The sequence below is a fragment of the Dendrobates tinctorius genome, unplaced genomic scaffold (genome assembly GCF_039654945.1).
Source record: "Dendrobates tinctorius isolate UK_male_01 unplaced genomic scaffold, ASM3965494v1 ptg000028l, whole genome shotgun sequence".
In the NCBI taxonomy this organism is placed as follows: Eukaryota; Metazoa; Chordata; class Amphibia; order Anura; family Dendrobatidae; genus Dendrobates; species Dendrobates tinctorius.
In genome coordinates this window covers 75,609,947-75,682,035 of record NW_027361696.1, presented here as the reverse complement: position 1 = coordinate 75,682,035, position 72,089 = coordinate 75,609,947, and the positions used below count along the sequence as shown (strand labels likewise).

At 45.9% G+C, this 72,089-nt stretch overlaps 1 protein-coding gene across 3 annotated transcripts; it reads left to right on the top strand.

The window, feature by feature from the left end:
* Window positions 1-15,268: 15,268 nt before the first annotated feature.
* LOC141085556 (dickkopf-related protein 3-like) lies at window positions 15,269-58,522 on the top strand. Of its 3 annotated transcripts, none has more exons than XM_073571005.1 (6): window positions 15,269-15,589; window positions 26,773-26,904; window positions 27,519-27,611; window positions 28,655-28,802; window positions 50,213-50,369; window positions 58,010-58,522. In XM_073571005.1, the coding sequence occupies exons 3-6, from the start codon at window positions 27,576-27,578 to the stop codon at window positions 58,380-58,382; spliced, it is 714 nt and encodes a 237-aa protein (XP_073427106.1). In that variant the 5' UTR covers window positions 15,269-15,589; window positions 26,773-26,904; window positions 27,519-27,575; the 3' UTR covers window positions 58,383-58,522. The 3 variants fall into 3 exon arrangements, with proteins under 3 accessions (XP_073427106.1, XP_073427105.1, XP_073427104.1); XM_073571004.1 differs by having other exon boundaries at window positions 26,773-26,936; XM_073571003.1 differs by lacking the exon at window positions 26,773-26,904.
* Window positions 58,523-72,089: the final 13,567 nt, after the last annotated feature.

The following is a 72,089-nucleotide window of genomic DNA, read 5'->3' as shown; positions in this document are numbered from 1 at the left end:
CTCCTTTTCTGGTTCCCTGTGCTCGTCCTACTCCTGGTCCTGTAGTCCTGTACCCATGCCCCTTCCTGTGCCTTTTGCCCGGTGCTGGGTGCTGCATCCACCACCCGGTACCTGCTTCGTCCATCTCCTGCGGTCTGGTATCCAGCATCCTGTTATCCATCCGGTACATTCCACTCCAGTACGCTGTGCTCGGTTCTGCACTCTATCCTGCCTGAGGTACACCCCAGTCCCTTGAGCCGTCCCTCTTGGTTCCAGCTGTCGCGGTGTCTGACTCCCACGGGCCTGCCCCTAACGGTCCCTGTATAGGGGTCGGTTCCACCTGGTGCGCTCGCTCTCAGGGGCTTCAGTTCCATGACCCAGAGGGTCCACTCTCGGACGCTACGTTTCCCAGAAGCGTCACAAAGTCGTGTGGCAAGGTTTGTTAAAGGGTCGATATTGACTTTTAGGATTGCTACTTCCAATAGGTGACAGTAGAGTTTAAGTCCTCTTCCTCTCTGAAGAGACAATATCCGTATTTAATTTCCCAGATGAGCATTGCATGGCCTATAAGTCTCCTTACACAGGCATACCAGGCATGTCACTCTCTACAAGGAGAAATGTTACCCCTTAGACTAGATAAAAATTGGACATGTGTCTGTGATTTTTCTTGAGGACACACGGTACGCGAACAAAAGTGGGCATATTTTATCTAGGGAAAAGAGCCATCTGAATGAGGCCTAATAGATCAAGGTTCTAAGTGAAAGATACCCCTTCTAAATGGTTCATATTCTGTAGTAAAGGCAAGCCATTTAAATGAGACTAAAAACAAAATGCATGTATCAAATTTCTAAACCCACTATCTTTTTTACACTCTCAAACATTTCCATTTCATAAGTATCAAGAATCTGTAGAGCAAATATCAGCCAAGTAATAGAAGAAATTCCATTTAAATTGTGGTGCAATACAGTCAAGCAGTGTATCTTGAAATTCCTGACCTTCATCAAAGGAAACTTGATGACATTTATTTTTCTTACCAATATACCAGGAAATGACAAGTTAAAAAATGTTTGATTTACTGCTCTCTGGAAACGTCTTGGGGTTACGACTATACGGTAGGTGCTAAGAACATTTTATCACCAGCTGTTAGGAGATACAACGTGATTCTAAATATTACCATAAATGAGATCCTAAATCTCAAGATTGGGATCAATGCAGTTCATGAAAAAAAAAATCCCTAGGGGGATGGTTGTATTGTAGCTAACACAAATGACGAAAGCAAGGAATTGTCACCTTTATAGTGGGTGCTCTTGACCAGAGCACGTAAACTGCTAATCAAACATGTATCAAAATATGGTACCTAAAACAGACCTACTAAAGGCCCCATTGCTGATCCTCTTTGCTAAAAGCAATCACTTGGAATCCTGATGAGAAACTGGCAAAGATGAATGTGTTCAACCATCCTGCTTTTCAGTCAACACTTGTGGACAATCGTAAGATCTGACTGGCCCACAAACCAGGAGAGCGGGTTAGAAGACCATTAGCAGGTGGCTTTAGAGGCCAATCGGGGTTTCAGTGGTCTATAGATCAGCCCCAAAAATGTAAGACTGTGTCAACTATTGGATAATTTATATTTGGCTTTTTTACACTTGGGTTCTGATGTGGCTTTCTCCTTGATCGTTCATCTGGATAAAACCCATCATGTCCACTCTGGTTGGACACTAGACTTCCTAACGACTGTGTCTATCCATTTATTCTGCTTGTCTGTACTCTGACACGGCTATCCCTGACCATGGAAGTCTGCACTGAGCTGACGGATTGTTATAAGACTGATCCCCGCCACAGATGGAAAAGTCATGGAATGCTGCAAAACGCTGACAGTACACCTAAGGTTTATTTCTGAGCGTTTGATATGTTCTGGAAGCTATTACAAGAAGATTGCACTAAAATTGCACACGTTACTTGTCAATTTGCTCTGCCAGTATCAAAATGCACTGAAAAACCTATTAGTGTAGAAGGAACAGAAAAAGAAGGGGGCTCCTCTCATTACATAATATCACTGTATATTTGTATTATACCTGGATTAAAGAGTTTTCCAGTGAAAAAAGTTATCACTTATCCAGAGAATAGGTGCTTGTTGATAGGTGGGTGTCCGACTGCTGGGACCCACATCAACCCGAAGAATGGAGAACTTTTATCCATGTTAGAATGGAGCAGCAATGTGCTGTTCCATCCATTCCCTATGGTGCTGCCAAGCATTGCTCTTTTTTTTTCCGGAAGCCCAATAAAGAATAAATGGAGCGATGATCGGACATCTAACCTTCACTTTGTAAAAGGGATACAAGTGCCTTTAGTAGGGATAAAAATTCCCAGTCTGCCGATTGTTATCTATCTATGATTGGTGGAGTTCGTATATCTGGAACTTCCACCAATGAAGGGGATGAAGTTCTGGGTTTAGTACTTCCACCTTGTCCCATTTTTCCACATAGCAGCATCCTGCCTACAAACTGCAGGGGGATGAACAGTTAATAATTTAAGAAAGAATAGAGGTACAGAGAGATTTATAAATGCATGTATACTAATGCCAGAAGCCTCACCAACAAGATGGCGGAATTGGAGTTAATGTTGTTGGAACATAATTCTGACATGGTGGGGATATCTGAGACATGGCTGGACGAGAGTCATGACTGGGCGGTTAATTTACAGGGCTATAGTCTGTTCAGAAATGACCATACAAATAAGCGACGGGGAGGCGTGTGTTTATATGTAAAATCATCCTTAAAACCCATCCTTCGTGATAATATATATGAATCTAATGAATATGTAGAGTCCCTGTGGGTGGAGATAAGGGGAGGGGGGAAAAATAATAAATTACTGATAGGGGTTTGTTATAAGTCTCCAAAAATAATGGAAGCAACAGAGAATATCCTCATCAAGCAAATGGATGAAGCAGCGACTCAAGGAGAAGTCATTATTATGACTTGCAGGGGTGGCATTTATGCACATGTAATCGAAGTACATGTATCAAAGTACTACTGGCAGTTATAACATGGCAGTTAGACAGGGCAGGAGACAGGTAAGACATTTATATACATCTACTCCCTGTACTTTAGGAGTACAACAAATATATACCATATGCATTTGTGTAATTTTAATCCTGGCCGCTGCATTCACACACATCCACCGCCCTGGCATTAACTCTCTACACTCCATCCATATTGGCCCCTCGCTCCTTTCCTCTCCTATGTATAGCACTCATGCTCTTTTCACGTTGTTAAATTGCACAGATCCAGTCAGTCCCACCATTCAACATAAGAGACGCTCTCACAAATCACTTAACCATCTGCTCACTCTTTCTATCCTCCTTCTCCTAGTCGCAGGAGACATTGCTCCCAACCCTGGTCCCCCATGTTATAGAAAGTCAAACCCCCCAACTGCTACACTTAGAAACCCCTCTAATCTGATTAATATTCCCTGCCTGCCATCTGTGTCTCTTAATTGTGCACTTTGGAATTCTCGCTCAGTGTGTAACAAACTCTCCTTCATCCATGACTTCTTCCTTTCTAATTCTCTAAACCTCCTGGCTCTTACTGAAACCTGGATCCAGCAGGCAGACACTACCACTGCTGCTGCTCTTTCATATGGGGGGCTACACTTCTCTCATACCCCAAGATCAGACAGTAGAGCTGGTGGAGGCGTTGGTCTGCTCCTATCACCAAAATGTACATTTCAGGTTATCCCTCAAGTACCCTCACTTGTCTTCCCTTCTTTTGAGGTCCATGCCATCAGACTCTACACCCCCTTCTCCATGCGAGTGGCGGTGGTGTATCGTCCTCCCGGCCCCTCCCATAAGTTCCTGGATCATTTTGCCACTTGGCTTCCACATTTTCTCTCCTGTGACATCCCTACCCTCATCATGGGAGATTTCAACATCCTCATTGCTCTTCCCCTCTCACCATCTGCTACTCACCTTTTATCTCTAACCTCCTCATTTTGCCTTTCGCAGCTTACTAATTCTCCAACGCATGAAGACGGAAACTCCCTCGACTTGGTCTTCGCTCGGCTTTGTGCAGTGGATCATTTTGCAAACTCCCCTCTCCCGCTCTCTGACTACAATCTTCTTTCATTCTCTATAAAGAACTGCCAGGCTGCTCAGGTCACCCCCACTGTCCAGACTTATAGAAACATACAGGCCATTAACACCCAGAAACTTATGAAGAACTTGCAGTCTTCATTGGCCCCTATCTCCTCCCTCTCATGTCCTGATTCTGCATTGAAGCATTACAATGAAACACTTCAAAGTGCCCTGGATGAATTTGCACCCCCTATAAATAGAACACCACAACGCAGACGGCGACAACCCTGGCACATGGTGCAAACTCGTTTCCTGCAGCGGTGCTCCAGGTGCGACGAACGTCTGTGGAGAAAATCCAATCTACACGAAGATTTCATCCATTTTAAGTTTATGCTTAGAACATACAACACTGCCCTTCACCTCTCCAAACAAACCTATTTCAACACCCTCATCACCTCACTGTCCAATAACCCGAAACGTCTCTTTGACACTTTTCATTCTCTACTCAATCCAAGAGTACAGGCCCCAACCACGGAGCTCCGAGCTGACGATCTGGCCAATTACTTCAAAGAAAAAATTGACCAGATTCGACAGGAAATTATCTCCCAATCACCTCATACCATGCACTGTCCTCCCTCCCCCACTGCATCTAGCTCACTCTCTGATTTAGAACCAGTCACAGAAGAAGACGTAAGCAGGCTCCTTGCATCTTCTCGCCCAACTACTTGCACCAGTGACCCATTTCCGTCACATCTCCTCCAGTCCCTTTCCCCTGCTGTCACCCCTCACCTAACTAAAATATTTAACCTCTCTCTCTCTTCTGGTATTTTTCCCTCCTCATTTAAGCATGCCATCATACATCCACTACTTAAAAAACCATCCCTCGACCAAAACTGTGCCGCTAACTATAGACCTGTCTCTAATCTTCCCTTCATCTCTAAACTCCTGGAACGCCTGGTCCACTCCCGTCTTATCCGCTATCTCTCAGAAAACTCTGTTCTCGACCCTCTTCAATCCAGTTTCCGCTCTTTACACTCCACTGAAACTGCCCTCACTAAAGTCTCTAATGATCTGCTAACAGCTAAATCAAATGGTCATTACTCCATGCTAATTCTATTGGATCTCTCTGCAGCATTCGACACTGTGGATCATCAGCTCCTCCTCACTATGCTCCGTTCCATTGGCCTCAAGGACACCGTTCTCTCCTGGTTCTCCTCCTATCTCTCCAACCGCTCCTTTACTGTATCTTTTGCCGGTTCCTCCTCCTCTCACCTTCCCCTTACTGTTGGGGTTCCTCAAGGATCGGTTCTAGGCCCCCTCCTCTTCTCCTTGTACACAGCCCCTATTGGTAAAACAATCAGTAGATTTGGTTTCCAGTACCATCTCTATGCTGATGACACCCAGTTATACGCTTCTTCTCCTGACATCACGCCAGCCTTTCTAGAAAACACCGGCGATTGTCTAAACGCTGTGTCTAACATCATGTCCTCACTATATCTGAAACTGAACCTGTCAAAGACTGAACTCCTGGTGTTTCCTCCCTCTACTAATGTACCTATACCCGACATTGCTATTTCTGTGTGTGGCTCCACTATTACTCCCCAGCAACAGGCCCGCTGTCTTGGGGTCATACTTGATTCCGAGCTTTCCTTTGCCCCCCACATTCGATCACTGGCTCGCTCTTGTCATCTGCACCTCAAAAACATTTCTAGAATTCGACCTTTTCTTACTTTTGACTCTGCAAAAACTCTTACTGTTTCTCTTATTCATTCTCGTCTCGACTATTGTAACTCTCTTCTAATCGGTCTCCCTCTTACCAAACTCTCCCCTCTCCAATCTGTCTTGAATGCTGCAGCCAGGATCATATTCCTCACCAATCGTTACACCGATGCCTCTACCTTGTGCCAGTCATTACACTGGCTACCCATCCACTCCAGAATTCAGTATAAACTTATTACCCTCACCCACAAAGCCCTCCATGGCTCAGCACCACCCTACATCTCCCTTGTTTCAGTATACCACCCTACCCGCGCCCTCCGTTCTGCTGATGACCTGAGGTTAGTATCCTCAATAGTCAGAACCTCCCACTCCCGTCTCCAAGACTTTACACGTGCCTCGCCAATTCTTTGGAATGCACTTCCCAGGTCAATACGATTAGTCCCCAATCCCCACAATTTTAAGCGTGCTCTGAAAACACATTTATTCAGACTGGCCTATCGCCTCAACACATTAACCTAATCTATCCCTGTGTGGCACAGCCAAAAGTTTTACCATAACCAGATTTCCCGCATCATGTTCCCACATGCTTTATGCATCCATTAGCCCTCTGTGTCTGTACTGTCACACACTTAACATTATGGCTGGTCCATACAATCAGGGCAACTGTTACCACCCACCTTTCGTGTCTACCTCTTTCCTCATAGACTGTAAGCTTGCGAGCAGGGCCCTCTTTCCTCTTGGTATTTGTTATAATCTACTGTATGTGATTATTGTTATGCTGTAATGTCTATTGTCTGTACAAATCCCCTCTGAAATGTAAAGTGCTGCGGAATATGTAGGTGCTATAGAAATAAAATTTATTATTATTTATTATTATTATTATTATTATTATTATTATGGGGGACTTCAACTTCCCTGAAATACATTGGGGAACCGAAACCTGCAGCTCCAGCAAAGGTAATAGGTTTTTGACAACTATGAGAGACAATTACCTTTCACAACTGGTTCAGGACCCAACAAGAGGGGGGGCACTGCTAGACCTAATATTAACCAACAAGCCAGACCGCATATCAAATGTAAGGGTTGGAGGTCACTTGGGTAATAGTGATCACAAAATAATAAGTTTTCATGTATCCTTTAATAAGATGTGTAGTAGAGGGGTTACAAGGACACTAAACTTCAGGAAGGCAAATTTCCAACGGATGAGAGATGATCTTGGTGCAATTAACTGGGACGATATCCTGAGACAGAAAAATACACAAAGAAAATGGGAGACGTTTATTAGCATCCTGAATAGGACCTGTGCACAGTATATACTGTATGGGAATAAACATGCTAGAAATAGGAGGAAACCACTATGGCTAAATAGAGCTGTAAGGGGCGCAATAACTGACAAAAATAAAGCATTTAGAGAATTAAAGCAAGTTGGTAGTAGTAAGGCATTAAATAAATACAGAAAATTAAATAAATTCTGTAAAAAGCAAATAAAGGCAGCAAAGATTGAGACAGAGAGACTCATTATCAGAGAAAGTAAAAATAATCCCAAAATATTCTTTAACTACATACTGTAAATAGTAAGAAGCTAAAAAACGATATTGTTGGCCCCCTTAAAAATAGTCTGGGTGAAATGGTGGATGAGGATGAGGAAAAAGCCAATATGCTAAATGACTTTTTTCAACAGTATTTACACAAGAAAATCCCATGACAGATAACATGATCAGGGATAAAAATTCTCCATTAAATGTCACCTGCTTAACCCAGCAGGAAGTATGGCGGCGTCTAAAAATCACTAAAATTGACAAATCCCCGGGCCCGGATGGGATACACCCACGAGTACTGCAGGAATTAAGCACAGTCATAGATAGACCATTATTTTTAATCTTTAAAGATTCCATAATAACAGGGTCTGTACCACAGAACTGACGTATGTCAAATGTGGTGCCAATATTCATAAAGGGGACAAAAACTGAACTTGGAAATTATAGGCTAGTAAGTTTAACCTCAACTGTGGGTAAAATCCTGGAGGGTTTTCTAAGAGATACTATACTGGAGTATCTGAAGAAGAATAACCTCATGAACCATTATCAACATGGATTTACAAGGGACTATTCCTGTCGGACTAATCTGATAAGCTTTTATGAAGAGGTAAGTTCCAGACTGGACCAAGGGAATGCAGTGGACGTGGTGTACATGGACTTTTCAAAAGCTTTTGATACGGTGCCGCACAAAAAGTTGATACATAAAATGAGAACAATGGGGATAGGGGAAAATATGTGCAAGTGGTGGGTAAGAGCTGGCTCAGGGATAGGAAACAAAGGGTGGTTATTAATGGAGCACACTCGGCCTGGGTCACGTTAGCAGTGGGGTACCACAGGGGTCAGTTTTGGTCCCGCTTCTTTTTAACATATTTATTAATGACCATGTAGGTGGCATAGAGAGTAGAATTTCAGTATTTGCAGATGACACTAAACTCTGCAGGGTAATCAATACAGAGGAGGACAATTTTATATTACAGGAGGATTTATGTAAACTAGAAGCTTGGGCTGATAAATGGCAAATGAGCTTTGATGGGGATAAATGTAAGGTCATGCACTTGGGTAGAACGAACAAGATGTATAATTATGTGCTTAATTGTAAAACACTGGGCAAAACTGTCACTGAAAAAGACCCGGGTGTATGGGTGAACGACAAACTCACATTTAGTGGCCAGTGTCAGGCAGCTGCTGCAAAGCCAAATAAAATAATGGGATGCATTAAAAGAGGCATAGATGCTTATGAGGAGAACATAATTTTACCTCTAAATAAGTCACTAGTGCGACCACACTTAGAATACTGTGTACAGTTCTGGTCTCCGGTGTTAGCGTGGCTGGTCTGAGCCAGAATCTCCAGGAGTGGACCCTCTGGGCCGTGGCACCGAGGGGCCCCAGGCGAGCTGCCAGGTGGAACCGACTCCTATACAGGGACCGTTAGGAGCAGGCCCAGGGGTTCGAGTATCACGGTAGCCGGTACCGAGAGGGGCGGCTCAGGAAGGACTGGAAGAGGACTGTGGGACTGAAGTGTAGATGACAGAACAGGACTGGAACACAGGAGACAGGAATGGAGTAAGACTATAGACTGGAACGTGGAGAAACTGAAGTGTAGATGACAGGACAGAGTTGGAACACAGGAGACAGGAATAAAGGAGGATGGAAGGACTGGAGCAGGATGGAACTGGAACACCGGAGGCAGGACTGGAGTAGGACGGCAGGACTGGAGCAGGATGGAACAGGAACACCGGAGGCAGGACTGGAGTAGGACGGCAGGACTGGAGCAGGATGGAACAGGAACACCGGAGGCAGGACTGGAGTAGGACAGCAGGACTGGAGCAGGATGGAACAGGAACACCGGGGGCAGGACTGGAGTAGGACGGCAGGACTGGAACAGGATGGAACAGGAACAGCGGAGGCAGGAGACGGAGGAAACAGGAACACTGAAGCAGGACTGAGAATACTGCAGAGAACACGGAAGACAGGCTGCGAGGCTGCTGCAGGAAACACCGAGGACGGCACCGAGAGGCTGCAGAGAGCACAGGAGGAAGCAGGGCCCAGTGTGCAAGGTAACACAATGATCAGGCGCCTCCCTCAGGGGGAAGCGGCCTGATATGGCCCCATCTGGTCTGCCATTGGTCCGAAGGTGCTTCCGGGTCAGGGCACAGCCGGATCACAAGAAGCAGAAGGGAGGCGTGGCTGCGGCCTATGGCGCATGTGCATTGCATGCAGAGATGGCGTCGGCCGCGAGCCTGTCAGAGGTGACCGCCGTGGCCGTCGGGTGGCGAGAGGCTGCGGAGTGGGAGCGGAGACCGGGTGAGTATGCAAAGATGGCGTGGGAGCGGAGGTCAGGTGAGTATGTCGGAGCAGTGTAACATCCGGTGTTATGATTGAGTCACCGTAGGAGGCAAAAACAGAAATGCTAGCTAAGTCCAGAAAACCAGAGAGGTTGGCAGCTATCGGATTGCAAACCCCTGATCCTATCCACAACAACTAACAGTAGCCGTGGGGGGTTCCTACGATGCCCTAGACCCCTCGATCACAGCCGGAGAATTAAATAGGCCTAAAGAAAGAAAGGGGAAATCTAAACTGCCCCAGAGCAGACCCCAAAGCAATAGGCAGCCCCCAACATATAATGACGGTGAAGCAAGATGAAAACACTAACACAGACAGAAAGATAGACTGAGCAAAGACGGGGCCCAAGCTAACTAGATAGGAAAGGACAGGAAGGCTGCTGTCTGCAATCCGTGAAAAACCCTATGAAAATAAGAGCCAACAGACTGACAGTGAAAAAGGCCCTGAAGACGCTAGGCTTCAAAAAAGCTATGTCAGTACTCAGGAATATTCTGAAGACAGAGCAACCGGCAGAAGGAGATTCAGCTCACCCCAGCAGGGAATGGCAGAATCCAGAAAAGCAAGGAAAACAAAAACAAAACACAAATGCTAACAGGCAAAGCAGAAAACTTAGCTTTAGAGGAGCAGGAATCAGACTGGTGTCCTAGAAGTCCACAGAGAAATCACCCGCAGGGCAGAAGGGCGTCGGCAGCCTTATATCCAGTCTGTGACTCCACTCAGCCAGTCATCCTCATTAGGCTCAGGTGCCTGATAATCAGGCTCATTACCTTCCTTTACCAGAATAGGGAGTTCACCAGACCTCAGTGACGAAGGGGAAAATGAACTCACAACAATCCGGTGTATAAGAAAGACATAGCTGAACTGGTGCGGGTGCAGAGAAGAGCGATCAAGGTTATTAGGGAACTAGGGGGTCTGCAATACCAAGACAGGTTATTACACTTGGGGTTATTTAGTTTGGAAAATCGAAGGCTTAGGGGTGATCTTATTACAATGTATAAATATATGCGGGGACAATACAAAGACCTTTCTAATGATCTTTTTACTCTTAGACCTGTGACGGGGACAAGGGGGCATCCTCTACGTCTGGAGGAAAGAAGGTTTAAGCATACTCACAGACGCGGATTCTTTACTGTAAGAGCAGTGAGACTTTGGAACTCTCTGCCATATGATATTGTAATGAGTGATTACCTACTAAAATTTAAGAAGGGACTGGATGCCTTTCTTGAAAAGTATAATATTACAGGTTATATACACTAGTTTCCTTAATATTGCGTTAATCCAGGGAGCTAGTCTGATTGCCATATGTGGAGTCAGGAAGGAATTTTTTTCCCCAATGCGAAGCTCACTGTTTGCCACATGGGTTTTTTTTTGCCTCCCTCTGGATCAACATGTTAGGGCAAGTTAGGATAGGATATGGGTTGAACTAGATGGACTTAAAGTCTTCCTTCAACCTTAATAACTATGTTACTAGGGAGAGTTAGGGTAAATGTTTGGGACTAGCCCTGAGTGCGAGGCTAAAGGGAAGGAAAGAGACAGTTTCCTGTCAGGAAGTTAGATAGGGCACAGCGTATGCCAGAAGCAGACCTAAGGTATGAGAAGCTAGCAGAGATATGGCTGCCCCTGACATGAGTGGAGACCCAGACAGTGGATAGTGAGATCCAGAATAAAAAGTAGAGAAGTAACAGGACAGAGTGATGCACATAAGACAGGTCCTGGGACAGGACACCTAGCAGAATTGTTATGATTGAGTCACCGAGGAGGAAAAAACAAAACACAAGCTCAGCCCAGAAAATCAGAGAGGTTGGAAACTAGCAGATTGCAGACCCCTAATACTATCACACAACTAGCAGTAGCCGTGGAGTGTTCCTACGGTGATCCTAGACACCTCGTCACAGCCGGAGATCTAAATAAGCCTAAAGAGAGAAAAGGGAAAAACTGACTGCCCCTGAGCAGACCCCAAAGCAATAGGCAGCCCCCAACATATAATGACGGTGAAACAAGATGAAAACACTAACACAGATAGAAAGATAGGTTGAGCAAATGATGGGGCCCAAGCTAACTAAAAAGGACAGGACAGAAAAGCTGCTGTCTGCAATCCGAAAAAACCCTGCTAAAAATATTACCAACACAACTGATAAGCAAAAAGGACCCTGAAGTCACTAGACTTCAAACCCTATATCAACACTCAGAATATTCTGAAAGCAGAGCAAATGAGAACACTGATCAAGGAATAAGAATCCAGCACACCCCCGGCCGGGGATGGTTGAACTCAAAAAACAAGGTAAACAAAACCAAAAATAATAAGTTCAATAGCAGAGCAAAAACTTATCTTTGGGAAGCAGGAATCAGACTGGTCTCCAAGAATCCAGCAGAGAAATCACCAGCCACTCAGAAGAGCGTCGGCTGCCTTATATCCAGTCTGAAGTTCCTGTTACCCAGTCACAATCCACCTGATCAGGTGTTTGGTTTCTTTCATCCAAATCAGCCTCACTACCTTCCTTCACCAGAAGAGGGAGATCCTCGGACACAAAAGGTGAATGAACAGATGAGCTCACAACAGTACCTCCCCCTTGAGGAGGGGTCACCGAACCCTCATCCAAGCCACCAGGCCGATCAGGATGAGCCCGATGAAAAGCACGCACCAATCTTTTGGCATGAATATCAGAGGCAGAGACCCAGGAATTGGGTGGAGTTATAGGGAACCGCGAAAGCTATAAATAGGACAGGACGGTTCCAGAAAGTTCGAGTCAGCCAATGGAGCTCAGGAGGAGAGGAGTTTGTGAAGGAGTGCGGACAGTGTTGGAGAGCTCAACAAGGGGACTGAGGAGAAAAGACGTCAGGGGGGTGGCCCCGACACGAAGAATCGCAGAACAGAACAGACGAGGCCCCGGGGGGTACCAAATTGATGACGACCTCTGACCGGTGAAGTGCTGGTGGTAGTTAGGCCTAGGGTGGCCCCAGTGACAGAACCGTGAGAAACGTCACAACGACAGAAGAAAGGTGTGTGTACCCGGGTCTGAATACGGAGAGCTGTGGAAGTGCTGCGGTGTATTGCTGAAGTCGTCAGGAGGACGGCTAATAAACTTGGACCTGTTGTACCCGAAATCTGCCTCCGTCTCGTGTTTTTATCGTCTCTTCGCGGTGAGCAGGGGACCACCCCCCAGTTCGGCCCACCCTACTATACACTGAGCCCCTAGTCCATGAGCATATGTGGCCGGAAGAAACAAGGCCGCAGCACTATCAGGGTCTACCATGGGCGGGCAGCGATATGCCAGTAAGGTGGGCCACAGACGTCTATCCAGCACCCAGTTCACTCTCTGTGGCACGTGCGCTGTACTCACGGTCGCGACATGCACAGCACCTTACTCTCTGCTAGTTACCGGGCACACTGCGCTTCTCCCTCTGTAATCTCCGCTGGTGATGGCAGGAGTACCAGGACGCGGGCCGGCGCAGTCCCATTCTCAAGGGACGGAGCACACCTCTTTGTGTGTTGTGCGCCAACACTGACTTCTTCCGCACGTGCTGTCCCTGTTCCCCCTCAGCCATGCCCCCTTTTTCCAAGTGCAAAGGTCTGTCAGGGCTGTCTCCCCTGTTGTCCGGGGGAAGGAGTAAGGGACCTGACAGACCTTTGCACTTGGAAAAAGGGGGCATGGCTGAGGGGGAACAGGGACAGTTCTGGACCCGGCACAGGACAGGTACCCACGGCCCGGTTCTCCTCCCTACAATGCTATGCTCCCGCTATCTGTTATTTTTATTATTATTATTTATTTATATAGCCCCATTAATTCCATGGTGCTGTACATGAGAAGGGGGGTTTCATGCAAAGTTATAGATATTGTTTACAGTAAACAAATTTACAATGACAGACTGGTACAGAGGGGAGAGATTAGTTCAGAGATATATGGAGGAGACAGTTCTACATAGTTCCCACCAAGTTAATGTTCAGTAAGTGACTATTTATTTTTGGGTGGTGGTCTCTTTCATTGGACTGTTCAACTTCCAGTCCTGGCCAGCCGAAGTCACTGGCATTATGCAGCTTTGCAAGAGCGTAGCACCCCATTAGATGAAGTCCACATACCCAGCCAGGACCTTCATGTAACGTGTTGGGGCGTAAAGGTACTGTCACACTTAGCGATGCACCAGCTATATGACGCGGTTAGGATCGCTGGTGCATTGCTAAGTGGTCACTAGTGAGCTGCCACACAGGCAGATCTCACCAGCGACATAGCAGGGGTCGGGGGTCGCTACTTACCGGTCAGACGAGGCGATCCTGACATCCTCCCACCCGCGTCCACGCGTCGCTCGTCGGCGCCACAGGAAGCCCAGCAGGAAGCTAACGACGAGAAATGGTCCAGGACGTTCTCGCGCGATCAGCGATAACCAGCGGGGGAGCAGTCGGAGGTAAGTATCAGACATAGCGATATCGCTAGCAATATCGCTATAACGTCACAAAACCAGTGACTTTATAGCGATATTGCTTAGTGTGACAGGCCCTTAAGAGATGAGTACACCTACTGCCCCACACCATGTTACAAGTACAGTGAGTAGCAGCTGTAAGCAATCCCTGGCACTTTAATTGACATCTATGCAGAGTAAGCTGTAAACCGAATTTCCTAGGGCATGCTTCCAGCTGACACTCACAGGCAGCCTCTACAAAAGCCTGCGGCTCCCGGTAGCAATAAGGTTAATTTCCTCCCACAACTGTGCATTCAGTAAGGTGGTCAGACAGCATTGTAATGCTATTAACCTGCAGATGAACCCAGTATCTGCAATTTAATAGCATTTGTGGACGTGTAATAATAATAATCTTTATATAGTGAACATAATCCGCAGCGCTTTACAGTTTTGCACACATTATCCTCACTGTCCCTGATGGGGCTCACAATCTAAATTCCCTATCAGTATGTCTTTGGAATGTGGGAGGAAACCGGAGAACCCGGAGGAAACCCACACAAACACGGGGAGAAAATACAATCTCCTTGCAGATGTTGTCCTTGGTGGGATACAAACCCAGGACTCCAGCGCTGCAAGGCTGCAGTGCTAACCACTGAGCCACCATGCTGCCCTACATAGAAGTGAACATCAAGCTGAATTTTTGCCTCCTGGGGCAGGAACACTTACATTCACCTCTGCCTATATCCCCTTTTTTCACAGGATCGGTCCCAGCAGGTGGACAAACAGCAATCATAAAGTGATTACATACCGCAGAGATTTGCCATTACTTTGCAAGGTGAATACTACGATACTTATTAATACAAAAAAATCGTCCAGCATCAAATCTATAAAATCCACAAAACTGCTAAATAATCTGAACTCTTACCAGATGCAGAATACTAAACAGACAGAACAGAACTGATTAACAAAGTCACATGTAGCAGATTTTTAAAATTAAGAAACTAAATAATCTAGGCTTTGTTACGTTCTCTAATCTAATAAATGCATTTTATGCACTTTTTTTATTATTATTCAAAAATCTAAAATATTTATTAATCCAAATGACTCATATTTTCAATTTTATTTGCCAGATTGTAGCTGAGTGTCTGTGTGTTGAGATGAATGAGTATGTGCACTGATAACTGATAGCCAGCAGGGGGGGCTCTACCGGAGAGACCTCTCATTCATGCATCCTCCATTGGAGAGAATTGCTTGCGCAGCAGTAGAACAGCTGTGTACATTAGAAGCACTGACTTCCCCCATAGACCGGCTGAGGATTCAGCTGCCAGACTAATTTTCCTATGAGTCTACATTATATTTATACATATAAGGCCTATAATTAAGCATTGTGCTGTATCCCTACTGCCTGCTGGAGGACATGCCTCTCCTGCTGCCTGCCTTCCTCCTCATTATTCTGAGCACTGCATTAATCACATCTTCCCCATCTCCTCTGGACCACAGCCAGTATGATGGAGACAGAAGTGCGAAGGAAAATACGGAAAAGGTAAGGAGTATGGCAAACACTAAACCTGGGTACGTAGATGAATCATCCAATTGTATAACCTGATTGTATAAAAATAATACAAAATAAACCTAATAATATGTCTATATCTTATTTATTGCATCAATGATGATGATGCTCAGAATATACTATATTAGAATTCCTTTAATCCGACACTAACAGCACCTGACAAGTGGCAGATTTTCAAGTGTTCTGGATGTTCAGACATAATAGAAATGTACCATTACATACGGTGCCGGACTGGGGTGCTAGAGGACCTTGACTCTGGAGGCCAACTGTTCAACTACATGCAAATATCACATTACCATCATTCACAAAATTTACCTGTGTTTCTATAGAATAATAAATTGGGTAGTTTATTAAATGAATGTTGAGATGATTTCTGTACATAGTGAAACAAATGTATTGTGCCAGCTACTTCTCGTATAGTTAGAATAGAGAGCCTATTCCTGCAGGGCGGCCCACCGGTGGATTCTTCTGTTCTCTAGTGGGCCAGTCCAAGCCTGATTATATACTGTAATGCAAAACAAAATATACCATTATAACTTAACATTTATGCTGTTTGCACTTTATCTTTAAGGGAATGTGTCATCAGAAAATTAGCTATTATTTTAAAGCGAACCTGCCACCAGGTTTTCCCAGTATTAAGTACTGCCAGCACCTTTAAGCCCTCTGTAATATACAGCATACAAGAATGCTGTATGTATGTCCCTAAAAAAGAGCTTTCATTATACTCAGATGAGGTGGTCCGGTCCGATGGGCGACTATGGTCTTGATCCGGTGCCTCATCTCTTCTTACGATCGGCATTCTCCTTCCCTGCTTCATGTGGATGACGCGTCCTATGTAATCCACATGATGTTACCCATCGTGCTCCTGTGCAGTGGGCAGAGCAAAGTACTCTAGTACGCATGCACCTGGAAATGCCAAAGTGCACCAATGACCTGAAGGCAAAGCCAGCGCATGCGCACTAAAATACTCTCTTCTACTCTCAACAGGGCAGAGAGAAGTACGCCTGTGTAGGAATGCGATGGGAGACACTGTGTGGATGATATAGGACCCCAATTCCAAAAAAGTTGTGAGGCAGTGTAAAATGTAGAGAAAGCAAAAATGCAATGATTAGGAGATCTCTTACAGTCATATTTTAATCACAGCAGAACATAGAACACAGATCAGAAGATGAATGTTAGACATTTGTCCAATTCATGAGAAAAATGGAGAACCCGGAGGAAACCCACACGAACACGGGGAGAACATACAAACTCTTTGCAGATGTTGTCCTTGATTGGATTTGAACCCAGGACCCCAAAGCTAACCACTGAGCCCAGTGTCAAGTAATATGTGTGGGCAATATGAAAATCACACCTGAAACCAAATGAAAAGGGGAGAAACTGACTCAATCTTTGCATTGTGTGTCTGTGTGTGCCATACTAAGCATGGAGAACAGAAAGAGTGGACGAGAACTGTTTGAGGACTTGGCAACCCAAATTGTTAAAAAATATCAACAATCTCAAGGTTACAAGTCCACCTCTGAGATCTTAATGTTCCTTTGTTCACAGTGCACAACATAATCAAGAAGTTTACAACCCATGACACTGTAGCTAATCTCCGTTGAAGTGAAACTCAGAAAAAAATTGATGAAATGTTGCACTCAGGATTATACAGATGGTGTATAAGCATCCCTAATGAAGTTCCAAAGAAATTCAAGCTGTGCTGTAGGCTCAGGGTGCATCAGTGTCAGCGTGAACTATCCTTCGAAATTTGAATGAAATAAAACACTATGGCAGGAAACCCAGGCGGACCCCACTGCTGACACGAAGATATAAAAAACTAGACTGCAGGTTTCCAGAATGTATGTGAGTAAGCCACAATTCTTCCGGGAAAGCATCTTGTGGACAGATGAGACCAAGATAGAGCTTTTTGGTAAAACACATCATTTTACTGTTTACTGAAAATGGAATGAAGCCTACAAAGAAAAGAACACAATACCTACAGTCAAATATGATGGAGGTTCAAAGATGTTTTGGGGCCATCTTGCTGCCTTTGGTGTTGGATGCCATGGCAACCAGTTCCCACAATCCATCTCTTCTGACCCTGCAGTCTGGACTATAAATTTAGAACCATCCTTAGGGGTGCTCGCATGTGGGGCTGCATGCATCACAGAAGTAAAGCATCACAAAGATAAGCGTCGGGATACAGCAGTTATTACATGGCAGTTAGTCAGGGCAGGAGTCAGGTAACCCACACTCTGCTCTCCCTTTTATCCATGTGCCTTATTCCTATCCTCCTATGTTCTCTTGCAATCCACTTTCACCGACCAATCCCCCCTCCATCACAACTCATATACATCAGCTCCTCTCTCTTTCCTTCTCCCATGTACAGCTCTCATGCACTTCTCACCTTCTTAAAAAACCTCAGCCCATCTTGCCCAAACACACTGCACAAAAAATCTTCATACAATTCCAAACACTACTTGCTCTTTATCTTCCTGCTCCTACTAATTTCAGGGGACATCTCCCCCAACCCTGGTCCACCATCCCCCAACCTCAACCCCTACCCTACCTCACATCGAAACCTTAATAATCTTACTAATATTATTTGCACTCCTTCATCTCCTTCTTTCAATTGTGCCCTTTGGAATCCACGGTCTGTATGCAACAAGCTTCCTTTCCTACACAATTACTTTCTGAAAAACTCTCTGAATCTGTTGGCCCTCACGGAAACCTGGATTCAGGATTCTGACACTGTCTCTCCTGCTGCCATTTCCCATGGTGGCTTACAATTCTCCCATTCCCCGAGACCGACAAACAGACCTGGTGGTGGAGTCGGCATACTCCTGTCCCCACAATGCACTTTCCAGGTCATCCCCCCAGTTCCATCACTCTCATTCCCTTCTTTTGAAGTCCACACCATCAGGCTCTTTCGTCCCCTCTCCCTCAGAGTAGCGGTCATATACCGGCCCCCAGGCTCACCCACCCACTTCCTGGACCATTTCTCTGCCTGGCTGCCGCACTTCATGTCCTCAGAACTACCAACCCTTATCCTGGGAGACTTCAACATCTCCATTAACAGCCCCACTTCCACATCTGCATCCCAGCTTCTATCACTAACCACTTCTCTAGGCCTCTCTCAGCTCTCAACCTCTGAAACACACAAAGACGGTAACACCCTGGACCTGGTTTTCGCCCGGCTCTGCTCAATCTCCCACCTAGATAACTCACCGCTTCCCCTCTCTGACCACAACATTCTCTCCTTTACACTCACAAATCCTCGCTCACCCCAGCACCCTCCTACCTACCATTCAGTCAGAAATCTACAAGCCATTAGCCCTCATACACTTTCAGACTCCCTACCCTCATCATTGTCCCCAATCTCTTCCTTGTCCTGTCCTGATCTGGCTGTACATCACTTCAATGACACTCTTAGAAGCACCCTTGACCAAGTAGCTCCCCTCACCCTCAGAACCTCCAAACACAGAGTGAAACAGCCCTGGCTCACATCGCAAACCCGATTTCTCCAGCGATGCTCTAGGTGTGCTGAACGCTTATGGAGGAAAACACGCACACCAGAAGACTTCATACACTTCAAATTTATGTTAAGGACATATAACTCTGCCCTTCACCTCGCCAAATAGACCTACTTCACCACCCTGATCTCCTCACTATCCAACAACCCCAAGAAACTTTTTGACACCTTTCACTCCCTCCTCAGGCCAAAAGCACAAGCCCCTATCACAGACATTTGCGCTGATGACCTTGCCTCCCACTTTATAGAGAAAATAGACAATATCCGTCAGGAAATCCGCTCCCAATCACCAAATTCAGTGACTCCCATCCCTCCCTGCATTTCCCCTGGCTCACTCTCCACATTTGATCCCATCACAGAAGAAGAAGTCTCCAGGCTCCTCTCCTCTTCTCGTCCGACTACATGCACAACCGACCCCATTCCCTCACATCTCCTCCAGTCTCTCTCTGCAGTCGTCACAACTCACCTAACTACAATCTTTAATCTCTCCCTCTCCTCTGGCATCTTCCCCTCCTCCTTCAAACACTGTATCATTACTCCATTACTAAAGAAACCCACCCTCGACCCATCCTGCACAAACAACTACAGACCAGTCTCCAATCTCCCCTTCATCTCTAAACTCTTAGAGCGCCTGATATACTCCCGCCTTACCCGTTACCTCTCCACTCACTCCCTCCTAGACCCTTCACAGTCAGGTTTCCGCCCCCTACATTCGACAGAAACTGCACTCATCAAAGTGACCGATGACCTTCTGACAGCAAAACGTAATGATGACCACTCTCTGCTCATTCTTCTCGACCTTTCTGCAGCTTTCGACACTGTTGACCATCCTCTCCTACTCTCTAGGCTCCAGTCACTAGGCATTAAGGACACTGCTCTTTCCTGGTTCTCCTCCTATCTTTCCGACCGCTCCTTCAGTGTTCTGTTTTCTGGCTCCACTTCATCTCCTCTTCCTCTCGCTGTTGGGGTACCTCAGGGCTCAGTCCTTGGCCCCCTTCTCTTCTCTCTCTACACGGCCCCAATTGGACAGACCATCAGCAGATTTGGCTTTCAGTACCATCTTTATGCTGATGACACACAACTGTACACATCATCCCCTGACCTTACCTCCGCTGTACTACAGAACGCCACTGACTGTCTGTCTGCAGTCTCCAACATCATGTCTGCTCTCTATCTGAAACTCAACCTCTCCAAAACTGAACTTCTTCTGCTCCCACCATCTACCAACCTCCCTAAATCTGACATTTCCCTCTCTGTGGGTGGCACCATAATAACACCCCGACAGCAGGCGCGCTGTCTGGGTGTTATGTTTGACTCTGATCTCTCCTTCACCTCCCATATACAATCTCTTGCCCGCTCGTGCCGCTTACACCTAAAGAACATCTCTAGAATCCGCTCTTTTCTCACCATGGAAACAACAAAAACGCTCACTGTCACCCTGATCCACTCCCGCCTGGACTACTGTAATGCTCTATTAATTGGCCTCCCTCTCACTCGACTCTCCCCTCTCCAGTCTATCCTTAATGCAGCAGCCAGGGTTGTCCATCTGGCTAATCGTTACTCAGACGCGTCGTTACACTGGCTGCCAATTCATTACAGGGTACAATTCAAAGTACTTGTTCTCACCCACAAAGCTCTCCACAGTTCGGCACCCCCTTACATTTCCTCCCTCATTTCTGTCTATCGGCCTAACCGACCGCTGCGCTCTGCAAATGACTTTCGACTAACCTCTGCCCTAATCCGTACCTCCCGCTCCCGACTCCAAGACTCCCGTGCTGCGCCAATTCTCTGGAATGCTCTACCCCAAGATATTAGGACCATCCACAATTTGCATAGTTTTAGGCGCTCGCTCAAAGCACATTTGTTCAGAGCGGCCTATCACATTCAGTAATCAAAGTCATGTTATGTTTGTGTGTGTGTGTAGCCCATTCACTATCTCCATCTAACCCCCACCCCCTGAAGATGGCTGGACCATCATTGTAAATACATCATTGTAAATACAAACCTGTGCTTTGTATCTCCCCCACCTCATTGTAGATTGTAAGCTCCCACAAGCAGGGTTGTCTTATTTCGCTTTAATTATTGTATTGTTAACGTTGTTACTTATGACTGTTGTGTTTGAAACTGTTCAACTGTAAAGCGCTGCGGAATATGTTGGCGCTATATAAATAAAGATTATTATTAGATTATTATTATGGCTGTATACAAGGCATCATGAAATCTGAAAATTACCAACGGAATTTATTTAGCAAAGTAACACCCAGTGTCAAAACCAGGGCTTGTGTCCTAGGTCATGGCTCTTTCATCAAGACAATGACCCCAAAAATACTTCAAGAAGCCCCCAGAAATGGATGGAAACAAAGCGCTGGAGAGTTCTGAAGTGGCAGCAATAAATCTGGATCTAAATCCCATTGAAGAACTTTGGAGAGATCTTAAATTTGCTGTTGGGAGAAGGTGCCTTCACATATTAGAAACCTGGAGCAGTTTGCAAAAGAAGAGTGCTCCAAAATTCCAGCTGAGAGGTGTAAGAAGCTTTTTGATGGTGAAAGGAAGCGATTGATTGTAGTTATTGATTCCAAAGGGTGCAACCAAATATTATGCTGAGGTTGCCAACAATTTTGCCCTGCCCATTTTTGGGGTTTTGTGTGAAATTATATCCAATTTATCTTTTTTTTATGTTTCAATGCACACAACGGAAATAAACCTGTGTATAACAAAAAGTGTAATTGCAATAGTTTTCTTGGATAAATACTTCATTTTCTGGAACAATATCAAGGGTGAGAACACTTTCAGCCATGACTGTATAAGCCAATATGAACGGCATATACATGTATACCATGAAGGGGCCAGGATGAGGGACAAATATACCAGGATTAGTGTTTTTTTAAGCAAAAACACTGGTAAAATGAAAAAAAAAAAACCCCGGGTTTTTCGCATGAAGAATAGTCATGTTACAACTTTCGATTGCTTGGCATCATAGGAAAACGGAAGAGGTTAAAAGACGCTCAAAAGAATGAACATATGAACAGCGAGTAATTATTATATAGAAATACTTTCATTCTTTGAGCACTTAGCGCTTTTTCAGGGGGGGCTTCGGAACGAATTTGCCTAAAAAAAACATTGTGTGCACTTTTCAAGTGTAAAGTGTTTGGCAGAGTATTTGGCTGTGTGCATCATGTCGGTTGTACACCAATTGTTCAGTTTTCGACTTTCTATACTCCACTGATGGATATCAGTAATGTCTCAGCGCAAATGACGGATACTGCACAGGAGAAGAGAGCCAATAACCAACAAGTGATGATAAGACGTGTCTGTGCCGACAGTTGCAGAGGATAAGTGGTCATCACTGAATTTAACTTATCGTCCACAAATCTGTGCCGCCCACCCCTTTAAGAATATCATGTATGATCCGTTTATCCTTATTTTAATGTGAAGCAAAAAAAGAAGAAATATGCAGCACTCACCGATATAGCTGAAAAACTGTGCGTCTTTATTTCACATAAATTCCATCAATAGATGTGTGGACATGCAGGACTTTAGAAGAATGCTAGGGGAGGGAGGTGTCCGGCACCTCCCTCCCCTAGCATTCCTCTAACGTCCTGCATGTCCACATATCTATTGATGGAATTTATGTGAAATAAAGACGCACAGTTTTTCAGCTATATCGGTGAGTGCTGCATATTTCTTCTTTTTTCGCTTCACATTGAAATATTCATGTTTTTTCATGCAAGCGCCTCCATTTTTTGACTGAAATATATACCGCAATACTTCAGATAAATAGCTCCGTCTGGTAATGTGGTGATTTGGGTGCCCTAGTATGCCGTTCATCTGTTTGCTCTTTGCTGGGACCAGTTCTCCTTATCCCTACCACTTGTCTGTAGCCTGGATCAGGCTGAGTTATTTCTTCCCCAACCATTGCTGGGGCTCAGCACTGCAGTGCCCATCTCTACAGTAGCCTAAAAGTAAGTCCACATGGAATGTCTCAAATCATTTTGCCCACCATTCAGAATTACTGCTAAAATAATTTCAGCAGCAGAGCAATAATTTCCACCACTTTTGTGGCATAAATTAAAGCAAATCTGTCAGCAAATTTTTTCTATGTGATCTGAGAGTATGGGCTGAGAAACTGATTTCAGTCATGTATCGCTTACAAGTCTGTGTTTTGCTGCTTCAATACAATCAGTGTTTTATCAGCAGGAGACTATCACTACAGGACTAGGTGTCCTGTGTCTCCTGGTCCAACCACACACCCAGCACTGATTAACAGCTTCCTGCCAATGCACAACTTTGATTCTATCACAACTGTTGTACCCAGTAACCTAAGTGACACATCGCTGGAATCAGGGTCTCTGTATCTACACTATGCTGATGTCAGATTACATAAAAAAAACTGCTCACAGATTCCCTTTAAGATATATTTTCCAACCACATTTGGTCATGCCTGTTCGGCAGTAAAGTCTATCCATTTCTCAAAAAAAATTGCTAAGAACTGGTATACATATGCCAAAAATGGTAACATTTTCTGATGTTTTAAACAAATTTTTACCAAAATTCTGGTTCAAACTGTTTGATGATTCTGCCCCTCTTAGGCTAGCTTCAGACTAGCATTTGGGCCCGCAGCGCACGGCCGCCGCTAAGCCCTGCCACGCCCCCTCCGGTCATCTCCTCCTAGTGTCGCACATCGCTGTATGCGATCTGTACACCCTATCTTTAGCATAGGATGTGCAGACCGTGCGCTGGCCGTGCGCTAGTAGAATTTTGCGTGCGCTGTGCCCTTTTGACGGTGCGCCGAATGCACCATGTGGCATTTTGGTGCGATCGGAGCACCGTCATAACGGCGCAGCGCACTCAAAATCCTACTAGCACACAGCCAGCGCACGGTCTGCGCACCCTATGCTAAAGATAGGGTGTGCAGATTGCATGCAGCGATGAGCGACACTAGGAGGAGATGACAGGAGGGGGCGTGGCAGGGGGTGGGGCTTAGCGGCGGCCGTGCGCTGCGAGCCAAAACGCTAGTCTGAAGCTAGCCTTAGTGAGGTCATACATTGCACTTGGCTATGAGACCAAACTTACATTCATCCACGGCGGGTCAATGGCCATACAATTCTGACACAAAATTATAATTATTATTATTTATTTACCGTATTTTTCGGACCATAAGGTGCACTTTTTTCCCAAACAATTTTTGGGGAAAGTCGGGGGTATGTCTTATGGTCGCAATATACTCACTTGCGACCATGGCTGGTGGCTGTTGCGGGTGCCGCGGGGCTCTGTGGTGTGGTGGTGGTGGGCTGTGCTCCAGTGCAGAGGCAGCGGTTCTCTGTGCTCCGTGGGGGGCTCCGCCGGCATTTCCTCAAAACCCAGAGGCCCCCGCACATCCGTTGCTGCCATGCTGCGGCGGCCTCCGGGAACATGGACGCCGGGAAGATGGCTGCCGGTCTGGGGACGGCACATGCTCAGGTTAAGATCTTGTCCTGAGATCTCGGGAGACGAGATTCAAATCCCAGCGACGAGATCTCGTCCCGAGATCTCGGGATGAGATCTGAACCTGAGCATGCACCGTTCCCAGACCGGCGGCCATCTTCCTGGCGTCCATGTTCCCGGAGGCCAACGCAACATGGCAGCAACAGATGTGCGGGGATCTCCAGACTTTGAGGAAATGCCGGCGGAGCCACTGCTCCTGCATCGGAGCTGCCACCCCTGCACCAGAGCACAGCCCGCCGCCAACACCACTCCACAGAGCCCACTTGCCCCAGCACAGCCCAGCTGCCCCAGCACAGCACAGCTGCCCCAGCACAGCCCACCTGCCCCAGCACAGCACAGCTGCCCCAGCACAGCACAGTGCCCCAGCACAGCTCACCTTCCCCAGCACAGCCCACCTGCCCCAGCACAGCACACCTTCCCCAGCACAGCACACCTGCCCCAGCACAGCACAGTGCTCCAGCACAGCCCACCAGCCCCAGCACAGCCCACCTGACCCAGCACAGTGCCCCAGCACAGAGCCACCGCCACCGCACCAGCCTGGACCACTGAATGACCCCTGTGACCACTCCTCCACCTGTGCCGGATCCCTTCCCTGGTAAGCTGAATTCGGACTGTAAGACAGACACCCATTTGACACATTATTATTTTTTTCCCTATTTTCCTTCTGAAAATTTGGGGTGCGTCTTATGGTCCGGTGCGTCTTATAGTCCGAAAAATACGGTATATAGCGCCATTAATTCCATGGTGCTGTACATGAGAAGGGGGGTTACATACAAAGTAATAGAAATCATGTTTCAATTAGCCATTGTGGCCGGACAACAGGAACTTACATTTCAGTAGCCAATCAGCAGCCTCTCCGCTGCAGATCTCACTTCCTGTTTGATTCTGTTTAGTCATAGATTGCCTCTTCCATGGAAAAGATGTGATTTAGAAACTGATCTTTTCTTTAGAGTTTTTTGGCATTTCGGAACAGTGCTTGGAGTTCAGGATGGTCTGAAAGGGGTTATCCAGTCGTGAGGATCTGCAGTCACAGCGTGTGCGCTGTCAGGATTCTCCAGTGCCAAAGCCGGAAGGGGACCCGTGAGTGACCGCAAGTATGCTATTTGCATACATGCAGTAACATGCCAACTAGACTTGTGCAAACTCTCTCAATACCAGTGAGTTGAGTGAGGCTGGACACGTCTAGTCGGAATGTGACTGGAATTATGCAAATTGCATACTTCCGATCACATGTTCGCCCGCTAGCGATTACTGTGAGTGCTGTGAGGGTTCACAAGTCTATGGTCACATAGTGTGACCCCAGACTTGAGCCCCAAGCCTCAACAACCCCTTTAATAAATCATTAATTGTTTGTCATGGGGTTTGGGTAAGGAAACCTCCATGGTCATAAGACTGCCATACAAAGAAGGCCTGCAAATCCACATATCTTCTGAAACACACCATTCTAAAACACACCATTCCCACCCTATGTAAAACCATATTAACACAACAGTGCCAGGAACTTTTTAACACTCATGCATATTGTATAGACAAAGACTATGGGACCTGTAATTAGAATTCCTACCAAGGAGGTAAAGAAGGGTGAGAATATTATTACAAAGCCTCATTGTCCCCGAGTCATTCATGAGTCATCCTATCCTCAGAATAGTCGTGTGTTGTGCATACCGTATCATTATGTAGATTGGGATTTGTCATTTTTTTCTATATAACAGTTGTCAGGTGGCAGGAATTATAGTAGTCATGTGACTTCACTATCGGGCTCCCATGAAGAACGAGCGGAGCTTGTTTAACAAGGGCAATGGTGAATCAGAAGAATCCTGTCACAATATGGATCCTCACGTACATATTTTCATTCACATACGAAGGGAGATTTAAATAAAAATAAATTCAGAATTAAATTTAATTTGTGAAATTATAACTGTGCAATAAAGGAAACAACCACAATAGTCAGAGCGGAAGCGAACAAGGTGTCTGCTGCCAACTATTGGACATAGAAATCCGAAAAGTCAATAGTGACCTTGCCGTCTTGCCGTTTCATTAATGGATCATTAGAAATTCTAAAAATCAATATTGACCCTTTGTCTTACCAACTAATGTACCATTAAGATGGGAAAAGTAGAGAATACTTTTCAGCACTCTCATTTTCATTCCTTTACAGAATTACAGTGACTGGTATTACAGCATATAACAGAGTCCACCATTGACATTGGGTGATGTCACAGATTCACCTCCTCTCCCTTTACAATGACCTTTGCACACGCTGATAAGATGCTTCAATAGAAAAGATAAGGTCTGAATCAGTCTGTTGCTGCTAATGTGCATGTGAGTTCCCTAAAATAACAAGTTGTATTAGTGTAATGTAAATCCAGTGGCATTGTGATTTTTTTTTCATTATTTAGATTGTTATATGAAAAAGAAAAAATCTGGAAAAAAAATACCAAAAATGAAAAAAAATTAACAAAAATCTAATTTTAACAATAGATATTTTTTATTATATTTTTCCTTAAACTTTCCAAAATTTTTGCCCTGGATGAACAACTTTTTCTAGAGTAATTTCCTACTGATTTTCAGGCAGAGTGTTGATGGCCCAGTGGACCAAAGCATCAGTGGTTACATTTGGATGCCGGCATGCGGGACTCTACTGTCATCTTCAGGGACTACAGTATAGTCTCAGACTACTTATAGCCATATGTATATGTTTGAGTGTATGTTTAGGTGCCAAAGGTTCTAGGAAGCCAAAAATTCTCTCTCGGCACATAAAGTTCACTTTTGACAATTTGTTTTTACCATGCTTGGCTGCCTAATTTTTCCAGCAGTCCTTTAAATGTATGAAACTCATTAAAGACTTATATTACTCAGTGAAATTGTTTTTTTCTCTTTATATTCTGGTATTACACACTACAGGGGTGCAGTAATTCACGTGACTGCCCAGAGAACCAGTACTGCCATTTTTCACCTTATATGTCAACGTGCCAAGACTGCAAAACAAAAGAAATGGTAAGAAACTAATTTTGCTACACCGCCTTAAAATGAACTAGCCACCTGCCATTTTTTTTTAACTTGGATAAGTTATATTCAGTAATCTATGGGCGCAGTCAGACGGCCGTATAAATCCGGCTGAGATCAGAATGCAGCGCACGGACTGGCTGGCGGCTATTCCGACCCCACTGTGACAGCTACATAGAAATACATGCTGCCAGGCTTGGGTAGGGAGGGCTGCCAGCCAGTGCGAGCAATGGGTTCTGATCTCGGTCCGATTTAAACAGTCGTCTAAGTGGGCTACATGTAATAAGCAGAGTATACATACTGTGGGGATAGTTGGTTTTAGACATCCAATCTATCTCCGGAGGGAACACACAATTAGGAAGGTTGAAATCCCAAATTAGCATAATAGAAACAAATCACCACTTCTGCATTTTTCACCCTATCCTAGTTTTGGCTTACAGATACTGATGTAAAATACTGACTAAGTACTGGCCATAAGCTCCCATTCACCAGACTGAGGACAAAAGTGTGTTTTTTCAGTCTCCGCCTGGGCAGTATGGAACTGTATACTATTTGCTTGCCCTGGGATCCATCTTGACAGTGGCTAGCATTGGGTGTGTACCTCCTGAGTGTATGCCCCCAATAATGACTACAAAAGTAGTGTGTTCCTAGCCTAAGGCTGTGCTTGTGTTAAGAAGTTTGAAAGGGGTTGGATACAGTCCTATTAGACCTCAGAGTATTACACACGCTTTTTAAGGGCATCTGTCTGTCTACCTATCTGTCCTTTCCAGTTCCTTCAAATGGTTGCACACAATTTATTGTAGACCCCCAGATCATCTATCTTGTTCCTCTCCCCTTTCCTGGAAGACACCATATCCTGTGTTAGACGTAAAAGCTAGATCTTGAATTTATTGAATTTACCGGTAAAAAATAATAATCTGTCAAGATGACACGTCACCGGTTTTGGTATGTTGGAATGGCAGTAAATATTCTGCCTCTGAGCATTTCATATAAAGTATAAACCATATAATATTGTTCTTTTATCTCCGTATCAGCTTTGTCAGCAAGAAGAAGAGTGCTGTCATGGGTGGGTCTGCGCCCTGGGCAAATGTACTGAACGTCTGAGCACCGAAAGTAGCAGAGCAAGGTGTGATCTGACAGAAGATCAGTGCGCTCCTGGTTTCTGCTGCTCCACAAGGGATAGTAAGTTAACTCAGTCATATCTGGAGTATAATAAGTAAGGTAAAGGAAGTAAGGCAAACCCTAAGGGTAAAGGGCTTGTACAGTGAAAACAAGCTATCATCTTTCCAAAGAATAGGTGATAATAACTTACTGATCAGTGGGGGTCCGACTGCTAGGACCCCGACAGGTCGGTATGTTAGAGAACTTTTATTCCCGTTACAAAATGTAGCAGCAGGATGGACACCTTAGGCTAGTTTCACAATTGAGTCTTTGTGCGCAGCACATTGTGCTTAAGTAGAAACACATGCAAAAACGCGCATGCGTTTTTGCATGCGTTTGCAATTTTTATGCGCATGCATTTTCTAGGTATCCCATTTCACAGGAGGAAAATCTTTGAAAAATACTTGAAACAGACTCCACCAATGGGACACCAGTGGGCGTGTGTCATGGGAAGGGGGTGGTTTAAACCAGTGTCTAGACATGTTTACTCTTAAAATGCATGCATATGCAAACGTAGGCGTACGCAAGTCGATGCGCACGATGTGCTGCGCACAAAAACGCTGATGTGAAACCAGCCTTATTGTTTAGAAAAAGCGCAATGCTCCACATCTTCATAGGGAATGAATGGGGCAGCAGTCAAACAAGTGCACTGCCACTCAGGTGTCTAAGGCCGGTTTCACATTTGCGCTTTATGGAGCTGCGACGGCCTGCGCACGGCCTCCGCTAAGCCCCGCCCCCTGCCGGCTCCCTGCCCGCCCCATCCGTCATCGCCGCCTACTAGCGCACATGGACGCTTGCGATCTGCGCACCCTATCTTTAGCATAGGGTGCGCAGATTGTGCGCTGGCCGTGCGATGCGCACTTTTGAAGGTGCGCCCGTGTGCGCCGAACGCAGCATGTTGCGGTGCTAAAGATAGGGTGCGCAGATCGCAAGCGTCCATGTGCGCTAGTAGGCGGCGATGACCGGATGGGGCGGGCAGGGAGCCAGCAGGGGGCGGGGCTTAGTGGCGGCCGTGCGCAGGCTGTCACTGCGCCATAAAGCGCAAATGTGAAACCGGCCTAACAGGGATATAAAGTTTCCTGCTCAGTCAATCAGTATGGGTATCAGCGCCCGGATACCCACTGAGCAACAAATTATCTCCTATGTCTCGGATAGGTGGCAACATATTTTTAATAGGCAACCACTTTAAATTTGCATTCTGTTAGCTTATCAGAAGTGCAAATTCTTTTCTTTATCCTTTTCCAGTTTTCCTAAATTGTTTTTCTGGAGATGGGGAATATTTTTGCCACATACCCTATCCCTGTCCCTTCAATATTTTTCTTGACCACGGGACTTTGCCTAGGGCTTAGTCACGAATCAGATTTTGTACACATCCGAGAAATATCGATTATTCGGATCAGTATTAAATAGAATTCCATCAAGGTTTGATTAAAGTGTGATCTAAGTTTCATTCGTTTTTCTCATACGTGGAGAAATGAAGAAAAAAAAAAGTTTCTTCACCTTCTCCATTCTGACAGTCTGTGAAAATCGGGCCGCACTCTTATGTCATCCGCGTGCGGTCTGATTTTTTTCAAAGACTAATAAACTTGTATTCCCAATTTTGATTGAACTCTTGGATCAAAATCGTACATGTCTCTGCGAAATCACGCATGTGATTGGTCACACTGACTATCACAGGTATGAGGGCTACCAGTTTAAAACACAGATAGCAATCATAAGTGAAAATCGGATATGTGAATGATCCTGTACAGCAATAAAAATGGATGGACAAACCTTGTTTTCCAGGAGGTTCGCCTTAGAGACTTGTCCACTCTTTAGGGGTTGAGAGGAGTCTGGGTAGCCCCTTTTTCTGGGACCCTCAATAACGTCCCAGGGAGTTAGCAAGTCCATTTTAATTGCAAGTATTGAGTAAGATGCAATAAACAGCATAAGTAACATGTGAATGAAAAAAAATAGACAAGAGTTCCAAATAATTGGCTCTAATGGCCACAAAGTCAGAGCTTCGGTCCACCAGATGATCCTCTGGTATTCAGATGGGACGGACAGTCATTGTGTCACCTTATTTAAAGCTAGCCATATTTGATTCCAAATATCATATGTATGCGGACAGCTCAAGAAGATCTCAACACTTGTGAACCTGTACTTCTTTTTGCAGTCAAGTGTCTGGAAGCTGCTATTCTTACTTGGTGATGAGGGTGTGGGAGGAATGGCCCCTGTTGAGTGTCCGGGCCGGAACCAAGGGAGCTGTCATCTGGGTTCCGGGGGAAACTGTGCCCGGGGGACAGAGTTCGGGGATGGACCGTTGTGACAGACAGATGGGCTGGGAGAGGGACCAGTATAAAAGAGGCGGGGAATTCCCAGGACGATGAGTCAGCAGACCGGGACAGAGGCAGCAGGAGACCGTGGGAGCGACTGCAGGCTAGAGCAACTTACCAGTGCTCCCTGGGGAGGACTCTCACTGAGGACTCCAGAGGGACGGCGCCAAGGCGATCATCCGAGATTTGCTGTCCCGCTCCAGCCCGCGGCCACTGCAGCCCCAGTTCGACCCGCGGCCCCTGCCGCCTCACCTCAGCCCGTGGCAGCGGCCAATCCGCGGTCGCCCGCGGCCGCTGCCATCTCGCTCCAGCCCGCGGCTGCGGCCTGTTTCCCACCACCCGCATCCGCCCTGCTCTCACCAGTGGCCACGGCAAGTACAGTGCCGTCGGCAGCCACCATTGTCCCGCTCCGGTCCGCAGCAGGGGCCGAGCCTCTGCTGGCCGCGGACTCCCCGTCGCAGCCGTTGACTGCGCAGGTGGCCTGTGATTCACCACCCTACATCGCTGCCGCTTGCCCCAATCCGGGGACTGCGGCCCATCCATCCAAGGACTCCGTCGGGGCTTGTGGGGCCCCAGTGTCATCAGCGCGCCGGAGCGCGCAAAGATTTCGTCAACACCTCAGCAACTGGGCCCAGCGACTTCTACGCCGAAGGACCACCATCCCGAACGGCGAGGGACGAATGGACGGCTAAGATGACTATATAATTAAGGACCTGTAGTTGGCCATGCTGCGGCCCTATAGTGACCGGCTATTGCCGGAAGTAGTCGTGTTCTACCCATTTGTGTTTGCTTGTATAGAGCCCCTGCGAGGGCAACCAGTGTTACCCCCTTTTGTTGATCAGGCCGTAACTGAGGAAAGTTCCCTCTAGTCTTATAAACGTTAATATAGAAAGCACCAAATTGTCTCACGACTCGTCACTGCATCCTGCGTACCTGCAAACACCACACTTGGCGTAGTCGGCAGGATGCAGTCTCTGAGCGCGGACGGCGGTGTGCCTGATCAGAGTGGGACTGCTGGTGCTGCTGATGGTGGGGGCCCCCGCTCCAGCATCTCCCTGTGGGCTATGCTAAGTAACTTGCCCCGGTTTTCTGGCTCCGATACGCTGTTTTGGAGCTGGACAGAACTTATGCGAGGCCTCTTCAACATGCACCCCATGACCCCCGATTTAGAGGCTGAAGTGGCCCTTATGGCGCTAGATGGGGAAGCCCGGAAGTCAGTAATGTTGAGATCCCCGGGGCGTCGCAATACCTTCGCCAGGGTCTTGCAGATCCTGGAAGAGACCCACGGGGATCCAACAGACGTGGGTGAGTTGAAAACCCAGTTGTTTAGTCGGATGCAGGGGGAGGGGGAGACCATAACCCAGTATATAAACGCCCTCCAGGAGCTATACACCACCATAGAAAGGAAGGACGGAATAGGGGTAGGGCCCATCGACATCAACCTGCGTGACCTGCTAGTGACTGGACTCCAGGACCCGCTAATCAAGCAGGCAATGCGGGAACAGGTCTGAGTGAACCCACGTTTAGCCTTCTCCGAAGTGGGAAGTCAGGCTCGGGTGCGAGAGCAAGAGCAGGGGATGACGGCTCCTGTGGGGAAGGCCCGGAGTATGGAGTCTTCCGTAAGCATTGTCGAAGAACCTCAATGGATTGAGGAAAAGAGACAAGAACTGAAAAGTATCCGGGGCAAGCTGGCTGAAGTGAAGAGAACGGAGCCCGCGCCCGGCCGACCTGGCTACAATTCTGGGCCCTGTGGGCCTCACAATACCCGGGGTGGCCGTGCCTCACCGCCTCGGTGTTATGAGTGTGGAGAACTGGGCCACTTCGCACAGAAGTGTCCGCGGCGTGGGAAATACCCACCCCGACGGACATTAAACTAGAGGGATCCGGGCAAGGGGGACGCCGCTCGGAGCCAGAAGCCACAACAAGGGGTGGTGTAAGTCCCGAAGAACTGGTCGCTAAGTGCCCAATAGTATGGGCCAAAGTCAAGGGTCGTGTTGTGCGGTGCCTAGTGGATACAGGGTCACAAGTAACGACCATGCCGGCAACGTACTTCCGGCAGCATTTCCCAGAAGCGGCAAGGCCCCAATGGGGGCCCATGATACGACTAGAGGCCGCAAACCAACTGCCGGTACCTGTCGCCAGAGAAGTGTGGCTTCAGATGACTTTGTGTGGTTAATCCCTCGGCCGCTGGGGAGTGGTCCTAACCCAAGGAGAGACTAATGACCGTCATCCGATCATCTTGGGCATGAACATACTGCGGGAGTTCGGCAATCTACTCCTCAATGATTCCACGCAGGAGACCCTAAGTCAGTGGGGTTCTCGCACGGCCCAGGGGCAGGTCTTCCAGCGGTTGGTGCGGGAGGCGCGAGTGCTCCAGGAGTGTCAGGAGGGTGAGGCGCTTTGCAAGGTCATCACGCCGGCGGCCCCCCGCTCGTGCTTCCTCCGGGCAGACGGTGGTGGCTCTGCCGATCCGCGCCCCGATGCCACTGGAGGGCATGGAGGTGCAGGTGGAACAATGTTACTCGGAGCGCCTGCACCCTGGCATCCTGGTGGCCCACTCCCTGGCCATAGTGCGGGAAGGGACCGTCTTGGTACGTTGTGTTAACCTGGAAGATCAGGACATCGCCCTGAAGCCCCGGGCCGAAATGGTCAAACTAGTGAGGCCATTGGAGGAGATGCTGCCGGACCCCGCAGTCCAGTTGAGGGTGCAACCCGAAGATCCCTGGGCAGTAACGGTATGAACCCAACAGACTGTCGCATCCTCGGCCCAAGAAAAAGTTCGAGTCATCCTGGAGAGAATGCGGGCTGAACTTTCCGGCCTAGCGCCAGCCCAGCTTCTCCAGGTAGAGACACTTCTTGGACAATTTTACAGTGTCTTTGCCATCCACGAGGATGACTTCGGATGAACCACGGCCATCACACATGGGATCCCCACGGCAGGAGCGGCCCCCATCCGGGAGCGATATCGGCAAATACCACCGCAGCTATACCAGGAAGTGAAAACTCTATTAGCCCAAATGCTCCGGAAGGGGGTCATACGAGAAAGCCAGAGCCCTTGGGCGGCCCCTATTGTCCTGGTTCGGAAAATAGATGTCACTCTGTGTTTCTGTGTGGATTATCGGAAGTTGAACGCCTGCACCATCAAGGATTCGTATCCATTGCCCCGCATAGAAGAGTCTCTTTCTGCCCTGGGGAATGCAATGTACTTCTCAACCCTAGACCTGGCCAGTGGGTACTGGCAGGTGCCGATGTCGGAGGAAGACAGAGCCAAGACGGCATTCATCCTTCCCTTGGGACTGTTCGAGTTCAATCGGATGCCGTTTGGGCTGGCCAACGCCCCAGGAACTTTTCAGCGGTTGATGGAACGGTGTCTAGGAGACCTCAACTTTGAAGCCACGTTGATATACCTGGACGATATTATCATCTATTCCGCCACATTCGAGGACCACCTGAGGCGGTTGGGGCAGGTGCTCGGCCGGCTGCAGAAGTACAGGTTAAAGGTAAAGCCCCCGAAATGCCACCTTTTCCGCACCCAGATCGAATACCTGGGACATACCGTCTCGGCAGAAGGCATCCGACCATCCCAGGAAAAGGTCGCTGCCATCCAGGGGTGGCCTAACCCCAAAATGGTGAAGGACGTGTGGGCCTTCTTGCGGTTGGCCAGCTACTACCGTCGGTTCATGAAGAATTTTGCACGCCAAGCTCGAGCCCTGCAAGACCTGCTGAAGGGGGCTCCGGCCAGGGCGAATGGACGGAAGATCCAGTGGCAGCAACCGCAAGAGGATGCGTTTCAACATCTCAAAGCTGCTCTCTCAGACGCCCCGGTATTGGCATATGCGGATTTCTCGCAACCGTTCATCCTGCATACCGACGGGAGCCTCCAGGGACAAGGAGCTGTGTTGTCACAGGTGCAGGACAGCTGGGAGAAAGTGATCGCCTATGGTAGCCGGTCGCTGCACGACTCAGAACGCAACCCGGACAATTACAGCTCCTTTAAGCTCGAGTTCCTCGCGGTAGTGTGGGCAATGACGGAGCGATTCGCAGAGTACCTGGCGGCCCCCGAAGTAGTAGTGTGGACCAATAACAACCCGTTAGCCCATTTGGAGAATGACAAACGGGGGCCCTAGAGCAGCGGTGGGTGGCTCGGATGGCCAAATTCAATTATAAGATCATCTACAAACAGGGAGCTGAAAACGTGCACGCCGACGCGCTCTCCAGAATCCGAAACACCACCCCAGGAAGAAGTCGAGACGACGAATTAGAAGCAGACTAGACGCCATTCGCCCTCACCACCGCCACGCTTACAGTCAACACGCAAGAAGCGCCTCATCCGGGACTCCTAGGAGGGATGCTGGAACAGCCCCATGACAAATGGATTCAGCAGCAACAGGAATAAATAGAAGTTGGACTCCTACGCCGATGGGTGGCCACCGGTAAATTGCCCACGGGCTCACAGAGACAGACTTTGACGCAAGATATGTTGCTAATGTTGCGCCAGTGGGAAAAACTAATCATCAAAAAGGGACTTTTATATCGAAAGCCATGTCACGAACCACGTCAGCTACGATATGACAGGTGATCGTGCGGGGAGCCCATCTCAACCAACTGGCCCGGGAATCCCATGGGGGCTCATTTTGGTGCTCAAAAGGCTTTACAATGGTTGCAGCAGATAGCGTACCACCCATGCTTGCACGCTGCTGTAGAAGACGTTTGCAACGAGCCCCGGTGCAAACTATTGTAACATCAGCCCCTCTGGAGCTTCTTACAGTGGACTATCAGACCATAGGTCCTGCCTATCAGGGATATGAACACTGTCTCGTTATGGTGGACCATTTCACCAAGTTCGCCGTGGTCAACCCCCCTCGAGACCAAACAGCGGAGTCGGCCGCCTATGCGATTTGCAAGAACTTTATTCAAGTGTTTGGCTGTCCAAAATGAATACATTCGGACCAAGGAGCGTGCTTCCTAGGAAAAGTCATGGAAGAGCTACACCATCTTTATGGTATCGATAAATCGCGGACTACGCCGTACCACCCGCAGGGAAACGGAGACTGCAAGCTATTCAATTGTACACTAATCCAAATGATGCGCACCCTGGAGAGCGACCACAAGGCCCGCTGGCCCGAATATGTCCCCGAGCTGATGTGGGTATATAACAATCGGGTGCATCGAGTGACTGGTTACACCCCCTACTCATTGTTGTTCGGACGTGAAGGCATAGGAATTACAGAGGTGGAATTGAACCCGGAGGAGCCCCAACCCTGGACCGGGGTATCCTCGTGGGTCCGCAACCACCGGCATCGGCTGCAGACCCTCCACCGTATCGTCCATACAAAGCTCCAGGATCTAGAACACCAAGGGGGAGCACTGCCCCCACCCATTGACTTTCAGACTGGGGATCGGGTACTCGTACTTGATCAACGTCCCCAAAACAAGTTAGAACCACGGTGGGAGGTGAACCCGTACCGAGTGTTGCGCTGAATAAGCCCTGACGGGCCTGTGTACGAAATACAATCTGAAGGAAACAACGCGCCCCTCACTCGGGTTGTGCACCGTAACATGTTACGACCTTGTACGTCTACCGATCCCCCGCAGCTCGAACCGACCCTCCAGGTCCCCGACCCCCGCCCACGGTCTGGGACCTGGATGATGAAGAGGACTTCCCCGTCTCAGCCACGGGTGGCCCCAGTAGTGGCACTACAGAAGACCCGGGAATCCCACCAGAACCAACTATTCCACCACCCTCCACCACCCCAGAAGACTCCACTACACCCGAGCTTCGACGCTCCGAGCGGTCAACAGCTGGCAAACCCCCTGAACGTTACGAACAGGACCAGTTCATATGGCGACAAGGACTGTCGTCCCAAAAAACTATCCCGAGTCTACGAAAACCCTCGCCCGAGGACTGGCGAGCATACAGGGCGGGGGAGTGTGGGAGGAACGGCCCCGGTCGAGTGTCCGGGCCAGAACCAAGGGAGCCGTCATCTGGGTTCCAGGGGAAACTGTCCCCGAGGGACAGAGTTCGGGGACGGACCGTTGTGACAGACAGATGGGCTCGGGGAGGGACCAGTATAAAAGAGGCGTGGAATTCCCGGGACGATGAGTCAGCAGACCGGGACAGAGGCAGCAGGAGACCGTGGGAGCGACTGCAAGCTAGAGCGACTTACCAGTGCCTGGGAGGATGCTCACTGAGGACTCCAGAGGGATGGCGCCAAGGCGATCATCCGAGACTTGCTGCCCCGCTCCAGCCTGCGGCCACTGCGGCCCCAGTTCGACCCGTGGCCGCTGCCGCCTCACCTCTGCCCGCGGCAGCGGCCTGTTCCCCGCCACCCACAGTCGCCCTGCTCTCACCAGTGGCCGTGGCAAGTACAGTGCCGTCGGCAGCCCCCACTGTCCCGCTCCGGTCCGCAGCATGGGCCGAGCCTCTGCTGGCCGCGGACTCCCCGTCGCAGCCGTTAGCTGCGCAGGTGGCCTGTGATTCGCCAACCTACATTGCTGCCGCTTGCCCCAGTCCAGGGACTGCAGCCCATCTGTCCAAGGACTCCGTCGGGGCCTGTGGGGCCCCAGTGTCATCAGCGTGCCGGAGCGCGCGAAGACTTCGTCAACGCCTCAACAACTGGGCCCAGCGACTTCTACGCTGAAGGACCTCCATCCCGAACGGCGAGGGACGTCTGGACGGCTAAGTTGACTATATAATTAAGGATCCGTAGTCGGCCATATCGCGGCCCTATAGTGACCGGCTATTGCCGGAAGTAGTCGTGTTCTACCCGTTTGTGTTTGCTTGTATAGAGCCCCTGCGAGGGCAACCCGTGTTACCCCCTTTTGTTGATCAGGCCGTGACTGAGGCAAGTTCCCTCTAGTCTTATAAACTTTAACCCCTTCACCCCCAAGGGTGGTTTGCACGTTCATGACCGAGCCAATTTTTACAATTCTGACCACTGTACCTTTATGAGGTCATAACTCTGGAACGCTTCCATGGATCCCGGTGATTCTGACATTGTTTTCTCGTGACATATTGTACTTCATGTTAGTGGTAAAATTTCATTCAAATAACTTGCGTTTATTTGTGAGAAAAACGGAAATTTGGCAAAAATTTTGAAAATTTCGCAATTTTCCAACTTTGAATTTTTATGCCCTTAAATCACAGAGATACGGCACACAAAAAACTTGATAACTAACATTTCCCACATGTTTACTTTACATCAGCACAATTTTGGAACCAAAATTTTTTTTTGTTAGGAAGTTATAAGGGTTAAAAGTTGACCAGCGATTTCTCATTTTTACAACACCATTTTATTTTAGGACCACATCACATTTGAGGTCACTTTGAGGGGTCTATATGAATATAAATACCCAAAAGTGACACCACTCTAAAAACTGCACCCCTTAAGGTGCTCAAAAGCACGTTCAAGAAGCTTATTAACCCTTTAGGTGCGTCACAGGAATTTTTTTGAATATTTAAAAAAAAATGAACATTTAACTTTTTTTCACAAAAAAAATACTTCAGGTTCAATTTTTTTTATTTTACCAAGGGTAACAGGAGAAATTGGACTGCAAAAGTTATTGTGCAATTTGTCCTGAGTACGCTGATACCTGATATGTGGGGGGGAACGACTGTTTCGGCGCATGGCAGAGCTCAGAATGGAAGGAGCGCCGTTTGACTTTTTCAATGCAAAATTGGCTGGAATTCAGATCGGACGCCATGTCACGTTTGGACAGTCCCTGATGTACCTAAACAGTGGAAACCCCCTACAAGTGACCCCATTTTGGAAACTAGACCCCCCCCAAGGAACTTATCTAGATATGTGGTGAGAACTTTGAACCCACAAGCGCTTTACAGAAGTTTATAACGTACAGCGGTACAATTAAAAAATCATATTTTTTCCACAAAAATGATCTTTTCACCCCAATTTTTATTTTCCCAAGGGTAACAGGACCCTAAAAGTTATTGTGCAATTTGTCCTGAGTACGCTGATACCCCACATGTTGGGGTAAACCACTATTTGGGCGCATGGCAGAGCTCGGAAGGGAAGCAGCGCCATTTGACGTTTTTGGCTGGAATTGAGATCGGACACCATGTCGCGATTGGAAAACCCCTGATGTACCTAAACAGTGGAAACCCCCCACAAATGACACCATTTTGTAAACTAGACCCCCCTAGGAACTTATCTAGATGTGTGGTGAGCACTTTGAACCCTTCAGTGCTTCACAGAAGTTTATAACGCCCGGGCGTGAAAATAAAAAATTCGTATTCTTTCCACAAACATGATCTTTTAGTCACCATTTTTTTATTTTCCCAAGGGTACCAGGAGAAATTGGACCCCAAAAGTTGTTGTCCAATTTGTCCTGAGTATGCTGATACCCCATATGTGGGAGAAAACTACTGTGTGGGCACACGTCGGGGCTCGGAAGGGAAGTAGTGACGTTTTGGAATGCAGACTTTGATGGAATGGTCTGCGGGTGTCATGTTGCCTTTGGAGAGCCCCTAATGTACCTAAACAGTGGAAACCCCCCACAAATGACCCCATTTTGAAAACTAGACCCCCTAAGGAACTTATCTAGATGTGAGGTGAGCACTTTGAACCCCCAAAGGCTTCACTGAAGTTTATAATGCCCGGGCATGAAAATAAAAAAATCGTATTTTTTCCACAAACATGATCAATTAGTCCCCAATTTTTTCATTTTCCCAAGGGTACCAGGAGAAATTGGACCCCAAAAGTTGTTGTCCAATTTGTCCTGAGTATGCTGATACCCCATATGTGGGAGAAAACTACTGTGTGGGCACACGTCGGGGCTCGGAAGGGAAGTAGTGACGTTTTGGAATGCAGACTTTGATGGAATGGTCTGCGGGTGTCATGTTGCCTTTGGAGAGCCCCTAATGTACCTAAACAGTGGAAACCCCCCACAAATGACCCCATTTTGAAAACTACACCCCCTAAGGAACTTATCTAGATGTGAGGTGAGCACTTTGAACCCCCAAAGGCTTCACTGAAGTTTATAATGCCCGGGCATGAAAATAAAAAAATCGTATTTTTTCCACAAACATGATCAATTAGTCCCCAATTTTTTCATTTTCCCAAGGGTAACAGGAGAAATTGAACCCCAAAAGTTGTTGTCCAATTTGTCCTGAGTACGCTGACGCCACATATGTGGGAGAAAACTACTGTATGGACACACGTCGGGGCTCGGAAGGGAAGTAGTGACGTTTTGGAATGCAGACTTTGAGGGAATGTTCTGCGAGTGTCATGTTGCCTTTGGAGAGCCCCTAATGTACCTAAACAGTGGAAACCCCCCACAAATGACCCCATTTTGGAAACGAGACCCCCTACGGAACTTATCTAGATGTGTGGTGAGCACTTTGAACCCCCAAGGGCTTCACAGAAGTTTATAATGCCCGGGCATGAAAATAAAAAAATCGTATTTTTTCCACAAACATGATCAATTAGTCCCCAATTTTTTCATTTTCCCAAGGGTAACAGGAGAAATTGGACCCCAAAAGTTGTTGTCCAATTTGTCATGAGTACGCTGACACCCCATATGTGGGAGAAAACTACTGTATGGACACACGTCGGGGCTCGGAAGGGAAGCAGTGACATTTTGGAATGCAGACTTTGATGGAATGGTCTGTGGGTGTCATGTGCGTTTGGAGAGCCCCTGATGTACCTAAACTATTGAAACTCCCCACAAGTGACCCCATTTTGGACACTAGGCCCCCCATGGAACTTATCTAGATGTGTGGTGAGCACTTTGAACCCCCAAGTGCTTCACAGAAGTTTATAACACTCGGACGTGAAAATAAAAAAATCATTTTTTTCCACAAAAATGATATTTTTGCCCCCAATTTTTTATTTTCCTAAGGGTAACAGGAGAAATTGGACCCCAAAAATTGTTTTGCAATTTGACCTGAGTAGGCTGATACCCTACATGTGGGGGTAAAACACCTTTTGGGCGCATGGCAGAGCTTGGAAGGGAAGGAGCACCATTTGACTTTTTCAACTCAGAATTGGCTGGAATTGAGATCAGACGCCATGTTGCATTTGGAGAGCCCCTGATGTGTCCAAACAGTGGAAACCCCCAATTCTAACTCCAACCCGAACCACAACACACCCCTAACCCTAATCTCAGCCCTAACCCTAGCCCTAACCCTAACCCTAGCCCTAACCCTACCCTAACCCTAGTCCTAACCCTAGCCCTAACCCTAGCCCTAATGGAAAAATGGAAATAAATACATTATTTTAATTTTATTATTTTTCCCTAACTAAGGGGGTGATAACGGGGGGTTTGATTTACTATTTATGGCAGTTTTTATGTTTAACGGCTTTCACACGCTAAAAGACGCTTTTTATTGTAAAAATAGTTTTTGCATCACCACATATTGAGAGCTATAATTTTTCCGTATTTTGACCCACCGAGTCATGTAAGGTCTTATTTTTTGCGGGACGAGTTTACATTTTTATTGGTACCATTTTCGGGCACGTGACATTTTCTGACCGCTTTTTATTCCGATTTTTGGGACGCAGAATTAACAAAAACCAGCGTTTCATGAATTTCTTTTGGGGGGGTGCGTTTACACCGTTCCGCGTGCGATAAAATTGATAAAGCGGTTTTATTCTTCGGGTCAGTACGCTTACAGAGATACCTTATTTAGGTCGTTTTTTTATGTTTTGTCGGTTTTATGCAATGAAAACTATTTTATATAAAAAATGATTATTTTTGCATCGCTTTATTCTGCGAGCTATAACTTTTTTATTTTTTCACTGATGATGCTGTGTTGTGGCTCGTTTTTTGAGGGACAAGATGACGTTTTCAGCGGTACCATGGATATTTATATGCGTCTTTTTGATCGCGCGTTATTACACTTTTTGTTTGGCGGTATGATAATAAATCATTATTTTTTGCTTCGTTTTTTATTTTTTAAGGGGTTCGCTAAAGGGGTTAACTAATGGGACTGTTTTATAGGGCGGGTCGTTACGGACGTGGCGATACCTAATATGTGTACTTTTATTGGGTTTTTTTTTTTTATTTCTAAAAAATGGATTTATTTAGGGGATTATTTTTTTTTTTTTCTAATTTATTTGGCGATTTTTTTAAATTTATTTTAACACTTTTTTTTTATTTTTTTTTTTACTTTATTAAATAGTCCCAGGTGGGACATCACTGTCCTGTGACAGATCGCTGATCTGTCACATCACAGATCACTGTGACAGATCAGCAATCTGTCACAGGCACTGCAGAAGGCTTCCTCATGCCTGCGCTTTGCAGGCACTGAGGAAGCCAGCTTCCTGCAGGCCCCCGAAGGCCCCCCGTCGCCATCTTGGATTCGGGGGCCTGCAGGAAAGGAGCCCCCCGCAGCAGCGCTGCACATTGCGCTGCCGTGGGGGGCTCAGGGAAGCACGGAGGGAGCCCCCTCCCTGCCGATGCTTCCCTTTAACCCCCGGTACACAGCGATCATGTTTGATCACGGTGTGCAAGGTGTTAACGTGTCGGGGGCGGACATATTGTGCCGGGTGTCAGCTGTGATAATCAGCTGACACCCGGTCGCGATCTGCGGCGCTCACCACGATTACTACAAGTAATGGAAGATCTCGATCTCTAGGATGTAATCAGTGGAATACCAAAAGGGCTGTTATATTTTGGCTTTCTCCTTGGCCCCTCTGTTTTAGTCATCAGTAGGGGTTCTGAGAGTTTGTAAAAATAAAAAAAAACAGGGGAATCTATCATACGATTCATACTTGCCGAAACCATTTGCAGAATGCATCAGAGACGGACTTCTGTATTACAAACCTAGGTGATTTACTCTAAAAATCTATGGCATTTCAGAGAAAAATATAATTGAAAATAGAATTGGGGACTAGTGACTAGTCCAAAAGGTACTCTACGTCTCTGCCGACTTCACCCTGCTTAACTAGACTGACAGGTCTTTCCCTATAAATACATAAGCGCACATAGACCTGATAGCCTAGCTGACCGGGCATGGAGAATCCAGCAACACACCACTTGGACTAGTCACCTTGTCTCCCGCTGTGGCAATGTAGCAGATTGGCCATGGTTCTTACCCTTCGCACTGAAAAGTGTGAAATCCGTGGTGAAATTCCACATAAAGAATTCTCATGCAGTGAAGTAAAAATCCATATTCCATGTCAATTCAAACATTAATAATTTTTCACAGCATGTGGATGAGAAATCCATATGGTAAATCAGCCGCTTACTCATAAAGCATGAACATAGAGTAAAGTGCTATGCTACAGGTATTTTCTAATAAATTTACTAAAATCATGAATCAGCAATCACTTCATTGTAAGCTTTTTGCTTTGGACATTGCTAGTGACAGCAGATTATGGTGATTATTTTGACCTACTTTACTGTGCAAAAAATTTAGGAAGGCGTGGAAAAACTGCTGCAAAGTAAGACTATTCTGACTCCTTACACACTGAAGATGTCAGTACTTTTATTGACAGCTCAGTCATTCAGTCTGGTGAAGTGGTGTCCTGAGCTGTCAGTATGTTGATTGCCAGCTCGGCCATCCAACCTGAGACTTGGAGGTGCTGGCTGTCTCCAGGTGTTCATTGTCCAAGTGATTGCTAGGCTACTTAATTGGGCTGTTACTCCCAGACCTCTGCCAAATTCAGCTAATGCATGGTTTGTCTCTTTGTGCCTTGCATTTTGTTTGTAGATCTTTCATTGCCTGACCTTGGCCCTCTTTCTGACCATATTCCTTCTGTTTATGACGTACCTTCGTTTCTTGACCTTCTATCAGGTCTCACAGCTTGGCCGTGAGAAGTGACTCAGCATCACACTGTGGCTCTCTATGTACCACTACTCACAAAGTAGCTTGAACTCGACTGCTGGAGGCATGTGTGAAGATTCGAAAGATGGTTTATTTTTCAGCTGAATTCTTGAAGTTATGCACAATTACAGGCTGTAGAAAGAACTTATTCTAAATCAGGGATACAGACATGTGTACTTATTGATGTGGGAGACATACAGAATGAAGAAATGAGGGGTTACTGACATTATAGCTACATCAGATTCACATTAAGAGAGGCAGAGCAACTTCTAAAAGGGGCATACCCTATTCTAAGGCAGCACAACAACAACACAATGATAATACAATAATGCCTGATCATGATAATTCCATTTTGACAAGATGTCTTCCAATGATATCCCCACTGTTCTTGGGACCTGAAAGACAAAGAAGAAACAAACATGCAACAATTAAACTGTAAACAACTGTAAAGTCCAGTTTGTGGTTGGTGACCTTTAGTCCACATACCGTAATTAGATAATCCAAGTCCAACTGGAAACCCATCTTAGGATTGGGGAAGCCGCTACTTGCAAACTCTTTCACCAACCCAACAATTCAAGTGATGAACGTATGAAGTTCTGATACAGCTGGAGACATGTGGAGGTATGCTCCCTGCCAAGAGCTGTGTCGGGTAGCGGGTAGTAGTGTCCTTACTTCACGTGATGCCTTCTCCTATGAACCATTCTGCGAATTGTGTCAGATGAACAAAAGTCTACATGGCAGATGAGCAGTTTGTGAAGAGTCCAAAGCAATGATGCCTCAACTTCAATCCTGGTGCCATGAGTGTGCAGGGTGTAGAGATGGCTTGCTTGATCTCTCCATCTTGTCTGGTCCCTCAAGCTCATATGCTCTGCTGGCATCAATAGAACAAGGATCCTTGAGTGGGAGGCTTGGAGGTGACAGCCATGTGATATCACTAAGGCTAGATGCAACCATGAGTCCTGTTCTCTGATCAGCGGGGTTAAGGTCAGTTGAGATGTGGTGCCACTGCTCAGGAGTAACTTTGCCTTTTCATGAAGGTTTATCTCAGGTAGACACTTGGAATATGTTTTGTTTAATGTCCCACAGAAGAGCAAGGCTGCATTGAATGGGAGAAACATCAGAACCCATATTGTGATCCTTTAAGCTTGTTGCAAGGTTTCTAGATGGGAATGCTTTAACTACCTGAGGTTTGCTGCAGACAGCATTCCTTGTGTTCTAGAGAGCAGATCAATTGTTGCTTCACTTGTGGGAAAAGACTTAAATCCATCATCTACATTGAAGTTCTTCTCCACAAATAGATGAACATCAGATCCATACTCACCTTTCTGGGCAGTTTGTCACAGTCCATAGATTGCCACAGCAGGTGAGAGGCTGTTGCCGAAAACATCTACCTTCATCCGGTAGTCTATGACCTCATTGTGGATGTCATTGTCCTTGTGCCATAAGACCCTGAGATAGTGTTTTTCCTCTCCATAAAACCGTGAAACATTTGCTAGATGTCAGCCATTACTGCAACAGGCTCTTGCCTGAAGTAAATCATTACTCCTATAAGACTGTTGTTTAGGTTAGGCCCAATAAGGAGCAAATTATTGAGACAGATGCCTTCATACTGAGCACTGGAGTCAAACACCACTCTGATATGGTTAGGTTTGCGAGCGTGATAGATGTCAAAGGATGGAAGGTACCAGCATTCTTCTCCTTCCTTTAGTAGTGGTGCAGGCTCTGAATGATCTCTGTCAAAGATATTCTGCATGAAGTCAATGAAATGTTTCTACATCTCTGATTTACGCTTTACAGTGCATTTTAAAGATGAAAACCTTGCAGTTGCTAGATGCAGATATACTTTGTTCTTGGAGAATGGAAAGGTAATTGTGATACCTAGCTGTTGGAATCATCCTGGGCACATTCTGTTCCAAAATTTTAATGAATTATTTGTCCTCTTTCGCAGGTGCCAACTTGTTGTCTTCACTTGTAGAATTGAATACCGACAACCGGTCATCACAGAACAGGAAATGTGTTCATGTTGTCAGGGGTTTATTGCTGCCACTTACTGTCACTCAGCTTCTCCTTCACCCAGTAATGATGTGGGCATGGCTGAAAGTGCTAAATCACCTTGTCAGCCTCTGTACTTATTGATTGATTAAAATATAACCTTCACTAAAGTCTTGACTTATCGTGAAGTCAATAATATACAATAAAACCACCATCACCATTTAAAAAGAAAAGATAGGAACCAGGAAGGTGCCTAAACCTATCAAATTGTTAGACTGGTTCTGCCTTACAGCGGAGGTTGGAACCCTAGGACCTGCGCACTGGTGCCCCCACTCATGTGTATTAAGCATCTGCAGAGTTGTAATGTATTCATTCGCCTTTCTGGTATAGAGCTCTGAACTGAACATAGTTGTCCCAGGGCTCCCTCTAGTGGTATTTCATGAGAAGCAGGCTGAGAGATGAAATGATGTTGATGTGACGCAGCAATTTTTGCCATAAGTCTGCTACATTGCAAGAAAGTTCATATTTAACATGTTCAAGGCTTTCTCTGACTTTCCATGTTAGTTTAGTAGAGCGCTCAGCCTTTTCACTGGACTGTGGATTAAACTCTACAGATTCTTCATCTGATTGTGGGTCTTGCAGAGACTATAGTGTTCCACTCTGCTATTGTACTTCACATGCAGAATGGATCTGTAGTGTGAAGTGAGCTGCAGGGTGAAACCCGGGGAAGGACGCTGTGCTGTGAGCTATGCACACACTGATAATTCCTATATGCTGTGAGCAGACATTCTGATCTCTGTGCCGTATCTCTAGAGGACATGTAATCTGGCTTTGCAGATGTATCTGGGAGAAATTATGTTGACTATTCTGACTTGATAACTAGGCTGAGAGTGTGGGGCACTTGACAGACCATTTCTGTGGCAGTCTCTATGTACCGTTACTCACAAAGTGATTTCATCAGATAGCTTGAACTCGACTGCAGGAGGTACGTATGAAGATTCTAGCAGAAGGTTTATTTTCCAGCTGAATTCTTGGGCAGCATGAATCATAGCCTAGCTGTGCAACTGCAGCCAAGTATGGCTGGTTTCACACTTGCCTTCCTTTGAGCTGCGCACAGCCGCCGCTAAGCTCCGCCCCTGCCATGCCTCCTCCGGTTAGCTCCGCCTATGGACGCATGACGCTGCATGCGACCTGCCTACCCTATCTTTAGCATTGGGTACGCAGGCCGTGCACAGGTATGCGTTTGCCGACGCATGTGTCCTTTTGACAGTGCGTCAATCAAGACTCACTTATTGGCAGAAATCAGCCGCTGTCGATAGGCTCCCTAGTCATTATTTTTGTCCGGCAGGAACGTTTATCACCTTAGGACATAATACTCCATATTGTTTTGACAGGAAATAAAACCACGTTTGTCAGATGTGAGCTTCACAAACAGAGAAATCTGATATCTTAACTTGTCGGTCGGTTGTTTCTTTTGCTCTGTTGACAAGTCAAATGCAACAAAACCTGATGTATCACCTGAGATTAGGATCTGTCCATTGTGGGTGCGGAATATCAGGGGTATCTTGTTTCATTGCCTGCTTCTTCTCCAGTATTTACTGACACACTTAAAAGATTTGTTTCTGAAACATGAGAATCAGATTCTTTTAGGAAACTGTCCCTACTTAGACAAGGTATCAGCCCCATTGCCCCTAATATAAAGCATGTTATGTCTATGGTGACTACAAGACGAGGCTCCAACGTGATCACTCCTCTATTTGGATAGATGCTCATTCACAGCTTCTTTGTGCATAGTTATCATGCAAATACTACGGAATTTGTAGGATTATGTGCCCATTGATATCAGATGAAACTAGCAGACTATTTAATGTGGGGGTTCAAACTGTCCCCCAGTAACAGAGTGAAAGAAGGATTGGGGCATGTAGGATTTTAACGCGCCTGATCCTTTGTTTCCACAAATTTCTGCCAGAGTGGGCTCTCAAGAAGCTTATTCCTCTCTCCCTATTGAAAAAGCTGTGCATTCATCTACCTAAAGGGGGTGTCCAGCCACCTTAAAAAAAGTAACTTAGAATGCTGTAAAATAATGGAATAGGTAATACTTACATAACAGATGTCTCGCTGGTCTTCAGAGATTTCCCACTGGGGCCAACACTTCATGGGTCCCACAGTTTTTTTAGTTCTTTTATTTCCTACACTAACATGTTGATGGTTGTAGTCAATCACTTGTGAAATGGTGACATATCAGCAAGGCTAAGGTCACCCATGCAGCCAGTGATTGGCTGCAGTGGTCACATATCAGTTTCGACACGACATTGCTGGATCAAGAAGAACAGACCGGGGTTGGACCCAGGAATTTGCTGGAATGAGAGCAATCTGTAATAGGAGTATTACTCCTATTACAGCTTTCACATCTCCACCAGGACCTGCTCCTGTGCCATCTTCTTCTGTTGCCAGGTTCCTCCACATTCATTCTTCAGGTCATGTTAGTGATAAGCTCTGCACAGACATTTAGATTAGGTCCACCAAGTAGATTGGGGTGGCTAAGACCTGCAGTGCCACCCAGTCTGACAGTAGGGGTTTGTGCTCTCCAGCTGGAGTTATCAGCTTCCTGCTCCAGCCAATTAAAGCTTCCAGCTTACTGCTGGAAGCTGCCAGATATAGCCTTGTGCTCCTCTGGTTTGGTGTTGTCTGGTTTGCTCCCTGTATTATTGTTCCTTGTTTTGATCTTGGCTTGTATCTGACTAATCTTACCGATTCTGATTTTGTACCTTTTGGTTCTGTCCCGGGTACCTGACCATTCCTTCCAGCCTACTCCACCAAACAGGTTTATTCCATGACCCCAGCACAGGGGCCCTCGTTAAATTCAGATCCTTGTACAGGGGTCAATGAGTGAAAGCCAGGGCAACCCCTGGGACCAGGTAAGTGGAGTAGCTTGCACTAAGCCTGTCCGTGGTAGCCACTTTAGAGCTGCCAGTCGACCACTTGCAAAACTTCATTACACTAGCATTCTAAGCGTGGTATGAACATTTTTTTAGGTGACTGGACATTTCTTTTAAAAATATTCCATACAATTTATGAATGACAGTAGCTCAATATTATAATTTTTCATTCCTGCTGTACTTATGATTGTATAGGTTACATCTATTTATATAATTGCCTTGTAATGTTTTCATTTCCTGTTCTGTCCAGATGTCACCATATCCCAGAATTCCAAGCGGAGGAAGTTCACCGACCGCCATATTGGGACACCCAAGTGATGGGTGTCTCAAAATGGAAACTGCTGCTGGTACCAACTTATTGCACGGTACCACCAGCGGAACACCGTCGCACTACACACACTCTATACACCGTACGCACCTTACACTCACACACTCTCTATACACCGTATGCAACTCACACTCACAATCACACACTCACACAATCACACTCACTCACACACTCATGCAGCCTCTTGTGTAGTACCACCAGTGGAACACTGTCGCACTGTGCCTGCACGAATTCCGTGCAGGTGCAGTGAATCATTAGGCTGATTCCGGTGGCAGATGTGCTATGTGTCTACAGGCAGAGGAAGCCGGTCACATCTAAGGGGTTTTCCCATGAGCGAAAGTTCATTTTAAAAATTGTCTGTGTGTGACCGTGTACGGAGCATACCACATCTCCTGGGCAGGGGAGGAAGCAAAAGACAATACTGACATTACAGCAGGGGATCACAGAGTATTCATTTTGTGATGTAAAATATTTAAGTGACTGTTTTTAAACAATATTTTACCTCACTAAATGTATCCTCTGCGATCTCCTGCTGTAATGTCAGTATTGTCTTTTGCTTCCTCCTCTGCCCAGGAGCTGTAGTATGTTCTGTACATGGTCAGACACAGACAATTTTTAAAATGAACTTTCGTTCCTCCTGACATGCTGTGCATTGACTGTTTAGTGATGGGGTATACAGGAAAAACAAGAGATGACATGAGAGGAGAAGACAGCAGATGGGGGAGAGGGAAAGCGCACAGGGGTGAGATAGACAGAGCACAGAGGGGAGACAGCTCAAACGGTACAGTACATGAGGGGAGAACACAGCACAGGAAGGAGAGAGACAGCTGACAAGGGGGATAGCACATGGGGTAGACAGATTAAAGAAGAGAGCACAGAGAAGTCAGCACTTGTGTAAAGAGAGAGTGGATAGGTGGGTGAGCACATGGGGGGGGGAGAGATTCTCAACGCTGCAAAGCCTGCCCCCATCGTGACATTACTGCCCTCCCGATGCGATAGCATCTCGTTTACTTATAATAATTATTCTGCTGTTCGCTATGCATTAACTCTAGAATTTCTTCTATTCACAGCACTTCCGTTCCCAATATGTTTACCACTTCCATCTGAAGGAGAACAGTGTCGTACCCAGACCAGTAGCCTCTTAAAGTTTATAACCTTTGGTGCTGATTATGATTTGGGTTTGCAACGTTGTCCTTGTGCTGAAGGTCTGGTGTGCACCAGAAAAGGGTATGCTTGCTAATGAGGCTTCTATAACACAGACATTTGTGAAAATATACATTAACTGATCCTATAACATGACACAGGGAAATACATAAGCAATATCATCACTTGAGACTTTGGTATGCACATGCAAAATATGTAGATTATCATACTATTGTTTTCATATGTGACAGAGGGACCCTTAGATCTCTTGAGCACCAGAATATCTTATATGTCGCAGTAATATTTGGTCCAACTGTTACTTTCACTAGGGGGAGCTTGTGCGCTTACCGTTTACCATTTACACATTGAACTCAATAAGGTGCTCCCTCTAGTGGTGGCTGCAGGTACATAAAAAGTTATCACAGCTCTATGTCTTTATTGGAAATTAGAAACTCTGTATCATAAACTGTGCAATCTAAATCCTATAGTGATATTGGCTAATTAACAAGAATATAGATTGTTTGACCTAAAAAATGAGTTTATGTTATATGAACTTTTAGTTTAAGGCATAAACCACTTTCCAGAGCCCGAGTACAATACAAGGTTGTGCTTACACAACAAGGTCACTGGCTAATTCTACATTCTATGTATCGCTCTGGTGCTTGAATGTGGTCAGTCTTCTGGAGAAAGTGAGTATTTTCATCTAATATTTAAGGCCTTCCATCATTTTTAGGCTTCCATATACATTACAGTCAGTCAAATCGCCTGAATAGTGATGAGTGAGCGTGCTCAGATAAGGTGTTATCTGAGCATGCTCGTGTCCTAATTGAGTATTTTCATTGTTCTAAAAGAATGCGCGAGCCGCCGCGGCTTCATTCTCACAGCTGTTCGACAACCGCAACACATGCAGGGATTGCCGATTGCCTAACAAACAGACATTCCCTTTACGTTGTTGCTGCTGTCGAACCGTCGTGAGACATGCAGCCACGAGGACTCGAGTATTTGTTTCGAGCACGCCGAAAACATTTGATTAGGGCCCAAGCATGCTCAGATACTGTAACACATTATCTGAGCACGCTCGCTCATCACTATGCCTAACCATTTAACGTCTATGGTGGCCCCCAAACTCTACAGGAAACAGACAATGTTGAAGAGAGAAGAATCAGGCATTTTGAATATAAATGTATAATCCTTTTGTTTCCTATGAAGATGAGCAGTCGCCAGAGAAGTCGGCTGGCTTCTTACAGCGCTCTTCTCATTTTGAACTCATGCCCCCTTGAGCATACATGTGTATGAGGAAGTCAACTGAACAAGCTTTCAGATGCAAGCTATCTGATGTGTATGGCCACCCCTCGTGGCTCCCATAAGACTGTAAGCTATCTGATGTGTATGACTATCCCCATGGTCCTCCATATGCCTATAAGCTAAATGATGTGTAAGGCTACCCCCAAGACTCGTCCATATGCCTATAAGCTAACCGATGTGTTTGGCTACCCCAATGGTCCACCTTACAGCTGTAAGCTAAGTGATGTGTATGGCTACCCCAATGGCCCCCCATTCATAATAAATAGCTGATGGCCCAACAATAGTTAGCTTTCGATCATTCAGCTGAAAGCTATCTCTTCCAAGTCCCCCATAGATTAGAACACTCAGCTTAGCTCCTGTGACCTCTATGAAAGAGCCACTGTCAGACTCCTCTGGCAGTAGCTTAGGGTCCCGTCGCACATAGCGACTCACCAGCAATCCCGATCACTGGTGATCGCTTAGTTAGCTGCAATGTATCTTAGTTACCAGCGCGCTGATGCAGGGAGCTGGTAACCAGGGTACTCATCAGGTTTCTAAGGGGCGCGCGGCACTTAGAAACCCGATGTGTACCTTGGTTACCAGCTCCCTGCATCAGCGCGCTGGTAACTAAGGTACACATCGGGTTTCTAGGCACCGCGCGCCCCTTAGAAACCTGATGTGTACCTTCGTTACCAGATCCTGCTCGCTGGTCTCCCGCCTGTCACACGCAGTGATGCGTGCTGGCCAGCGTTAGACCAGCGACCCCAAAAATGTCCAGACGTTTCAACAACGATCAGCGATAACCGGCAGGGGGGCTGGTCGCTGATAGCTATCATACACAGCGATCTCGCTGTGTGTGAAGGGGGCTTTAAAGTATTTGATGGAGACCAAAAGGACCGGCCATCAGAAATCTGAAGTACCGGATCCATCTTTCCACCTATATCATCAGTCAGAAAGAGTTGTGAGGGTTCCATATACAGCAGACTGCCAACCGATCCAGAAAATATTGGGGGGGTTCGGCAGACATTGGTCTAATGTTTATTGCCATCTTTAAAATGTAATCTACTGATCACCATGATTTTGGGCATGGGCTATCTACAATGTCTGCAATTTGTATCTAATTTGTTTTCCCTGATTGTAGAGAGCTGCAGAATTCATTGTCACATAGTAAATAATTATATAATGTTATATATATATATATATATATATATATATATATATATATATATAATAATGACTCACTGCATGCATGCTACACAATGTAACCAGGACGTTAGTGCATGGAAATGATTCCCCTTGTTTTGTGCATTGACTCATAAATAGCGATGGGCAGACCCGAACAGTAAAGTTTGGGGTCTGTACCAAACACCTAGTTTGCAGATACGGACCCCGAACATGGACTTCTCCAGGAATACTGTTCGGGTTTGGCACCCTGAACATCGGGTGTTTCCCACGCTGTCATCTGCGCAACAGCACAAGAAACACCAGCAGCTCTGATCAGTGAGCTGCGGTTCCCACAATGTCAGATGACAGCATGAGCCAGGTGCTGTAAACGGGGGAAAATTTTTTTACCTCCAGTCACAGGCATTATTGTTGCTGTAAACAGAGAGAGCAGGTGCCGCTGATGGGAGTATTCATCAGCTGACACCTGTGTAATAATTTTTTTTTTTAAATTACTTGGGCTTGGGGTCTCTTATTTTTTATAACCAGCACAGGCAAAACTGACAGCTACGAGCTGCAACCCCTCAGCTGTCAGCTTTATTATGGCTAGTCATCAAGATTAGAGGGGTCTCAATGCTGTTTTTATTTATTTAAATAATTTTTAAAAATGGTGTGGGGTCCCCCCCATTATTGACAACCAGCCAAGCTAAAGCACAACCAGCCTAAAAATAGGAGCCCACAGTCACCCCAGAAAAGAGGGTTAGTAATGGAGGCTTCTTATAAACACTGACAGGAGTGTAATTGTTCCTGCTGCGTCTATTGCTGAGCTCCAGTTACAAAGTTCACAAGAGTTCAAACTGGATGACCACCGGTGACCTCACTTATGGCACAGCTTGCTGAGTGAGAAAGTCCTCACACAGCAGTGCCGTAAGTGAGGTTACCAGGGTTTAGCTATGAACTCCAGTGAACATTCTCATGGGAGCTCAGTGCTAGTCACAGCAGGAGAAGAGCTGGACAAAGTGCCAGAATTGACGTATCTAATATATGCGCCTTTTCTTAGGTGACTGTGGGCTACTATTTTCAGGCTGGGGGGTGCAATATCCATGGCCACTTACAAGTCTGAGAATACCAGCCCCCAGCTATTTGCTTTAGCTTGGTTGGTTATCAAAAAATGTGGGGACCCCATGCTGTTTTCTATGTATTTATTTAAATAATTAAAAAAAACAGCATGGGGACACCTTTATCTATATATATAAACGCCTTATCGTGTCTGTCTGTAACCGAAATCGCGGGCCGCTGATTGGTCGTTGGTCGCGGCCGCCAGGCCCCCGCCAGGCCGCAACCAATCAGCGACAGGCGCAGCTGTTTGGAATGGTAAGCTGCGCCTGCCGCTGAACGGTCGCGGCCGCTAGGCCGCGACCAATCAGCGGCAGGCGCAGGCCTTAATCTGTAAAAAAGAGAATTAAAATAAAAAAAAAGTTATTTTCACCTTCCGACGGCCTCCTGTCTTCTTTCCACGAGTCCGGCCTCGCGTTCCCAGTAATGCTTTATGGCTTAGACCGCTGATGATGTCACTCTCGCGAGAGCGAGAAAGAAGACCGACGTCACTTTCGCGAGAGCGATAAAGAAGACCGACGTCATCAGCGGTGTAAGCCGCAAAGCATTACTGGGAACGTGAGGCCGGGCGCGTGGAAAGAAGACAGGAGGCTGTCGGAAGGTGAGAATAACTTTTTGTTATTTTTTAATATTTTTGTACAGGGCCGCGGCAGTGATTGGTCGCCGCTACAGGGCCGAGTTGCTGATTGGTCACGGACAGAGGTCCGCGACGCTGATTGGTTGCGGCTAAATGGAAAGGCTGGTGAGGGGACCATGCATACCAGGAAAGGGGGGTTAGGGGACCATGCATACCAGGAAAGGGGGGTGAGGGAACCATGCACACCAGGATTGGGGGGTGAGGGGACCATGCATACCAGGATTGGGGGGTGAGGGGACCATGCATACCAGGATTGGGGGATGAGGGGACCATGCATACCAAGAAAGGGGGGTTAGGGGACCATGCATACCAGGATAGGGGGGTGAGGGGACCATGCATACCACGAAAGGAGGGTGAGGGGACCATGCATACCAAGAAAGGGGGATGAGGGGACCATGCATACCAGGAAAGGGGGGTGAGGGGACCATGCATATCAGGATTGGGGGTGAGGGGACCATGCATACCAGGATTGGGGAGTGAGAGGACCATGCATACCAGGACTGGGGAGTGAGGGGATCATACATACCAGGAAAGGGGGGTGACGGTGAGCATACATACCAGGATTGTGGTGTGAGAGGACCATGCATACCAAGAAAGGGGGTGAGGGGACCATGCATACTGCATACCAGGATTAGGGGGGTGAGAGGACCATGCATACCAGGACTGGGGAGTGAGGGGACCATACATACCAGGAAAGGGGGGTGACGGTGAGCATACATACCAGGATTGTGGTGTGAGAGGACCATGCATACCAAGAAAGGGGGTGAGGGGACCATGCATACCAGGATTAGGGGGGTGAGAGGACCATGCATACCAGGACTGGGGGTGAGGGGACCATGCATACCCCAAAAGGAGGGTAAGAGGACCATGCATACCAGGATTGGGGAGTGAGGGGACCATGCATATCAAGAAAGGGGGGTGAGGGGACCATGCATACCAGGATAGGGGGGTGAGGGGACCATGCATACCAGGATAGGGGGGTGAGGGGACCATGCATACCAGGATTGGGGGGGTGAGAGGACCATGCATACCAGAATTGGGGGGTGAGGGCACCATGCATACCCCGAAAGGGGGGTAAGAGGACCATGCATACCAGGAAAGAGAAGTGAGAGGACCATGCATACCAGGATTGGGGGGTGAGAGGACCATGCATTCCAGGATTGGGGGGTCAGGGGACCATGCATACCAGGATAGGTGGTTGAGGGGTAGCATGCATATCAGGATTGGGGGTGAGAGAACCATACATATCAGGATTGGGGGTGAGAGAACCATACATATCAGGATTGGGGGTGAGAGAACCATACATATCAGGATTGGGGGTGAGAGAACCATACATATCAGGATTTGGGGGTGCATTATTGCATTATTATTAAATTTTCAAAAATAAACTGCAAATATATTCTAGAATACCCGATGCGTTAGAATCGGGCCACCATCTAGTTCTTGATAACCAGCCATGATAAAGTTGACAGCTGAGGGTTGCAGCCCACAGCTGTCAATTTTGCCTGCTCTGGTTATCAAAAATAGAAGAGACCCCACGTCATTTTTTAAAATTATTTATTTATCTATAGCACAGACGCCGGCTGATGTATACTAACATCAGCGACATCAGGCGTAGGCAGTCGGGAGGTGTACTCTCTCATCAGCTGACGTCTATGATCGGAGGTAAACTTTTTACTGCCGGTCACAGTTGCTGGCTCCTGCTGTCATCTGACAGCATGGGAACTACAGCTCTCTTTACTGGCATGTTTTCTGCGCCGTCATGCAGATGACAGCATGGCAAACAACGGATTTTCGGGCCACCCATTCATTTGAATGGGGTCCAGGTTCAGGTACCCGAACCAAACATTTTTTTTAGATGTTCGGCCGAAAATAGGTTGCACAGGTAATTATAGCTGCTATACTCTGCCGTATGTTGTCTCATGAAAGAGAATCAGGGCCGATTGTACTAATGACACTCAGCTCAAACTCTGTCAGAGTTTGATCCAAATATCATCTGAAGGCTCATTCACATGTCAGTATTTGGTCAGTATTTTGCATCAGTGTTTGTATGCCAAAGCCAGGAATGGAACTTACCAAGAAAAAAATATAATTGAAAGACTGATGTCTGTTCTTTGTTTTGGAGACACTCCTGGTTTTGGCATACAAATACTGATGAAATACTGATCAAAAATACTGATGTGTGAAAGAGGCCTGAGTGTGATCTGATCTTCTCTCGTGACAGAATCACATCACAGGTGTGGAGGAGCAAGTAATTTCTCCATCTTCTCTATTGCCTATGTCCGCGGTAATTGGACTGCATTCAGATGACATCCAAGTGCAGTCTGATGGTTTACACTTACCCATAGACTTACATGGGTATGCGTACTCTGAATATTGGAGCCGTTCACAGCATACAGTTGTGTTCAAAAGTTTACATACCCCGGCATACCCCTTATTGTGCATCTTGAAACCGCAACACCACTAGTTTTCAGAGAGTCCAGTATTTCAGCTGATATTATTTGTGGGGTTTTCTTCGCATCCTGCACAATTTTCCTGGCATTTGTCACAGGTCACAGATGAGGATGTTACCTTTAGTAGCCATTCAAACCCATTTATGTCAACTTCTGTGCATGTAATCAGGCCAAAATCACCAAGGCATGTAAACTTTTGATCAGGGTCATTTGGATGTTTTTGGCTGTCATTATGATATAAAAAGAGAAAACACAGTAGTCTGACAATAAATGGCTTCACCCAACCACTAACCATGAGTGGAGAAAAAGTTTTGGTGTTATCATTCATATTCTCTGAAAAAAGGCCAAGAAAGCAAAAATTCTGCCCGAGTATGTAAACTTTTGAGCACAACTGTATTTTAACAGTCAAGCCCTGTTTTTTCTTCTGACACAAAGCTCCAAAATCTTTAGTACAGATATAAAATAACACAATTGTTACCACTAGCGGGTGTATGGTACTTTAATATGGTAGTGTATAAAAAGGCTTTATACAGCTAAATTTTTATTCTTTTAATAAATTGCAGTCTTCAAATCATGTAACACTTTGCCCTTACAATTGCTCATTTTGCCTTTCTACCCAGCTAATTATTCTCTTTTTCCATTAGGTCTATGGTATCATGTGATAAAAAACTGACTAGCTGAATCCTTCTAAGCTCTATGTATAAACAGGCAATGGCGGGAGGAGGAGGGAGCAGCTGGGTCAGGAGTTGAAGAGGGGAATGATTTCTGAAGGGACAAGTGACTTCATGTTTCTACATAGACTCAAGAGAAGAGAAGAATTATCTGGGTAGAAAGGCAAAATGAGCAATTGTAAGTACACAGTGCTGTATAATAAGATGATTGAAATATATTAAGAGGATAAAAACTTTGATGGGAGGAGGAGGACTTCTTCAACTTTTATTTTTAGTAACACTGAACTGTAATAGTGCTATTATCATTATCAGAACCATTTTAACCATTTTCAGGCTGCTGATTTTTTGTCTATTTCGCTTTGTGCTGTGTCACATCACTGTTCCTCATGTTTCTATTTCTAGAAACCTAATATCTACTTGTGAGAAGCCAGATGAAGTTATAGACTTCACAAGCTACAGAGAAGACCCTTTGTTTCAACCAATTGTCCGAAGAGATGAGGAGTTGAACTACTATGATGCAGATCTTGTCCCTTGGCCCTACCAAGGTGACCAGATATCTTTTGCAGACTTTCCAAAGACAAGTGAAGTGAACGAGAGATACGTAAGACGTGACCTTCAAATATTCAATACTGATTCCGGGGATGACTTGAAGGAAGAAAATCTTAATTTCGATGATCATGTGGATGAACCAGGTGATCCAAGTGAAGCAGATTTCCAAGAGCTCAAACAACTTGCTAGTGAAATGGGACAATATTTCGGTCCTGGTTTCTATTAGTTATTTTTTTTATTTTAGTTTAGGGTATTATTATGCTGCTATTTTGTTACAATTTTGTTTTAATTTTATAAACCTGATACATTTGAAATAATCTGTTGTATGTCATGTAGGCTGAATAAAATGTTTCCATCACATGGAAAGGTATGAGTAATGTATTTTTTTAAATCAGAATGTTATTGGAGAGCGTTATGCTCCTACAGGTGCATTGGGTGGAAGAAATGCATTTTGACATACCTCCTGGCACACTCACAGATCAACAGCTAGCTAGTTCCCACTGGCTCCGGATGCGGTGTCTGCGCCGTCTGGAAGTCCCAGCACCACTGCTGCCTTTTATTGACCACAAAGGTCAAGTGACTATAAACACGCGTCATCAGAGAGACAACTGATAAAGCCATCCTGTACTCACTTGACTGCTATTACAAGCCAACGCCATCCTCTACTCACTTGACTGCTTTTACAGGCCACAGGGCTGCTTTGACAATGCTTCCGGCTTGAATACCTTGAGAGCAGTTTGCATTAGATTCACCAGAAGATGGCCATGTATCTGCTTGTGATTTTCAATGAAACCAATGATATTTTATATTCTGTTGGATAATCCTTTCAATTCCATTAATGCAGCTATATGAGGATCTTCTGCTTACAACTACTTCCAGACCACCCAAGACCGATAAACATCTGTCTGGTCCACGTTTTACTCTGCAGTGACATTTTAAAATGTCACTGCACAGTAGAGCTTCTGCACATGATTGCGTAGCTGCAGGAGCTGGGAGTTGGCTGTCAAACACAGCTGAGCTCCCCATAGAGAAGGCAGGGATGGTTTGTTACCATCTCTCCCTTCCCCACTGCTGTATACAAAGTGCTAAACAAGCATTGCATACACAGCATATACAGTTGTGGCCAAAAGTAGTGACACCCCTGCAATTCTGTCAGATAATACTCAGTTTCTTCCTGAAAATAATTGCAAACACAAATTCGTTGGTATTATTATCTTCATTTAATTTGTCTTAAATGAAAAAACACAAAAAGAATTGTCCTAAAGCCAAATTGGATATAATTCCACACCAAACATAAAAAAGAGGGTGGACAAAAGTATTGGCACTGTTCGAAAAATCATGTGATGCTTTTCTAATTTGTGTAATTAACAGCACCTGTAACTTACCTGTGGCACCTAACAGGTGTTGGCAATAACTAAATCACACTTGCAGCCAGTTGACATGGATTAAAGTTGACTCAACCTCTGTCCTGTGCCCTTGTGTGTACCACATTGAGCATGGAGAAAAGAAAGAAGACCAAAGAACTGTCTGAGGACTTGAGAAACCAAATTGTGAGGAAGCATGAGCAATCTCAAGGCTACAAGTCCATCTCCAAAGACCTGAATGTTCCTGTGTCTACCGTGTGCAGTGTCATCAAGAAGTTTAAAGCCCATGGCACTGCGGCTAGCCTCCCTAGATGTGGACGGAAAAGAAAAATTGACAAGAGATTTCAACGCAAGATTGTGCGGATGTTGGATAAAGAACCTCGACTAATATCCAAACAAGTTCAAGCTGCCCTTCAGTCCGAGGGTACAACAGTGTCAACCCGTACTATCCGTCAGCATCTGAATGAAAAGGGACTGTATGGTAGGAGACCCAGGAAGACCCCACTTCTTACCCCGAGACATAAAAAAGCCAGGCTGGAGTTTGCCAAAACTTACCTGAAAAAGCCTAAAACGTTTTGGAAGAATGTTCTCTGGTCAGATGAGACAAAAGTAGAGCTTTTTGGGCAAAGGCATCAACATAGAGTTTACAGGAGAAAAAAAGAGGCATTCAAAGAAAAGAACACGGTCCCTACAGTCAAACATGGCGGAGGTTCCCTGATGTTTTGGGGTTGCTTTGCTGCCTCTGGCACTGGACTGCTTGACCGTGTGCATGGCATTATGAAGTCTGAAGACTACCAACAAATTTTGCAGCATAATGTAGGGCCCAGTGTGAGAAAGCTGGGTCTCCCTCAGAGGTCATGGGTCTTCCAGCAAGACAATGACCCAAAGCACACTTCAAAAAGCACTAGTAAATGGTTTGAGAGAAAGCACTGGAGACTTCTAAGGTGGCCAGCAATGAGTCCAGACCTGAATCCCATAGAACACCTGTGGAGAGATCTAAAAATGGCAGTTTGGAGAAGGCACCCATCAAATATCAGGGACCTGGAGCAGTTTTCCAAAGAAGAATGGTCTAAAATTCCAGCAGAGCCTTGTAAAGAAACTCATTGATGGTTACCGGAAGCGGTTGGTCGCAGTTATTTTGGCTAAATGTTGTGCAACCAAGTATTAGGCTGAGGGTGCCAATACTTTTGTCTGACCCATTTTTGGAGTTTTGTGTGAAATGATCAATGTTTTGCTTTTTGCTTCATTCTCTTTTGTGTTTTTTCATTTAAGACAAATTAAATGAAGATAATACCAAAGAATTTGTGTTTGCAGTCATTTTCAGGAAGAAACTGAGTATTATCTGACAGAATTGCAGGGGTGTCAATACTTTTGGCCACAACTGTAGGAAGCACTGATAGTGGTCATGTAATCACTGGGTTTATGGTAGGAGCAGGAGCTGCTGAATCCTAGGAGACCCAGTCAGCTCTGTTAAGCAGCCAGGAGGCTGCATTTCCACTGTAACTGAAGCTAATATACTATTCTCAGTTACAGGGAAAATCAGTTTAAAAAAAAAAAAATATTTAAATGTTGAAATGCTCCCAAAGGTCTTTTATGACCTTATCGGGGCACAAAATGTGAAAAAAGTACTTAAATAAAATAAGTTATTAAAGTAGGTAAAAAATACATACATTAAAAAAAGCTTCAGCCAATCTAAGTTGTAATTACTAGCTGCGCTCCTACCTAAAACAAAAAGAAATGTGTCCAACATATAAAAATGATTGGTTTAGTGGTTGTTTATGGCCATAAAAGAAAAATGTGAGACCAAGAGGAGAAGGTTGCTATATTATGCTATGAAGGAGGAGGAAAAGCTGGTTCCAGGAACAAAAGGAGTTATTAAACTATGCATTTCAGGGACAGTCCAGCTCCTTCATTAGGTATGGAACAGGAAGCCATTTTTGAGGTCGAAGTTGGTGTGACAATTACATCTAGGTCATTAATGCTTTGTTTGCAAGGACAAAGTTCCAATATGGAATATAAAAAATGTGAAAAACAGATATGTATTTACTTTATTTTTCCAAAAACTGGCTTCAGTGTCACTTCAGCTTCTATACACACGCTGACTTGACTCCAGAGGCTCCCCTACTGATGTCACTAGCACATTAGCTCCCAGTCTCTAGCGAACGGCTCTCCAGTGACTCTCTCTTACTGGCTGCTGCTGTAGGTGGGTCGCCCTCCCAGGGCTGTGGGGTACTCGGTACCGGGCCGGTGTCAGTGGGATGTGTCACAGCAGCGGTGACCCGGACCGTGGCCCTGGGCACCCAAGTAATGGGGAAATGTAGTTAATAGTTCGTGACGCCACCTGTGGTGTTTGGCAAGCAAGATGTTAAGCCAACGCTGCATGCAGATCCTCTGGGGCTGATGGTGTGTTGCAGCATAGATGGTGTAGCTCCCCACAGGTGAAGCTGTAACCCCAGGGCAGTGTATAGGCGCAGGAGGTGTGAGGAATGTTGGTACCCAGATGTAGCAGTGTTGACGGCGTTGGCGCACAAGTGAATGGAGGACACCAGGGCTTGTAGTTCCAAAGCTTTACTCACAGTTCGTGGTACACACTGGTGCCTGCCTCCGTGCCGTGTCCTCCGGGGCAGAGACTCAACCTCCCGGGCAAGTCAGGATTCTCCTCTCCAACACTCTGCCAGCATGTACCTTTCCTGAACGACTCCTCTATTGCGTCTTTTAGTGTGAAGAGCTCCAGTACCGTGGTACTCTGAAGTTCCTCCTGTCAGATGTTCCTAACAACTCTACTTGTATGACAGACAGCTGTAGCCTCTATCGGGGACTCCTTTCTCCAGAGTTCTGGCTCTCTATTCAGTTGCTGTTGTACCCCAAGTCTTGGATGGGAGAAGTGCATTTACAACCAACTACTCCACCGGTGTCTGCTGCAGAACCATAAGTGTCCATACAACCTCGGGGACCGGGCCCCGGCCTTGCGCTGAGAACCTATAGGCAGGGTTCCTCTTCCAACCCACAACTCCTCTCTGTTCTCCTACTCCTTCGTTCCACGCTGTTCCATCTCTCTCTTATGGAAGCTTAGGTTGCAGGTCCACGTCTTTCTCCTTCTGTCCCTTTCCCATGCCAGCTGGCTCAGGTCACTGAGGCAGCTGCAGCACTCCTTCCTCCATCCCTCCTTCCAGGGATCCGTCCTCAGTCTCTCCTGACTGACTGACCCTCCGACTCCTCTGACCTCCCGTCAGACTGACCTGTAATTCTAAACTTTCCCACTCTTTTATATCTAACTCCACCCACCTCCCAGCATATCTCGTGTTACGAAGCAAGGACCCACGAAAGGTGCTCTGCTATCCTCTAAGCATGGAGCCGCAATCTGGTCCATTGCTGAACTATCCTGTGTGTGGGTGCAGGTGTTGGAGTGTGGAAAGGAGTTCCCAACTTACCTAGGTGGTGGGGCACCACACCTTAGGAGAAGGTGCAGTACCTCTGTGGCGACTGAGCCTCAGGGGCGCCACATAGGCACAACACTTTGCTTCTCTCCTCAGGATGGCTGAGAGACTCTACTTCACTTTGTGTCTCAATCAGCCAAGCTTGTCAGGACTTCTGCCTCCCCACCAGTACCTGAGGCTACCCCAGCTACACTGCACTAAGGCCATGTGCACACGATGCAGATTTCCAGCGGATCCGCAGCAGATTTTACTGCGCAGAAATGCTGCATATCCGCATTGTGATGTACAGTAGCATGTTAATCAATAAAAAAAAAACAGCTGTGCAGACGCTGCGGATTTTTCTGTGCGGTTTTCTTGTGGTTCAAAATATGCATGTCACTTCTTTTGAGCGGTTTTCCACCTGCTCCATTCTCCAAATCCGCAGGGGGAAATCCGGAGGGGAAAACAAAAACTATAAGAAAAAGAAGAAATCCGCAGGAAAAATGCAGGTCATTTGCCCTGCGGATTTCTTCAATTCTGCGCGGCAAAATCCGCAGGGCAAAAAAGTACGTGTGCACTTAGCCTAAAGCAGGAAATCTATCTCTCCTAGTTCCCAGATAGCCACTCCTCTAATGTCCCCCTAGCCACTATGAATGTGCTCAGTGCCCCATCTAGTGTCCATTCTCTATTACTATTCTACAAGTCTATCTAAATAATGTCATGTCACATATACTGCACACAAACATCTCAATCCCAACAGGATAAACATTGACATTAATATTGCTAGGATTATGTTCTGGCAGTTCTGGCACCTTCATCTAGTCCATTCCTCCGTGGCATTCTGAAACAGTATTCAATTCTGTAGCTCGCATCATGAGCCTGGGATCCTGGGCTCCTCGGCTCCTCTGGCATTCACCAGACCTCATGAGTCATCAAGATGTGCGTCGCACAGTAAATGCCAGCGGTGCCTAGGATGCCGGGCCAGAGAAGCTGGCCACAGAACTTAAGATTGCCATTGTCTGGCTAACACTTAGGACTGGACCGCGAGCCAGGCCAGCACAAGTGTTTTGCTGAACTCTAATATATATATATAGGTAACACAGGATCTAGCATTCACAATAGGTGATAGCCATAGCTCACCTCCTCCTCTCCCTCTCTGTACAATAACCTCTGCACAGATCACAAAACATGCCTCAAAAATGCTCTCATATTTAACAATCAACAGACTCCAGACTTCAGGGTCCTTATGGCCCATGTGGCTGCTGTGTAGCATATCTCTGAAAGCAGATAGCTGAAGCTCAAGCATGATGTCTGCCCCCATAATCATAAACGTTATCGTTATGGTGTGACACATGTGGTATCGTGTCAGGCCTGGTTATTAAAAGGAGAGCTGGAGATGATGGTAGGTAGTAACAGGAGGTTTTGCCCACTCCCATGCAGCAGCCACAGACTTCTGTCATGGCTGATGGGATGGAACGTGCGAATGCGAATCAGGTTGCATCAACTCTTGTTGCAATGGTTGCCGGGGGCCTACTAGGGGTCCCTGTTGCCATTATCTTTGTACTTCTATGAAGCCCAACCTATGGAGATTACAATATAGTGCAGTATAGTATAAGCATTCAATAATAAATTCCATTTCCCCTAGGGGACTAAAAAAATATCATAAAAATTATTAAAACAAAATATAAAAAATTTGAATCACCCGTTCACTTTTTGCAACACAAAAGAAAGAAACTAACAAATAAACATATTTGGCTTTGCCTCATCGGCAAAACTCCATTCTTTTAAAATAGAACTTGTACGGTTAATTCTTAAAATAAAATAAATAAATATGGAAACGGCAGAATTGGTAGTTTTTGATCATTACACTTTCCATAAAAAGGGCTGCCAGTGGCACTGGGTCACTAGTGTTTATTGATGATGTGACACAGGACAGAAGCAGCCGAATGAATTCTGAGGTATTCAGAGCCATACTGTGTGCTCAGATCCAGCCAAATGCAGCCAAACTGATTGGTTGTCGGTTCATACTACAGATGGACAATGATCCAAAACATAAGGCCAAAGCAACCCAGGAGTTTATCAACCCCTTCACCCCCAAGGGTGGTTTGCACGTTCATGACCGGGCCAATTTTTACAATTCTGACCACTGTCCCTTTATGAGGTAATAACTCTGAAACGCTTCCATGGATCCTGGTGATTCTGACATTGTTTTCTCGTGACATATTGTACTTCATGTTAGTGGTAAAATTTCATTTATATAACTTACGTTTATTTGTGAAAAAAACAGAAATTTGGCGAAAATTTTGAAAATTTCGCAATTTTCCAACTTTGAATTTTTATGCCCTTAAATCACAGAGATATGGCACACAAAAATCTTAATAAGTAACATTTCACATATGTTTACTTTACATCAGTACAATTTTGGAACCAAATTTTTTTTTCGTTAGGAAGTTATAAGGGTTAAAAGTTGACCAGCAATTTTTACAACACCATTTTATTTTTAGGGATCACATCACATTTGAAGTCACTTTGAGGGGTCTATATGATAGAAAATACCAAAAAGTGACACCATTCTAAAAACTGCACCCCTCAAGGTGCTCAAAACCACATTCAAGAAGTTTATTAACGCTTCAGGTGCTTCACAGGAATTTTTTGAATATTTAAAAAAAATGAACATTTAACTTTTTTTCACAAAAAAAATAATTCAGGTTCAATTTTTTTTATTTTACCAAGGGTAAAAGGAGAAATTGGACTGGAAAAGTTATTGTGCAATTTGTCCTGAGTACGCTAATACCTGATATGTGGGGGGGAACCACTGTTTCGGCGCATGGCAGAGCTCAGAAGGGAAGGAGCGCGGTTTGACTTTTTCAATCCAAAATTGGCTGGAATTCTGATCGGACATCATGTCCGGTTTGTAGAGCCCCTGATGTACCTAAACAGTGGAAACCCCCCACAAGTGACCCAATTTTGGAAAATAGACCCCCCAAGGAACTTATCTAGATATGTGGTGAGAACTTTGAACCCACAAGGGCTTCACAGAAGTTTATAACGTACAGCGGTACAATTAAAAAATCATATTTTTTCCACAAAAATGATCTTTTCACCCTCAATTTTTACTTTCCCAAGGGTAACAGGACCCTATAATTATTGTGCAATTTGTCCTGAGTACGCTGATACCCCACATGTGGGGATAAACCACTATTTGGGCGCATGGAAGAGCTCGGAAGAGAAACAGCGCCATTTGACTTTTTTGGCTGGAATTGAGATCGGACACCATGTCGGGTTTGGAAAGCCCCTGATGTACCTAAACAGTGGAATCCCCCCACAAGTGACCCCATTTTAGAAACTAGACCCCCCAAGGAACTTATCTAGATATGTGGTGAGAACTTTGAACCCACAAGGGCTTCACAGAAGTTAGTAACGTACAGCGGTACAATTAAAAAATCATATTTTTTCCATAAAATGATCTTTTCACCGCCAATTTTTATTTTCCCAAGGGTAACAGGACCCTAAAAGTTATTGTGCAATTTGTCCTGAGTACGCTGATACCCCACATGTGGGGGTAAACCACTATTTGGGCGCATAGCAGAGCTCGGAAGGGAAACAGCGCCATTGACTTTTTTGGCTGGAATTGAGATCGGACACCATGTCACGTTTGGAAAGCCCCTGATGTACCTAAACAGTGGAATCCCCCCACAAGTTAGCCCATTTTGGAAACTAGACCCCCTAAGGAACTTATCTAGATGTGTGGTGAGCACTTTGAACTCCCCCAGTGCTTCACAGAAGTTTATAACTCCCGGGCGTGAAAATAAAAAAATCGTATTTTTTCCACAAACATGATCATTTAGTCCCTATTTTTTTATTTTCCCAAGGGTACCAGGAGAAAATGGACCACAAAAGTTGTTGTCCAATTTGTCCTGAGTACCCTGATACCCCATATGTGGGAGAAAACTACTGTATGGGCCCACGTCGGGGCTCGGAAGGGAAATAGTGACGTTTTGGAATGCAGACTTTGATGGAATGGTCTGCGGGTGTCATGTTGCCTTTGGAGAGCCCCTAATGTACCTAAACAGTGGAAACCCCCCACAAATGACACCATTTTGGAAACTAGACCCCATAAGAAACTTATCTAGGTGTGTGGTGAGCACTTTGAACTCCCCCAGTGCTTCACAGAAGTTTATATCGCCCGGGCGTGAAAATAAAAAAATTGTATTTTTTCCACAAACATGATCATTTAGTCCCCATTTTTTTTATTTTCCCAAGTGTACCAGGAGAAAATGGACCTCAAAAGTTGTTGTCCAATTTGTCCTGAGTACCCTGATACCCCATATGTGAGAGAAAACTACTGTATGGGCCAAAGGCGGGGCACGAAAGGGAAGTAGTGATGTTTTGGAATGCAGACTTTGATGGATTGGTCTGCGGGTGTCATGTTGCCTTTGGAGAGCCCCTAATGTACCTAAACAGTGGAAACTCCCCACAAGTGACCCCATTTTTGAAACTAGACCCCCCACGGAACTTATCTAGATGTATGGTGAGCACTTTGAACCCCCAAGGGCTTCACAGAAGTTTATAACGCCCGGGCGTGAAAATAAAAAAATAATATTTTTTTCCCACAAAAATGATATTTTTGCCCCAAATTTTTTATTTTCCTAAGGGCAACAGGAGAAATAAGACCCCAAAAGTTGTTTTGCAATTTGTCCTGAGTAGGCTGATACCCCATATGTGGGGGTAAAACACTGTTTGGGCGCACGGCAGAGCTTGGAAGGGAAGGAGCACCATTTGACTTTTTCAACGCAGAATTGGCTGGAATTGAGATCAGACGCCATGTTGCGTTTGGAGAGCACCTGATGTGCCCAAAGAGTGGAAACCCCCCAATTCTAACTCCAACCCTAACCCCAACACACCCCTAACCCTAATCTCAGCCCTAACCCTAGCCCCAACCCTAGCCCTAGCCCTAACCCTAGCCCTAACCCTAATGGGAAAATGGAAATAAATACATTTTTTTAATTTTATTATTTTTCCCTAACTTTTGATTTACTATTTATGGCGGTTTTTATTTTTGGCAGCTGTCACATGCTAAAAGACGCTTTTAATTCTAAAAATAGTTTTTGCATCACCACATATTGAGAGCTATAATTTTTCCATATTTTGACCCACTGAGTCATGTGAGGTCTTATTTTTTGCGGGACGAGTTGACGTTTTTATTGGTATCATGTTCGGGCATGCGACATTTTTGATCGCTTTTTATTCCGATTTTTGGGACGCAGAATGAACAAAAACCAGCGTTTCATGAATTTCTTTTGGGGGGGTGCGTTTACACCGTTCCGCGTGCGGTAAAATTGATAAACCGTTTTTATTCTTAGGGTCAGTACGGTTACAGCGATACCTCATTTATGTCTTTTTTTATGTTTTAGCGCTTTTATGCAATAAAAACAATTTTATATAAAAAATAATTATTTTTGCATCGCTTTATTCTGTGAGCTATAACTTTTTTATTTTTTCTCTGATGATGCTGTGTGGCAGCTCGTTTTTTGCGGGACAAGATGAAGTTTTCAGCAGTACCATGGATATTTATATGCGTCTTTTTAATCGCATGTTATTGCACTTTTTGATCGGTGGTATGATAATAAATCATTATTTTTTGCTTCGTTTTTTATTTTTATTTTTTAAGGGATTCACTAAAGGGGTTAACTAATGGGACAGTTTTATAGGGCAGGTCGTTATGGACGCGGCGATTCCAAATATGTGTACTTTTATTGTTTTGGTTTTTTTTATTTCCAAAAAATGAATTTATTAGGGAATATATATATATTTTTTTAAATTTATTTAGCGATTTTTAAAAAAATTATTTTTAGACTTTTTTTTTTTTTTTTAACTTTATTAGGTTGTCCCAGGGGGGACATCACTGTCCTGTGACAGATCGCTGATCTGTCACATCACAGATCACTGTGACAGATCAGCAATCTGTTACAGGCAGTGCAGAAGGCTTCCTCATGCCTGCGCTTTGCAGGCACTGAGGAAGCCAGCTCCCTGCAGGCCCCCGAAGGTCCCCGTCGCCATCTTGGATCCGGGGGCCTGTAGGGAAGGAGTCCCCCGCAGCAGCACTGCACACTGCGCTGCTGTGGGGGGCTCAGGGAAGCACGGAGGGAACCCCCTCCTTGCCGATGCTTCCCTTTAACCCCCGGTACACCGCGATCGCGTTTGATCGCGGTGTGCAAGGGGCTAACGTGTCGGGGGCGGTCCGTGACCGCCCCTGACACATAGTGCCGGGTGTCAGCTGTGATAATCAGCTGACACCTGGCCGCGATCAGCGGCGCTCACCATGTGGGCGCCACTGATCGCGCTAGACGTACTATCCCGTCTATGGGCATAGGGGCCCGGGTCCCATGGACGGGATAGTACGTCTGATGTCAGAAAGGGGTTAAAGCAAAGAAGTGGAATATTCTTGAATGGCCAAGTCAGTCACCTGATCTCAACCCAATTGAGCATGCATTTCACTTGTTAAAGACTAAACGTCAGACAGAGGCCCACAAACAAACAGCAACTGAAAACCACCGCAGTGAAGGCCTGGCAGAGCATCAAAAAGGAGGAAACACAGTGTCTGATGATGTCCATGAGTTCAAGACTTCAGGCAGTCATTGCCAACAAAGGGTTTTCAACCAAGTACTAGAAATGAACATTTTATAATCTGTCCAATTACTTTTGGTCCCTTTAAAAACAGGGTGGCACATGTGAAGGAGCTGAAACTCCTAAACCCTTCATCCAATTTTAATGTGGATACCCTCAAATGAAAGCTGAAAGTCTGATCTTCAACTGCATCTGAATTGTTTTGTTTAAAATTCATTGTAGTAATGTGTAGAACCACAATTAGAAAAATGTTGTCTCTGTCCACATATGGACCTAACTGTATATATATATATATATATATATACAGCATATACACACATTATAATACCAGGACAGAGATATATATATATAGTATAATACCAGAATGTGGTATACTAGGATGGGGGATATACATGCCAGGATTGGACCCAGAATGGATAATATCAGGATGGAGCATATATATACTAGGATGGGGCCCAGGATAAGCGACCAAGATGGGGGGATATGTATATATACTGTGTATATATATATATATATATATTGTGAGGCAGCGACCTGTGTCATATCTGAGGGTCGCTATGTGTCCCCCAGGATGAGCATAGTAGCATATTGAGGCCGCGGGAGTGCATTGCAGCCACAGGCATAGCTGTGACTGCAATGCAAAATAAAAGTGAGAGTTGGTCTTGGGCAGGCTATTTGTCCAAGGCAGACTTAAGAAAACCTCCTCTGTGCTTTCATTTTTGAAATGTACTACAGGATGATAGTGGGGCAGTTCATTTCCTTCCCGGCCGTGCTTTCAATGTGGCCTACGGCCACAGGTTGCTTGTAAAAACCCCAGCAGCAGAGGATTGGGTGTGTCAGTTTTGGTTTTGCAATCGTGCAGAGCAGAAAGCTCTGCAGAGCCAACCTGTGTGAAGGAACACAGAGACAAGTGGAGCCAACAGGCCTGACACCCCTCAGTGTACGGACAGTTTCATACGTCCAGATAATTCCGGTACCGGAAAAAACAGTACCGGAGCTATCCGTATCCGTGTGACATCCGTGTGCTATCCATATGTCCGTGTGTACCATCTGTGTGCTGTCCGTGTGTCGGTGTCCATGTTTTTGAAAAATGATTTTCAATGTTAACCCTTTGACTTTTAAAAACGCACACGGATCGCATGCGGACAGCACACGGACAGTATCCGTGTGCGGTACGTGTTTACACGGACCCATTGACTTGTATGGGTCCGTGTGATCCGTGCTGTTGCACAAAAACGGACATGTCAGCGTGTTTTGCACACGGACACACGGTCCGTGAAAACACGCTGACATCTGCATAGACACATTCATTCGAATGTGTCTACATGTGTCAGTGTCTCCGGTACATGAGAAAACTGTCACTACACGTACCGGAGACACTGACGTGTGAAACTGCCCTACCCGGCAGTGCAGTCGACCATGTGAACCGGTCCCTGTTATGGACTATTTTGTTTCCCGGCTGCGAACTGGAGGATACTGTATGATGTTTATGTTGTGAGCTTTGGACATTAAAAATACGTTTACTTTGAACTTTCCTGGGTCGCTGTCTGTCACACTGCACCAACAACCCCATCGCACTAATATATACACTCACTGGCCACTTTATTAGGTACACCTGTCCAACTGTGTGTTAAGACTTAATTTCTAATCAGCCAATCACATGGCGGCAACTCAGTGCATTTAGGCATGTAGACATGGTCAAGACAATCTCCTGCAGTTCAAACCGAGCATCAGTATGGGGAAGAAAGGTGATTTGAGTGCCTTTGAACGTGGCATGATTGTTGGTGCCAGAAGGGCTGGTCTGAGTATTTCAGAAACTGCTGATCTACTGGGATTTTCACGCACAACCATCTCTAGGGTTTACAGAGAATGGTCCGAAAAAGAAAAAAAATCCAGTGAGCGGCAGTTCTGTGGCCGGAAATGCCTTGTTGATGCCAGAGGTCAGAGGAGAATGGGCATACTGGTTCGAGCTGATAGAAAGGCAACAGTGATTCAAATTGCCACCCGTTACAACCAAGGTAGGCAGAAGAGCATCTCTGAACGCACAGTGCGTCAAACTTTGAGGCAGATGGGCTACAGCAGCAGAAGACCACACTGGGTACCACTCCTCTCAGCTAAGAACAGGAAACTGAGGCTACAATTTGCACAAGCTCATCGAAATTGGACAGTAGAAGATTGGAAAAACGTTGCCTGGTCTGATGAGTCTCGATTTCTGCTGCGACATTCGGATGGTAGGGTCAGAATTTGGCGTAAACAACATGAAAGCATGGATCCATCCAGCCTTGTATCAATGGTTCAGGCTTGTGGTGGTGGTGTCATGGTGTGGGGAATTTTTTCTTGGCACTCTTTGGGCCCCTTGGTACCAATTGAGCATCGTTGCAACGCCACAGCCTACCTGAGTATTGTTGCTGACCATGTCCATCCCTTTATGACCACAATGTACCCAACATCTGATGGCTACTTTCAGCAGGATAATGCGCCATGTCATAAAGCTCGAATCATCTCAGATTGGTTTCTTGAACATGA

Coding starts and splice junctions, on each gene's coding strand:
- LOC141085556 (XM_073571003.1), top strand. CDS start 15,464: ATGCCTCTCCTGCTGCCTGCCTTCCTCCTCATTATTCTGAGCACTGCA. Junction 27,612..28,654: donor ACTGCAAAACAAAAGAAATG/GTAAGAAACTAA, acceptor TCTCCGTATCAG/CTTTGTCAGCAAGAAGAAGA. Junction 50,370..58,009: donor CTGGTGTGCACCAGAAAAGG/GTATGCTTGCTA, acceptor TTCTATTTCTAG/AAACCTAATATCTACTTGTG.